General features: G+C 44.4%; 3 protein-coding genes across 3 annotated transcripts in view; 1 reads left to right on the top strand and 2 right to left on the bottom strand.

Annotated features, from left to right (window-relative positions):
• The first annotated feature begins 24,507 nt into the window (after positions 1–24,507).
• On the top strand, positions 24,508–36,370 carry LOC127689907 (placenta-expressed transcript 1 protein-like). Its single transcript, XM_052189484.1, has 4 exons — positions 24,508–24,956; positions 29,910–30,105; positions 31,917–31,972; positions 35,236–36,370. Exons 1-4 carry the CDS (start codon positions 24,665–24,667, stop codon positions 35,562–35,564), a joined length of 873 nt encoding a protein of 290 aa, XP_052045444.1. The 5' UTR covers positions 24,508–24,664; the 3' UTR covers positions 35,565–36,370.
• Positions 36,371–54,435: 18,065 nt separating this feature from the next.
• On the bottom strand, positions 54,436–61,561 carry Pts (6-pyruvoyltetrahydropterin synthase). The gene is given in 8 exon segments (XM_052188393.1): positions 54,436–55,382; positions 55,572–55,642; positions 57,881–57,937; positions 58,411–58,433; positions 59,696–59,775; positions 61,130–61,260; positions 61,262–61,335; positions 61,338–61,561. Coding segments are annotated over 8 exon segments (699 nt in total). The 5' UTR covers positions 61,477–61,561; the 3' UTR covers positions 54,436–55,258.
• Positions 61,562–68,298: 6,737 nt separating this feature from the next.
• The window catches only part of Bco2 (beta-carotene oxygenase 2), a 26,850-nt gene continuing 23,059 nt past the window's right edge, over positions 68,299–72,089 (bottom strand). Inside the window, exons 9-12 of the mRNA XM_052188392.1 lie at positions 71,626–71,763; positions 70,876–71,058; positions 70,014–70,124; positions 68,299–68,957 (exon numbers count right to left, since the gene is read on the bottom strand). Of these exons, the coding sequence (XP_052044352.1) occupies positions 68,844–68,957; positions 70,014–70,124; positions 70,876–71,058; positions 71,626–71,763 (546 nt within the window). The 3' untranslated portion in view covers positions 68,299–68,843. The remainder of the gene's footprint in view (positions 68,958–70,013; positions 70,125–70,875; positions 71,059–71,625; positions 71,764–72,089) is intronic.

Genomic DNA, 72,089 nt, shown 5'->3' with positions numbered 1-72,089 from the left:
CCTTAACACCCATCTGTTCCCTGGCCGTCCAACCCCCATGTAGCACACCCTAGAACAACCCCAAGGCTCTAGCCAACAAGGAACCAGAAACCTAGGGTCACTGGGTAAATTATTGAGTTCAAAGGCACCTTCCCATCAATCAGAATCTCCAACAGTGAACGCTGGTCCAGCCTACAGTGTGCTGAGACCCCTCTAGCTTTATGCCGCATTTTGCAGCTTCTCTTGCAACATCCTGATACTTGAGGGGCCATTGATACAAAGGGCCGATTGTTTCATCTACACCCTGAAGAGTTGAGTGCCAGAAAACCATAAGCAAGCAGGATATGTTTGTCCAGGAAACTGGGGAAAGTACCGAGAAAGGACTTTGATATTGGCCTGGGACCTGGAGAAGAGCTTCAGGGACACACCACTTAGCTTCTGGTGGGTCAAAGAGAACCCACCAGAATATCCTGATACTCCAGGGGCCAGAAGACAAGCCACGGGAGTTCTGTTGCTTTGACCCCTGAACCAGGCGAATCCATTGCTTCGTCTACACCTTTGAGAACCACAGCATTCTTCTGTTGACTTGTGTTAAGTCATTCGGCTCCCACTTCCTGTTAGTGCAGAATTTAGCTTCTAAGTGGATCCCTCTGGAGGAAACAGGGCAGAGTTCTGCATGCCTCATATTTGATAACATCAGCAGCGTCCCCTCTTCACCCACTATCTCGGACCAGGAAATGGCCAAATGCATCCTCCACCCAGCATTCCTAATGGCTTCCCTTAAGGCAAGCATTGGCTAAGACAGAGATACACTGGAGAATTACGTCAGACCTGGAGCCCCTTCTCAACGTAAGCCAAGCCTGACTCTCACGATGAGGGCGAGAAAGATATTTCCCCAAGTTGACTCAGTGATTATATAAAAATATAATATCCATACCTTACTCTCTGCTATAAAGCATGACTGTTTTATTCTGTTCTTAGAGAGACAGAGATCCCTGAGGATAAGGAGCCGAGGCAGTTGACTAAAAGGCTAGATAAAGTTTATGTCACAAGCAGACACCCTGCTCTCTAATGCTTGGCTAAACATACTGAGAATTACTGTTCAGCTGTCCTATTTCGAAAGAGCATTTGGGGAGGAGGGGGAAAGAATGTCTGAGCTGAGAGCTTTAGCACAGGCATGGGGAAGAGATCTCTGGCAGATGGGAGATGCAGGAAGAGATAACTGATGGAGGATTTGTTGGCTCTATTTCAGATTCTGGATTATTCTGTAGAGAACTGTGGGGCTGCAGACAGACTCACGTGGGTCTGTGCCTTCAACTTTGGCTCAAAAGATGGTCTCAGTCCGAACAGACAAGTCTGGGAAACAAGAAGGAACCCAAGGCAGAGAGACCAGTTAGGAGACATTATCATGTAGACTGAGCAAGAGGTACCGCATACTAAAAATACCACACACTGCAGAAAGTGCTGTGGGGGAACCCAGAGTGGTTTTCAGAAGGCAGCACCTGCCAGATTACTCAGTGCCTCTGAGATCTCAGAAGGCAAAGGGTGGAGCTCCTGAGTTCTGCAGCTGCCATTTTCCAAGGCAGAAGGCAGGAGGAGAAACAGGTTTGGAAAGGAAGTTCATAGCCGCATGCCTTTCGATCACACTCAGGACGCCCACCTCTGAGGAGCAGGTGGACTCGACACCAGGAAAAAGGGCTCGCCTGGAAACACCACAAACAATTCTCAGTGATACCGCCATCCCCACTTAGTGAATTTTTTTAAAAGTAGACACTGGAGGAGTAACTTGTTGAAACCTGAAGAGATTGCAGCTGTGGATTTTATCTGCACTGTCCTGCCTGATAAGGGAAAGAGGCAGCAGTGACTTCCTGGGAGAGGCAGGAAGAGACGTGCCTCCTGGGGACTCAGGGTTATCAGGAACTCACCTCTGCAGGCCCGCACTCTCAGAGATAAATCACTACAGGGTGGGGGAAGTGAAACACCAGCTCAAGAAATGCTTGAAAACTGATCACTGTTTCCTTAGACAAGCCACTTTCCCTCTCCAAGTCTGTAAAACTGTAGAACAAAATTGCACAGACAGCCCCTGTGGTTCCACAATGGTAACACAGGCAAATAAGAAACTAGTACCATTAATTCTTTTTTTTTTTTGGTGAATGATTTTTTCCCCCTTGCAGAACTGCGGATGAATCCTGGCCCTTTCTCTAGGCAAGCACTTAACATAAGCCCCGCCCCTAGCCTTGTTTTCTTAAAGTAAACCCAAGTATTATATCTTTTCAAAATACTTTGGTTTTCTTACATATTACATATATTAATTGTAAAAAAAAAATCGTGACAAGGGAGAACTCGAAGGAGGAAAGAAAAATCACTCCACTTACAACCAGTGGCTGCCTCCTGTCTTTGACTGTGCATATATTCTTGTGTCCTCTTCTCCGCCCTCTGCAGAGAAACAGGGATAACCTCCAGAACCAAGCATCTCTGCTACGTGCGGGACGTTGAACTAAATGTACACATGGCCAATCTTCACAGCAACACTGCACGGGGGAGAGCCAGGGCCCCATTTAACAAGAACACTGAGCTGGGTGCTAATGGCTCGTGCCTTTAAACCCAACACTTGGAGAGGCCGGCCACAGGGCCGTAAGAAACAGACCAGCATCCCTGAGAGCCAGCTCCATGCTGTCTTCTTTGGTAGCATCGCTCCCGTCATCGTCATCTTAAACAACTTCTCACTTTCAAATACTTGTGTGGCACATGATCACAAATGGCGTTAAGCTGTTGCCCACAGAGTCCCTAGCTGGCACACATTTGAGATGTTCTCCTTTTTCGAGATCTTTGAAGAGGTCTGTGATGATCTTCCTCCTGTATGGTTCTCTCCGCTCAGCGTTGGTGTTTCTCTACAGCAAACTCATAGAGTTTGAACGTGTTACCCAAAGGGTCCGTGTGTGTTCTCAACACAGGTGACATATAATATCAACACACTGGATGGACAGTCGTCCTTTTACGATGTACATGTCCCATTTGTTTGCAACCCTACTGATAATGAGAATTATCTTACTTGTGTCAATATTCAGTGACATTAGGAATGAAAATTTTGATTTCTAGAATCAATAGTTTTTTTAATAGAAATTCTTGATTCCTAATGAAGTGAAGTTTTTTTAAAGTCATTTACCATTTCATAATTCATTTTAATAAGCATTTACACACAATCCTTGAGGGACTTGAGAATTAAAGGAATGTGATCTGAGAGAAAGATAATTACTTTCATTCATCTAATGACAACAACAAAAAAACAGCCGCCCAACACATTCAGGGAACGTTCTAGCCCTTTCAGGTATTAAAATGAGTATAAACAAGCGAATGCCAGACACCTACACTATACTGAGCACTTCCCTAAACACCAGAGGAGCTGCAAAGGAGACACAATGTCTGTGCTCCAGGAACTTAAAAGAGTTGGGAAAGAAAACAAAGCACCTAGCTGCTTTAACTTAACCGCCCTCTCGTCTCTCCTTCCATGGACTGGGTTTCCACTTCCCCTATGGCCTGGTTGGACCAACCTTAACCCACTCTTGTTACCCACACGCCTCTGTTCACATGACCTGGGAGCTCAGGGGCAGGGATGGCGTCTTACTCACAGGCGTGTTACATCGTGTCCCTGAGTGGTTTCGTGATGCCTTCCTACTTACTCAGTGATGTCCATGTGGGACGAGTTGCCCTGTCTTCATCCTACTCCCTCTGCCCACTCCCATGTTAGTTCACAGAGCACCTGAGCGTACCAGGAGCAGAGGCTGGGTACTCAGACATTATAGGACAGCAACAGACATCAAAACACTATCAACAGCATTCCCTTCGGTTTGGCTGAACCCTTTACCCTGCAGACTCAGGGGATTTCCCTCTAACAGCTGTTGATGCTGCAGATTCTAGGGGATTACAATTCTGTTTTCTTTTTTTACTCTTTCTTATCTCTCACTGGTATCCACAGCTCCCTGGCTACTGGGATTCCTAGAACCATCACGAGACCATCACGAGAGCACATAGGAAAGGAGCCCTTGGACCAAGTCCACTTTACCGCCTTCAGCATAGTGGTGCTCTCTGCTTTTCCCTGCTCAACCTGCCCAGGTATCTCACGGCTCTGTCCCTCTCTCCTCTCAGAGTTACTGTGGCCCAGCCAGTTCGATCTCCTTTCCTTTTCTCAAAAAAAAAAAAAAAAAAAAAAAAAGTCCCACATCACCACAGACAGTTCCCCTAGTTTCCCCTTAAGAACTTACTAATGTGTTGCCTCTAGGATCAGCCTGCTGAATAGACACTTAATTCAAAGTCAGTGAGCATCACACTGCTCAAAATCACAGAACATCATATAAGGCCAGGAGGGAGATGTGGTCATGGAGGGGTGGAAAGGACTGGCCACTATGGCTAGATTTGAACCTGACTTAAAAGTATAAATAAAGGGGTAGAAAGACGCTCACATGGTGACTCAGAACCCTCGGAGATGCCAGCTCCAGAGGATCTGACACCCACTTCTGGCCTCTGAAGGCACTACACACATGTACATGTATGTACACATAGATAAAACATCTAAACACGTACATTTTAAAAACAACAACAACAACAAAAAACGTTTTTAAGGGTAAAATATGATTGAGAGCTAAATAATCACGTGAGTGGGTTTGCTCCCACCTCTCCCTTTCCTTCTGTCTTCCACCTACTCTGAGAGGCCGTCAGTACGCAGCGGCAAGGCACCAATCCCTGCTGACAAAATATTGCATCGAAGGTTGCGAGGTGAGACAGGCAGGCGTGTGTGTCTTGTCTGTGGTCCTCTGTGAGCCGAGGGTTGAGGGTGACACAAAAGGCCGAGGTTCCAGGTATACACATGCCACAGGGGGGTTCATCCCTCCCCAACGTGCCCCAGTGTGGTAGAGCCTCCGTTTTAGAGAAGCTTGCATCAGTGAAGGGACTAAGAGGACTGTGGCCAGAGCAGGAAGCCAGTGCCCAGGGGCGTGAAGTAAAGAGCATGGGAATAGCACACCCCATCCCGTAATGTGTCTAGAAGATGATGAAGCTCCCTGATATTTACTGATAACCATTTCACACACCTCCCCCTGGGTGCCAGTGCATATCATAGCCACCACTGACCACAGCAGCCCCACACTCGGCACCGAGTCCTGTGACCTCATAGGACAGCGGTGGGCATTGTGTATCTCCAGTCTATCCTCCATCCAACCCAGATTGGGCCTGTGTTCTCCCTGCTTGGAACGGCTCTGATCACTTTTCATTCCTTATCTTTCCCTCAGCACTAGAGCATCTTTGTTTGTTTGTTTGTTTGTTTGTTTGTTTGTTTGCAGTTGCTTTTTGGATTTTTGGAACTCGGTAAACCAGGCTGGCCTTGAACTCACAGAGATCTACTTGCTTCTGTCTCCTGAGTGCCGCTATTAAAGGTTTGAGCTTCCACTGCCCAGCTTCAGCCTTATCTTTCGATCAATCTCTCCTTCTCTATTACTTCCTTGCCACGTCTCCTAGAGACATGTTCCAGTTTACAATGCTCAAAAGCAAGTACAGGAAGCTGGAGAGCTGGCGTAGTGGTTAAGATGCTTTCTGCTCGTACAGAGGAGCCAGGCTTTGTTCCCAACACCTACGTGGTAACTCACACCCATCTGTAAGTCCAGTTCTAAAGGATCCAGTGCTCTCTTCTGTCTTCTGGAGGAATGTGCATGCTGCACACACATACATTCAGGCAAATTACTGGAGAATTTGTGAGTTTACAACCAGCTTAGGACAGATAGCAAGGTTGTATCTCAACAATGATGGATGGACGGGCATTCAGATGAAGTGTAAGGATCTCCCTTTGTGTGTGTTCCCAGAGAAGGAGGTGGAATGAAGGAAGGGAGCTTCGGCAGTTAGGGACTGGCCCCAGGGTGACTCTGACCCCAATCATCTGGAAAACTCCCCAATGCCAATTTCAAATGCTCCAAGGATCAAAGTCTGCTGCTTAAGGGGCTCCATGGGTCAAGGCAGCTCTGCTCCAGAGCCTTTAGAAAATAATACAAGCTCCCAATGGAGGTCCAGTGCAGGGAAGAGATGTCTCATCCTGTGCAGCAGGAGACAAATCACTTACCCACTATTGTTTTTCTTTGTTCTGTAACTGTTTAAAGACACATAGCCCTTTCCACCTGAGTGCCGTTCTCTTTTGGAACCCCTCCTGCTTTGGGAGTGCCGCTTTCCCTTCCATTTCTAATTAACTTCAACACGGTTGGTTGCAGTGGTGCTCAACTCTGGAGTCCTCTGGCTTCGTTCTTCATCGTCCACAGGACGTGATCATGTAGTTGCAGTAGCTGCAGCCCCTGTGGCTTTCTGTCTGCTCTGTGACATCCCCAACCCCACTTCCTCAGCTGCCTCCTTTCCCTGCTAAACCCCCATACCTGTTCTCCCCACTTCTCTGCCTCAGTTTACCAGCTCAATCCACTGTTGTCTGAACTCATAATCACCCCAAGCAAAGCCAACGTCCACCACAGTCAGATCCTTTAGGGAAATTCACTGTAGCCAACCTATTGCTCATGCTCTCTGTCTTCAAACTGTCCATCCTCTAGTCATGATAATGCTACTCTGTCATTGTGGGTCCCTCTGGGACATAGCATCCACGGGCTGCACAGTCAGGGGGGTTCCTGTCAATCAGTGCTTATACAACTGGGTTTGTTTGTTTGTTTGCTTGTTTGTTTGTTTGTTTCTGGTCTGGACAATAGCAATTGAAGTTTTCCTTATCACCTCTAACTCCCAGATTTATCCAGTTTGGACTTTCTTCTCAAATGACACATCTGCACATGCAACTGCACACCCCAGTCATATTCACCAAGGTCACCTCAAACTGAACTCACAGTCTCCACCCTGGCCCTAACCCTGCTCCTCCTGGGATCCCCATCTTACTCAGTGTCTCCTCTCACTATCCACCCATCCAGGCAAACCAGACACCGTGAGTCATTCGTAACTTCACCCTGTTTGGCAGTCTACCTCTAAGTTCTGCTCTCTGAATAGCCCTATTCTTCTCTATCTGTTCCCAGTCTTAGGCTCTTCCTTGACTGCTGTAATCATTCATCTGGAGGATTGTTGCGACCTGGTAACAAGAGTCCCTGGTTCCAGAATTACTCCTATGGTACCCATTCCCCTATACACAGTCCTAAAGTGATTATCTGACCCCAGATCGGGGTATGTCATCCTCTTGCTTTAAAACTCCCTGTTGTCTGTGGATAGGATTCAAAATCTTTGGCATGACCGACCAGGCCTCCCATGAGTTGGTCCATTCATTCACCAGTGCCAGTGCCAGCATCTGTCTCCCTTTGTCGGAACATTTACCTCTTACTCAGCCCCTGTTCACTCCACGCCACTCCACACCCCACACTTCTCTCTTCGAGAATACTCACCCTTTCTCTTCCATCCTTCAGACCAGTTCACCTACTGTTTATCTAAAAGGCATCAAAGCCCTTCCCGTACACCCCTGAGGCATTCTCTGCTAACCTCTACCTCAGTGATGGCCTGCTATTTTGAAATTACCTCTTGATAGACCTGTGTTACAACATCAACCCAAAAGCTATTGAGGAGGAACACTTACACTTAGGGTTGGTTGGTACAGTGCCTGACACAAGAGTATGCTTTCAAAAATATGTAACTGGGTAATTCTTACGGCAAGGCTATAAGGTAGTATTCCACACCAAGAGACTGGGCCTCTGAAGGTCAGGGTGCTTTCAGGGTTAACCTGGGAAACATGAAGCAGGTACAAAGACAGAAACAAGGAGGTGTTAGGGCCTGACTCAGAAGATAGTACCCATGAGGAATCTAAGGAATCTAGGGAAGATTCTAGCAAATGAGAAAATAGAGACTTGTGGCCTTGGTATGTTGATTGCTATTTTCCGTTTTTCTATTTTTTTTTTTTTAAGACAGGTTTTTACCATGTAGCCCCAAACAGGCCTGGACCTTGTGCTCCTCTTGCCTCAGCCTCTTGAGTGTTGAGATTAGAAGCATGTGCCACCATATCCAGCTAAGCTTATCATCTCTAGGTAGAGCCCCGAGACACTAAACTCTAAGAGCAGGCCTACTCACCGCCTCACTGCTTCCGGCTCAGACACAGCCAGTATGCCCAGGAACATCTACAACTCTGAATCACAACCAGCACTCACCTTACCTGACAATCACAACCCTTACTCAACCCCTGCATGCTGAGCAAGCGGACATCACCTCTCTGCTCCCAGGTGATTCCTCATTTAGGTCACGATAGGGAGTGTCCACAGATTATCCAAGTGGATCGAAGGTACGTACACATGGGCCTGTGCAGACCAGAGCTGCCATCCCTCAGCCTCTGCGGAGAAGATTCTCCATTACTCCTACTTACTTTCCAGCAGCCTCCCTACAACCGGAACACAGCGGGAAGACAAGAGAACTGGTGAAGAGGCTGAAACACAAGACAAGTCAAAGAAGGCTGAAGCCCAAGACCTCAGAAAATGATGCAATACTGTGAGGCGGCAGCAAAAGAGAGGGGTAGTTACGGCCAATGACCCCACACCAGTTCACATTAGAAATATGCCCTGCCCCCTGCACACCTTCCTGCACTGGTCTTATGGTGCAGAAGGCGATGCTTCTGGACAAGAAAAACAAGGGTGATGTTGGCATAATTACAGCTAAAAAAAAAAAAAAAACCCAAAAAACCTAAAACTGTTATCTTATGCCTATAAAACACAAAAGAAGGCAAGGGTTTGCAGGTAACAACAGCCCTACTCCTGTAAACCCAAGCCAGATGTGAGTAAGGAATCAGAAGTCCATGCTGACAGCATCCTACCACCCTCTGTCCTTAATTTTTCGATAGCCAAGCCAGCCTCTTACCTCCTCAAACTGCCATATTCTTGCTTTAAAACCCAGGGTCCTAGGGGCAGAAAAGGTGTCTCCTACCTGGAGGGAACTAATAAGATTTCTGGGACCTTCCACCAACCCAGGCCCTGTTTATTCTCCCCTCCCTGCCCCCATCTTCCTCTGAAACTGAAATAATGGCCTTTTGTTGACAAAGTTTCACAAGGAAATGGAATTTGTTGTCCTCCTTCCCACCTCTCTTCCCCGGCCCCACCCCATGTCAGCTGTAACATAGAACCCCAGCTGGGTGAGCCTCATCCCTGTGTCTGTGACTAGCACATGCAGCCCTGACTCAACTCTCATTGCTCAAGAAGGGAAAGAAGTCTGGGAAACTAGGGAGTCCCCCCTCCAGAGATGGAATGGGCAGCTCACAGGCACCACCTCCGAAGAGTCTCTCCAGTAATAAGAAGAAAAAAGCAAACATTCATTGAGTGTTTTGTCTTTGAGAGTGTTATCTCATTAAAAGCTCCCAACAAACATCGAGTGGGAAATCCCCCTGTGCCTGCTCGACAGAGGAAATAAGGCAGGGAGATGTTTGCAGGACACACTCCCAAGGGCAACAGTCACAGAGACTCAAACACACATCTCCACTTCTGAGCTCTGGCTGTCACTAACCACTCAGGGACCATCCTTCTTGCTCTGAAGAGGAACCTACTCCTCTCTCATGGATGATGGTGGCAATCCTCTTAATCCCATCTGAGTCCTAACTCTCCCAAGGTTAAAAACCACTTTCTGATGGTGTCTTGGGAGTGACGGCAGGAACATAAGTCTGACAAACTGAAACACAGTTAATAAGGGTGATTTATTGGCTGCTACTGAAATAGTATTTCAACAGATAATGGTTTTCCTCTACAGCAGGGTTTTGTGATCTCAGTGTTACTGACATCTCAGGCCAGTTGTACTTTTGTCATAAGGATTGTTCTGTGTTGAAACACTCTTGACCTCCTCCTCCTCGATGCCAGTTGTACCCTAAGACTCCGTAGATGCGTAGAGCCTCAAATACCCCCAGACATTGCCAGATGCCCCCTCGATGGCAAAAAATTACCCTCACAGATGGGTACAGCTGCTTAAGTAAACAAATAAATAGAATGAAAGAGCAAGAAAACTTACTTCTGGGGCTGGAGGGATGGTTACTTACTTACTGACTGACTGCTCTTCCGAAAGTCCTGAGTTCAAATCCCAGCAACCACATGGTGGCTCACAACCATCCGTAATGAGATCTGACGCCCTTTTCTGGAGTGTCTGAAGACATCTACAATGTACTCACGTATAAGAAAGAAAGAAAGAAAGAAAGAAAGAAAGAAAGAAAGAAAGAAAGAAAGAAAGAAAGAAAGAAAGAAAGAAATATTTAAACAAAAAAAAGAAAAGAAAGAAAACTTACTTCTTCTACCTCTGACCAAACATCCCTTCTTACTCACGGTCAATAAGTGAAAACTCTTGGATATTATCATATAAAAGCCCCAGAGCACCAATTTCAAGAAGCTAATACAAACCTTCCTGTTGTCCTGAGCCGATCACTTTCTGTGTGTAGGAAATTTCCTGATGGGATGTCACAAGCTAATAGGAATGCATAGCCAGTCCAGCCTGGGTTCAAATTCCAGCGTATGGTCCCAAGTCGCTCTGTAGAAAGGTGGGGCAGAAATAATGGTCTGACTCTCAGGCCTGCACACACTAGCTTTGCTCAGTTCCCTGGGTGTCACCTCAGCTCCATTCCTGCAGTGGCTGGCTGCTGGGAGGGCTAAATACATTGAGGAAAAGCAACTGTGAAATACAGCTTGGCTCAAGAAGTCTTGAAAATCCTCACTTCTTCCCCTCCTCTCACTCTCACCCGACCCTTGAAGTCATCAGGAACTTCTGATTTGTTTGGGTCTTTTCCTACCTGAACTAAGCCAGAAAAATCTCTGTCGAAGGAGTGCATAGCATCACTATCAATATATTCAGTCATAATAGGTAAACTTATCTTTCATGTAATTTTATTGATGACAAAAGCTGATAGCATAATATTGGTGCTAATTCTAAAAGTGTGATACTACATTATTTTCTACCAGCAGAGTATATATGGCCTACATGAATCAATGCACCTTCATATGCCACCTATCATATTCTGAAATATATGTCACTATCATATAGTTACAATGAAAATATTTCACTAAAATATGTCTACATATTTGTGTGGCTATCTAGCTGTCTGTCTCTAGAGAGGGTCTTATGTATTCACTGTGCACATGGGGATGACCTATAACTTTTGATCCTCCTGCCTCACCTCCCAATTGGCGCTGGGATTATAGGTGTGCATCACCATGGTCAGTTCACTTATTTGCAGAGGAACAAACCTTGGGTTTCTTAAGGAAGCAAGCACTCTACCAACTGAGCTACATCCTTATCCAGAGTGTTTGATGACAACTCAGAAATGTTATGATATTAGTGAGCAAAAATAGACATAGGTTACATGACAATTGTGGTGGTTTGAATACACTTGGCCCAGGGAGTGGCACTATTAGGAGGTGTGGCCTTGTTGGAGTAGTGTGGCTTTGTTAGAGGAAGTGTGTCACTGTGAGCATGGGCTTTAAGACCCTCGTCCTAGCTGCCTAGAAGTCAGTCTTCTCCTAGGGGTCTTCAGATGAAGATGTAGAACTCAACTTCTCCTAATCTATGCCTGCCTGGGATGATGCCATGCTCCCGCCTTAATGATGATGGACTGATCCTCTGAACCTGTAAACCAGCCAATTAAATGTTGCCTTAGTCATGGTGTCTCTTTATAGCAGTAAAACCCCAAGACACCAATGTTTATAAAAATAATGCTTTAAGTATATTAAAAATTATGAAGAATTGCTTTTAAATTGCATTACTTTTTAAAATTATTAAATATGTTATACAATATAATAAAAGTATTCTTTAAGTAGTAATCTTCAACCAAAGGACATACTCAGAGCATGACTTTTCATTTAAGTCTTTCTCAATATTTGAGGAAACAGTCCTACAAATAATCCTGAAATTAATGTATCAATAACAAATTATATATAGAAACAGCGCAACTGTGCATGTGTCTAAAATAGGATCTGTTGGTTACCAGGAAAGTAGATACTGTCTTTGTTCTGGTTCTCAGGAGACTTAAGCTACCACATGCAGTGATGACATTTGACTGCTCCTTCACAGTACCATATCAGCACCAAGGGAAAAAAATCACACTTAACCACTAATGGCAAACACTAGTAGCCTTTAACACAATAAAATGAATTCAAGCATCCTCCTGTGATTCGGTTCATCAAATGATACTTAACAGAGATGGTTTGGGGCTCGACTTGGCTGATTTTCATAGACAAGTATGTGCACATGATATCACACACCTCTTGGGACAAGGGTTTCTCTTCTTCCCCCAGGGCCAACAACAGCACCAAATGCAGAGACACTTGACAAACACTTGACAGGGACAAGTCCCTTCCTTCCCTCATATCCTTATTCTTTCTACCTTTCTCTTCCTTACACTCTTAGCTTCATATGTTTTAATCTGGTGTTTCTCTAAGCTATCCAAACACCATCAGTCCTAGCTAAGGGTTTCTGTGTTGAAACACCATGACCAAAAGCAACTTGTGGGGGAAAGGGTTTATTTCTGCTTACAACTCACTGAGGGCAGTCAGGGTAGGAACCTGGAGGCAGGAACTGAAGCAGAAGCCATAGGGGAACACTGCTTACTGACTTGCTGTCACAGCTTGCTCAGCCTGCTTTCATATAAAACTCAGGTCCACCTAACCAGGGTTGAGACCATCTATAATGGACAGGACCCTCCCACATCAATCATTCATTAATCAAGAAAATGCCAGACACACTTCCTATAAGCCAGTACTATGGAAGCAGTTTCTCAGCTGAGAGTCCCTCCTCTCAAATGGCTCTAGATTGTGTCAAATTGACATAAAACCAATCAGGACAACTACCTGAATAGTTCGTTCATAGGCTATTGGAAGATCAGGATATTCTTCAAGAACTGAAATGAGCAAAGCCCCCTGGGAAGTCTCCTTCCTTGGTTTTGTGCCTGGAGAGGAGCCTCCACCATAACCTTGTCAGTACCCCTACTAACTCACAGCTCAGTCTGGGAGTTCCAGTGCGCACCACACTGACCAGTCTGCCATGTATTTTCTCAGCATAGAGCCTTCTGCTTAAACAGTTGGGACGGTATTCTTCTGGAGTTTCTTGATAAAATGCTATACTTTCAGGAGACATTTCTAAGCATAGTTGAACAGGAACTAAGAGGAACCTGGCATTTCCATCCCCTGGTAGAGGTTTGCTTAGCTCTCTGCAAGGTGCTGCGATGGGCTTTTCTTACCTTCTTGCCTCTCAGGGAGCACCCACTCCCACCTCTGCACCTCCTCTGTGGGAGACACCGTTCCTCCTTCCTCTTCTGTCTGAGGATGGGAACACAGAGCCATGACTTCTCGTGTCAGATTTCACTTCCTCACTGGCCAACCCACCCTCGCCAGACCACCAGTGTCAACACTTCAGTGTCTGCCTTGAAATGAATGAAGTCAACTTCTTCTTTTGTCTGGCCTTGTGAAGAAGACCAGATAGTGAACACCCTTCCTGAGACATAGCCTTCCAGGTCCCCCTTAAATGCCACTCATGTCTTTCGCCACCCATACCTTTACCACAGAAACACAGGGCATTTCCGAATACTACACAAGGCAAACTTTATAGGTTCCTCGTTTCTAGACTATGGGATATCAAAGACCTAGATATAGCACCATTTTTTTCCAAGTAAGGACATTAAAAAAAAAAAAAAAAAAAAACAGTTGAAATGAGGAAAAAACTTTCACCTAGATTTCATGTAGAAGGGGCAATCAGACAAAACATCATAAAGCTGAGGTGAAGTGTCAAACTGTCAACCTTGAAAACATACTTACAAAAACTCAACAGGTTATACTTAGGAACGTATATACATGTACAAATACATATTTCCATGCAATAACAGTAGATGAAAATTGAGGCCATAAATTTAAAAGAGAGAAAGGAGAGGGGTACAGGATGGGTTTAGGGGGAGGAAAGTGAAGGGAGAAATATTGTAACTAAATAGCAACTTCAAAAATAAACAGAAAAACTGAGGTGAGCAAGATAGTTAGGCGGGTAAATCTGACTGGCATCAAAACTGATGCCTGCCCAGAGTTTGAATCCGAAGACCCACATGGTACAAAGAGAGAATTAATTCCCCCAACTTGTTCTCTGATCTCCACATTCACAACATGGTCTGTATGCCCACCCAGATACATATACACATACAATAAATGCAAGAAAAAGAATTTTAAATGTCAAAAACCTGTGACTTCAGTTGTTGAAGTAAAGTTCCTTCAGACTTCCAATGTTGCTGCATCACAGAGCCTGTGAGGTTATCAAGACTCCGAGGAAAGCCAGACCCAAGACCAACTAATGAGACAAAGAGGTTGAGACTTTTGCCTTTCAGGCAGAAATTGTCCTACTAACACTATTAATTAATCACCAATACTTTCTACTCATTTCTGTGGGAACTCATTTCAAAGTCACCAGACATTCTAGATAAAATCAGATGAGAAAGCTTCACAGCTCCCGGTACCTACACTCAGGGAAGGAGCCACATATCAATCTCATGCCCAACAAACAAGTTCAAACCCTCACTGCAGGGGATTCTACAATCCAGTGTCCAAGGCCAATTTGGTTAATAACCACCACTCCTGGAAACAACACCTCTGAGACTTGGAAGGCTGGCACCAATATCTTTACAATTGGCCTGTTAGGTGATGGTTTTTATCCTCTGTATTCATTTGCTGGATAAATGATCATGATCACCAAACAGGATGATGAGCAGTATATATGCCTGGCAATCCTTAGCAGTGGACCGTCCAGAGTGAGGACCCCCACATAAGACATGGGTTGTGGAACTAAAGGTACCCCCTATCTGAAAGATGTCCAAACCAAATACGGAAAAGGAAAACAAAGGAGATTGTGAGGCAACATCCTCAGGTTGTTGGCTGTCCCATTCCTCTTCTCAAGGAAAACAAACAGGATTTTAACAGTCTGTGGTGAAGAGGTTAAAAAAAGAGAGAGAGAGAGGGCAGAGGGGGAGAAGGAGGAGGTCCTCTGATTTAAATCAGAAATAGTGCTGATTCTGAAGGAGGGGAGGAGGGAGGACCGAAGGGAGGAGGGCAATGAGAAAGATCTGTTTAAGGAACAGCACACTGATCAAGAGGAACTCTGGAAAACACAGTCTATTCTGACCAGACATGCCCTAGCACTGTGCTGTGCTCACTGCAGGAGACTGACCCATAGTTGGGAAGATCCCCTGGAGGTTGGATATGTTTTCTGTTGAAGGACAGATGGAATACTAAGTTCTCTCTTCTGTGTGTGTGTGTGTGTGTGTGTTTTCTGAGATGTGATCCTTTTAATCCATTTGAAAATAGAAGAAGAAAAGAAAATAAAAAAAACCAGCATTAAGCTGTGTATCCACAGAGTTCCCACTGTAGGTAATTGTAAGGAGCCAATTACCTTGAGCCTGAATTTTGTTAGTGAAGTGGTGGGTTCCAAGGAGTTCCTGCTAAAGATTTCCCATGAAATGTTGAAAATAAAAACAAAATTGAAAGTTGTCAGAAATAATTTGATGGGAAAATGAATCTTAGAACTGTCCACAGGAGTTGGAGAAGGTGAAAAAGCCTACAAGTTTTGTGGGCATTTCTCTAAAAACCCTGGAATTCATGGAGACTCCCAAAGTCAGAAGAAGGTTTCAAAGCTGTAATCCTGTCTCTGGCTACATACCTAATTCTGTGAGAAGATCCAGAATGAAGGAAAACCAGAAATATGTCTATTTTATCACAAGGCTAAGTTGGCGTCTACAGAATGGCCCCAAACCTCGGCTTGAAAATGATCTGTACAGCCGAGCTCCTTGATGCGTAGGGTGTTCAATGGCTGAAGAAATTTAAAGGGAAGACCTTTGCGTCAGTCTCCAAAGAGGGCTTGGAACTTCCGGAAGACTGGGAAGAAGAAGAAAGGAAGATACAAAATCAAGTGTGAAAACCTCTGCACAAACGCCAAAGACCTTAAGGGTGGGGAGGGGGAGATCACGGCAAACTGATTGGTGAGCTTCCCAGGCTGTCTTGTAAACAAGCTTGGAGGGGTGGGCAGCAGAGTAATCAGAGACACTTGGCAGAAAAACAGAGACACTTGGCAGAGCTGACAAGGCTGTGGAGGGCCTCGCGCCATCTTGCTGTCTGGAACTGCGTTCCTGTCCACTGGCTTCCGTGTGGAAGATTCCCAGACTTCTGCTGACAGGCCCCCACAGGCTGGTCAGACCTGCTCTCACAGAGGACAACCTCACTGTGGACGACCGGTAGAGTGGCAGCTCTTGAAGGAGAGAACACATCATGCATGAAGGAGGAGATTAAGGTTCTCTGAGAGAAACCTTATACACTCGTTCAATGATGACCTTCACTCCCACTGACACGTTTCCCAGGATGCTTTGTTCTGGTTTGTGCTAGCATTCTAAGCCCTCTACGGGCTTCTTTCTAGTTTTAAGCAACATTCTAAACCTTAGGCAATAAAGCAAAGGCAGTAATGGTTTGGTTTTTTTTTTTTCCAGTTTTGCCTTGGCTTATTTACATTTAAAATATCTGTAAAAAATAAATAAATAAATAAATAAAATAAAATATCTGTACTTAAATTCTTTAAATTTTATACAATATATTTTGATCACATTCAACTCCTTTGTTGTAAAATTTTTATATAGATTTGTTTTATGAGCATTTATACCTATATGCATATCTGTGTATAACATGTATGTGTGGTGCCTGTGAAAGTCAGAAGGTTTCAGACCTCCCCTAAAACTGGATTTACAGATAGTTTTGAGCCTCTGTGTGGTTTCTTTATTGTAAAATTTAGTGTAAGGTCTTATTTACCCTGTGGTCCAAAGTGTTTTAATAGCAATGAATTTCTTGGTAGATCAAATCTTTTGCCACCAACATGTTTTGAGATATATCTTAATTTTTAGAATTAAAAATAACTTAAAAATGTCTTGAGTTTCATCCTGTTAAATCTTGCGGCTCCTGTGGTTACTTGAGCATGGAGTCGTACTCTAGGAATAAGTTAAACTGAAACAAGTTAGTGGGAGGGAACCCCACAGCTTCTTTTCCACAGTAAAGAAAGTATTGAGGAACAAAACTCTAACTTCCCCATGGCCTGTAGAACCAGATGAGGACTGAGCCAGGCTGATGAGTGGAAATGTCCCGTCCAAGTCACAGTGTGTTTTAGAAAGTAAATACAGAGGAGTTAGAGAGAGACAGAGAGCAGGGAGGGAGGGAGCGGACGGGGGGGGGGGGGGGGGGGGAAGGGAGAGTGAAATTAGCCAGAACAAAAGGCAGTGAAATCCACCTCGAGTCAACAAGACCAGTCCGCATTCTTTTTGAATTTCCTCCCACCCCACCTCCCCGTTTTGCTCCGGGTGCCTGTCACTCTACAGCTCTACAGAGACAGACAACTTAGGAGCTTTCCAGGCTCTCTGGAGCTGCCACCAGCCCCGAGTTTTTTAGCTGACTATAGTGTCCCCTTAGACACCATGAACTTGAGTGACTCACGTATGCCCAACACTAAACCAAGAACCACTGACGCAAACCCAAGCATCCGAATATATATATCATCATGTATCCCACTCTGCACTTAAAGCACAGCCACGTAAAATGGACACACAGGTGTGGTCAGAGAAATCTTGAGCAAAGATGTAACAACTGACCGTTGTAACCATAAATTTTAAGGCCCACAGGTAACAAGTGGGGTAAGCAAGAGTCTTAGATGTATTCGAAACACACAGTGACTAATTAAAATACGCTGTATTTTGGCTTCATCTGAATAGGAAGTGCTAAGCAGATAAAACACGTGCTGACTAAGGAGCTAAGAGAGCTATACTACAGTAGAGGACCTATGTAGTATGGAAGCTATATGGTATGGGAGCTATACCATAAGGGAGCTACACAGTATGGAAGCTATACAGCACTGGAGCTATATCATGGGGAAGGTATACAGCATGGGAGCCATGCAGTAGAGAAGCTATATAGTATGGGAACTGCACAGTAGAGGAACTCTGGCCAGCAAGAAGAGGTCAGGGTTCATGTGCATTCATGCTTGAGGCAAATTCATCTTTCTGTGCTGTTTCCTCCCTCAAACATACATGACAATGCTTTCTTAGGAGAAGATGAGCTGAAATTTTGAAATGTGACATCTAACAGTGAACTTTTTGGGGATGAGAAGTCTAGTCTGTGTCTCCTAAAACACTGGCCACTATCACCCCTGAAGCACAGAGGATGCTCTCAGAACCACGAACGGTACCACCAGAAACCAACAGTCAAGGGCGCAGTTAAAGCGGCATCTATGGACTTGAAGGTGGAGGCTCTCTGGCTCCTCCCCTTTGGCCTGTCTCCCTAGGGTGAGCAGGGACCTGTCATGGAGGTTAAAAAACAACAACAAAAACCTACCACAGAGGCAAGCCTCACTCATAGCAAGCATATGCCATTATCACCTTCAAACCTGGACACCATCCATCCCCCTGCAAATGTGCCATTCTAACATGAATCAGACAGAAGGCTTGGGAACTAACTCATGCCTCAGGCCTGTGCTCTTAACCATATCATAAGCGCACTATAGACCTACTTAGGAGACAAGATCAAAACCCCAGGGCTCCTCAGACCAGCAACCCCCGCCTCCACCAGTGGCCACTGCTGCTGGATCATTAAGGGATTCTCCTTTTCAACTTTGACCTTGGGAAGACAGGTGCTTTTTCTGTTCCCTGATAGTTGTCTTTCCCAGAGGCACTAGTGAGGTACTGCAGCAACTGGTGAACTTTCTACAGAAAAGGGAGGATGGGAGGGAGGGAGGGAGGGGAGGGAGAGAGATGGAAGGTGGGAAGGAGAGAAAAAGCAAATTAACTTTTCAAAACTTTTAAAATACTGTTCTAACATCCTACAGAGTCCTCAAAATAATTTGTACATAGTTTTCATTTAATATTCATAAAAATGTCCAGAATTGGTATTACCACCCAATTCCCAGAAAAAAAAAAAAAAGACTTGAGCTGGAGGGGTGACTTAGGGTAGGACCCCCATGCTTAGCAAGCTCAAGACCCTAGATTTAATTCCTAACCCCTACCTCACCCCCCAAAAACATTGAGACTAAAGTTTAAATAGGTTAAAAAAAAAAAACAGTGTTAAATACAACACTGGATACTAAGTCCTGTTATGGTCGATCACCCCAGCTCCCTACACAGCACACAGAATAAATAAAAATGTTTTATTGAGATGAAATTTGCAGACCATAAAATTCACCCTGGTGGGCTTTGATTCATTCTCAAGGCTTAGCCGTCATCTCTGTTCCAGAACACCTAGATCACTTCCAAAGAAGCAGCAAGCCAATTAACACTCACTTCACTTCCTTCTCACGCCTTCCCCCCAGGCCGGGCACAGCTTCCTGCTTCCTGTATCTGCCTATTCTTGCTTCCTGTATCTGCCTATTCTGGACATTTTACACAAGGGAAACAAGACAGCGCGTGGCCTTCTGTGTTGGTTTCTTTCACAAAGTACAATCTATCAAGGTCTCTCTGATGGCAATTCGTGAATCCATACTTCATTCCTGCTTTGAAGTGACAGTCCATTGTAAAAATAGACCACATTTTCTTTATTTATTCAAAGTCAATTTAGAGCTACTGGGAGTAATTCTTTTATAAACACTCATGTAGAGATTTTTGTGGGGAGTCAAGGTTTTTAACCTCTTTAGATAAATACCCAGGAGTGGAGTTCCTGGGCCATACGATAGCAACTCTGTTTATTTGATTAGATGCCAAACATTTTCAAAAGGCAGCTACATTATTTTATATTCTTGCCGGAAATGCACAAGAATTCCAGGGAGGGTCTCTACATCATACCAACAATTGAGTTATCATTACCCATCTTAGGGATACAACTGTGCCCAAATCCAGGTCCAGCCAGCCATCTGCAATAAGAAAAATTAAAAAATAAAAATAAAAGTACAAATTAGAAAGGGACCACATTGAGAACACGGACTTGAAGAGTCAATGACTCTCTTTGTCTCTCTTCCCAGTGTGACCACTTGGAATAAATCTCCTTTTCCTGTTTTCCATTTTTAATTAGCTCTTATTGGCTTACTGAAGGCAGGTGGTCAGACCTGACATAGGGCACAGGCTGTGACCACCCCCACAAGTTTGGTACCATTATTGTGGTGTCAGTAGTGTAGGATGTCCTAGTGCATTTATTTCATTTGTATTTCTCCAATGACTAATGCTGCTGAATGCCCTTCTACATGCATATTGAATACAACTATCTCCTGGAAGAAAGTGTTCAAACTCTCTGCCCATCTATAGACACACACATACATACACACACACACATACACACACAAACACACACACACACACAGAGGAGGGAGAGAGAGAGAGATTATATCTATCAGGTATATAAGATTCATAAAATTTTTCTCCAATTATGTGAGCTATCTTTTCTTTCCTTTATAGTGCCCTTTGAAAAACAAAACATTTCAATTCTGACAAAGTCCAATCTATTTTTTTTTTCTTTTCCTACCTTTGTCTTGGGCAGCACATCTTAGGAGCTATTGTCCCAATCAAGGCCAAAAAGATTACACATTTTCTACAAGATCCAAGCTTGATCCATCAAGAGTTAATATTTATTGGTTGACCTCATTCTTTTGCATTACAAATATCCAGTTATTAACAACAAGAAAAACATTGTTTCTTCCCCCATTGAACTCTTTTCTTCCCTTCCTTAAAACATCAGTTGGTTGGGATCAGGTTACATGACACAGGGGTACAGCGCTTCCCCAGCATGTGCAAACCCTGGGTGTAGGTCTAAAAACCAGACTGCTCATCTGCTCATAAATGTGGGTCTCACTTCTACTCCATCAATCTGAGTGGCCTTTATTGTCCTGTCCCACCGTAGCTTTGAAGTGAGTTTTAAAATCAGAGAGAGTTAATTTTGCTTCGTTTTGTTTGTTCCAGCCCATACTACTGGCCGTTGGGGTAGTTGACATTTTTAGTATATAAACCTTGCTCCCCTCTTGTTGACTCTGCTCAAGTAAGCGATCTTAAAGTTTACTGATACTTCCTGCAGCCAGTTGAGATCTGCTATCCAATCTTGGTAGTTTTTAAACAATTTATTATTAGGGGCTGTCTTAATCAGTGTTCTATTGCTGTGAAGAGACACCATGACCATGGCAACTCTTACATTTTCAGAGGTCTAGTTTATTATCCTCATGTCAGGAAGCAAGGCTTCACAGAAGTGCTGGAGAGTAGCCAAGAGTTCCCCATCTCAATTGGCAGGCAGTAGGAAGAAAGAGACAATGGGCCTGGTTTGAAACCTCAAAGTCTATCCCCAGTGTCACACTTCCTTCAATAAGGCCACATCCCCTAATCCAGGTCAAGGAGCACCACTCCCTTATGACCAAGCATTTAACTGTGTAAGACTCTGGGGCCATTCCTATTCAAACCGCCACAGGGACAGCCTATGGTGGTGCCTGTCTTTAATCTCCCCTACTCAGGAGTCAGAAATAAGTAGATCTCTGGGAGCTGAAGGCCAGCCAGGGCTATAAAATAAGATCCTATCTCAAAAATTAATTAATTTAATTTACTATTGGACTTTTAACTGCAGAATTTCTATTTGGTTCACTTATGTTTTTAAAACATTTCCATCTCTTTATTATTACTCTTTATTTGTTTAGACCCAATGTTACATCCCTTCCTTTAACTCTTTAGACACAATTCCTAATTCTTATATATTATCTACTAAATTCAATAACTGGATTCGGTTCACCAAGTACAGTTTCTGTTTACTGCTAAATTTTCCTTCTTTCCGGACCATATTTTTTTTTGTATGTATGTATGTATGTACTGTAGTTTTGTTTGTTTTTGTTTTTTGTTTTGTTTTGTTTTCAGTCCTGAGACTCAAACTCGAGGTCTTGTGTAAATTAGGTATGCATTCTCGGTGAGCTACACTCCCAGGCCCCCCCACCTCCCCACCCCCCACCCCCACCCCCGCCATCTTGGCACTCTCTGTTGAAGACTGAACATTCAAAAACTAGGATGTGTCTGCTCTAAACTCTAGACTCCCTCCACCCCCTGCAGCTGCGGTCTGCTGTTGCTGCTGCTGCTACTGGCTTCTGAGTTTCTTGAATTGATTCTATGAGACTCAATTCCTTAGCGTCGCATGGCCCCTACGTCTCCGTTTAGTTAACTTACGTGTGGTCTAGTGAACAGACAGAAGAAATTCCCTTCAGTATTTTAAACCAGAACCCTCCTAGGCGTCGCTGAGAGCTTCCCACCCTCTACATTTGGGGTATGTCTCCTGTGGACAGCCAGGCAGCCTTATGACTCTAGCCTTAGCTTCCTCTTCCTGTTTGTGAGAGTCTCAACCTGTGTCAAAGGTGAGAAGGGTTTTCTCGGCGCCTTCCTAGTCACGTGTAGAACACACAGCCTAGCTTTCCAGGAATTTGTTGCAGCATTCAAAACTCTTTTTTTTTTTTTTAATTCATTCCTTTGGTCCAGCATGGAGTCACTGCCTCCTGACAGTGCTTAAGATCCCCCACTGATTTTCCTTGACCAACATCCTATTAATGAGACTGAATCCAGTCAAAATGATTGTAAGTTCTAGGAAGGCAACTTTACAAGCAGATTCTAGGAAGGTCACACAGACCGTTCCCAGAGACGTGACTATTTTGGGAGACCCCACACCTTGACCCTTCCATCAGTTACTATTCTTCTGGTCTTCATAGTTGCTGTGGTAGATTTGTTAATTTCTGTAACCACCATGGAGATGAGGCTGGAGTGGGTCCACATAAGCTAAGATGCCACTGTCACCACCGTTTCCAATGACACTCAGCCACTCTTTTTTCTTTAAATACATTTCCAGATTATTTGATAACCTTTGGTTAATTTCTAAAGGTTTCTGAAAAGCAGATTTTGACCATTATTGTGGATATTCCCATTGCTAATGTTAAAGAGATTTTCCAGAGTTCCTCAGCCCAAGACCCCATGTTTCTCTTAAAGGGACACTTAAAAATATTACTGGGATTCAGGTCCTATAAATGCTTCAGCAGGTAAAAGGTATTTGCTACCAAGTTTGATGACCTGAGTTCAAGTCCCAGAACCCACATGGAGGAAAGAAAGAACCAATTCCCGTAACTTCTCCTCTGATCTAGATCTATATGCACATGTATACACATGCACACACACACACACACACACACACACACATATTTTGGGGGCGTCATATATACAAATTAACTAAAAATTTTAAAACCATTGCCTTAGTTTAATAGTATTTTTATTTCTTTTCTATTTACAAAGTAACCTACTTCTCCCTCATCTCCCTTCAGTGGGTAAATTATAAAACTTTAGGAAGGGTTGGGATATGGAAAAAAAAAATCCCAACTTTTAAAAAATCTTTCCCTGTGCTCTGGCACTATGGAGGGAAGTTTTAGGAACAATGTGGACCTAAAAGTTTCTTTCCAAATAGATCCATAAAACTACAGGAGCTACGGTTGGCTCTCCACTGGTAATGCCTGCCTATCTTTTAGGAAGCCCTGGATTCAGTCCCAGTGCAGGTTTCAGCTGGGTGTGGTGGCATATTGCTGTGATCTGAAAAAGTGAGATGTTGAAGCAGGAGGAACAGAAATTCAAGGTCTTAGGCGACAGAGGTGACTCAGTGGTTAAGAGCACAAACTGCCCTTGTAGAGGACAGGAGGTCCGTTCTCAGAACCATGTTATAAATGCCTATAACTCCAGTTCCAGGAGCTCTGATGCCTCTGGCCTTCCAGGGCAACTGCTGTCACATGCCGCACCACTCACACAAACACTGAATTAAAAACTTAAATAAATCTTGAGTGTGGTCATACACACCTTTAATCCCAGCATTCAGGAAACAGAAGCAGGCAGATCTTGGGGAGTCAGAGGGCATCCTGGTCTACCTGGCAAGTTTCAGGCCATCCAAGGCTACATAGTGAGAACCTGGCTCAAAAATTAAATATATATATTTAAGAAATTCAAGGTTCTCCTCATGTACAGAGAACTAACTCAAGGCAAATCTGGAATATATTAGACCCTCTGTCTAAAGAATAAGTAAGTAGGTCCGGTGTCCAGGTTGTGACTGAAGACATTTGCCAATAAATCTGACAACCCGAGTTCAATCCTAAAGGCCCATGTAATGGAAGGAAAGAGAGGACTCCTGAAAGTTGTTCTCTGACCTCCTGCTACACACGCGCGTGCGCGCGCGCGCGTACACACACACACACACACACACACACACACACACACACGCACGCACATACTGTGGCCTCTACAACCTCCTCCCATCCCCCCGACTCCCACACAAAATCAACAAATGTAATTTAAAAATAGGTAAATGAATATCCAGTCTTTCCATCTCCAGGCTAGTCATGAGATGAGGAAGAAACTGGAAGCACATCAGAAACAGCTATGCAATGTTCTGAGATAAAAAGGGCACCCATGCTTGAGTTTCTGACAGAGAGAAGCAGGCCTTCCAACCAGACCACCTACGTAGTAATTACTCAACACTCCTCACCAGCCTTTCTCACTTCTTCAGATAGCAGGTGCTGAGACCGGAGGCATGTCAAATAATGTGGCCAGTCCTCTTCTTGAGCAAAACTGGAATTGGTAGAGGATCGTTGGTCACAAAAGGGGAGGCTGAGTGATTCATCTTGGTGATGTCTTGGGCCAAATTCCAGAAGGCAGTATTTTCAGGAGGGAGGGAGGGCAATTTGCATGCATGACCTCACCAGCAGCTCCAGCCCCAGAGCATATAAACAGGAGCCTGTCGCACCTAGTCTTACTACTTACTGCCAGGCCCTGCAACCCAAACAGACCGGGACCATGCCCGCGCTCCGCTCCGTGCTGCCACACCTGGGGCTGTTCCTGTGCCTGGCTCTGTGCTTTTTCCCTTCCCTCTCTGCCAGTGATGAGTCCTGTGTGGTCTTTGATGCTGTCTACACCTCCGACAACTTGGGAATCAACATTACGGCTCAGGAGGTCTCTGGTGGGAATGTAAGCTATGCAGGTGAGTCAAAGCTACTCGTTCTGCTGTCCCCCCTTTGTTCTCCGTGGAGCGTTAACCAGGCTCCCCGACATTCCATATGTGTGTGTGTGGACATGATGGAAAGTGAAGAGCGGGGATTGATATGTGGCGGGGTGGATCATGAGAACCATTTCTACAGTTTCCTGTCCATAACTGAATTATAGGTGGGGTAAAGTGAGCCCCAGGCAGATCACACCCTGGCAAGATATGGCTGCATTGAGCGGACATTGTGTTACTTTTGAGGGAATTCCTTGCAGTCTACTGTCCTTTTATATCCACTTGACAGAACGACTGTACCCTGTGGGACGCCAGGAAGGATGATTTGCACTTAGTGTATGGGGAAAACCCCATAGGCTAGAGGAAGACCTCAGTAGCCCTCCTTATAAGTGAGGGGCCTGAAAGGCAGACATGTTAAATGACTTGCTGGGGACCCCCTGCCAGCAAGAGACAGAAGTTCTTTGAGTCCTGGGTGTTCTATCTTAATCAAATGTTTTTCTTAGAAGTATCTGGAAAGTATTTCCTAACTTTCCCTTATGGGATTCAACAAACCTACAAGTTAAAAACACACTTTCTAATTAGTCAAACCTGTTAGTCAAGAAAGACACTTTTCTACCTAGGCTTATTTATCTATTTGGTTTTTTTTTTTAAGCAACTTCGGTTGATTTTTATTATTATTATTATAATGTATGCACCCTTATGGTGTGTGTGCACAGTCATGCACATGTCCTGGCACTCTTGCGCAGGCCAGAAAATAGCTTTGTGGAGTTGCTTCTCTCCTTCCATGATCATATGGGTCTGAGACTCGAACTCAGGTCACCAGTTTTTCACAGCAAGTACCTTAACTCACATAGCCCTCTCATCTGCCCCGCTCCCTCCGCCATCACCATTTTGCTCCAGCTGCAGAGCTGTGGAAACTGAGGAACTAGATGTATATCCACATGGCAATGCTAACACGACTTACTATGTGCAGGATTTCGCTCTAAGGGGAAAATGTTATTATTAACCTCCATCTTCCAGAGGAGAAAGAAAGCATACAGAAGTCAAATTTTTACCCAAAGTCATTACAATGTAACAGAACTAATATTTGAACCTAAGGAACATAGGAACATAGCCAAAAGCCAGCCGCCAGCCTTCTTAGCACCCATGCCAGCCTTCCTCTCTTAGTCCGAGCAAACTGCAGAGGTCACTATGGTGACTGCGTAGCACGTGATCTGCAGTCCCAGTCTGGAAGGAGAGCCACCTCACCAGACCTCGCCACTCTGTGGCTTGTCTCTCTCCTGTTTCCTGGCGACTGTCACTAAGCAAATGCTCCTGCTCTAACAGGGCTAGGTCCCATTCCCTTGGGAAGTGGGTCTTTTCATATCAGGGCAGGGAAGATAAGTCCGTAATTCAAGATGAACACTAGGTGAGCATGCTTATGAATCCATTACCGCAGGGGCGATTGCAGGCCCCTGCTGCAAGATGGCACAGCAAGAGACAGACGGGCCTGCTGCTGAAAGCGGAGAAAGAGAAGTCTACTGGGAGGAGATAAGATGAAGACTGGGGAGCCTTTCTGAAAGGAGGGAGGCAGGAAGGAGAAAACACAAAACAATGGGGGAAGGTGGGGGAAGGGCAACCTCAGCGCTCCCAGTAGCCTAGGGGAAAGAGAAAGACCTCGGCTTCCTCGAGTGCCTAAGCTAGTTTTGCTCTTTATCAGATTCCATTTCAACCCAAAATGTGTTTGAGCTCTGAGGCAAATCTGACTTGTACTTTAAATTGAGGGTCAAAAATCCTTTGTCCATGGGGGTGAGGAGGACCAATTTCCACACCTACAGTTACAAAGGCGGCTTTACAAATATCTTTGCGAGGAGTGCCGGGGCTCGGGCTTTCTGGAAATCCCGAGTCAGCCACCTTTCCTTGCTTTGGTTTGAAATCCTTTACCATTTCAGTATTGTATTAATACAGGCAAACCACGTATAAAATGACTAGGCAGACCCTAGAGATAGCACAGCTTAGCCAGCGTCTCAGAGGGCTCACCCCGCCCCACCCCCACCCCTGGCCGCCGGACCTGTTAAGGAAAGAAGTCTGTAATATTTACACTGAGGCACTGTTAAGTCGGCCTCTGCCCTGTTGTTCACATCTCCGAACAAGGATGTAATTTACTACTTCCTCAACTTTCCGGCTTCTAGAAAATTGGACATGGATTTGTTTTGTTAAGTGCTAGAGACAGAACCCGAGGCTTCATGCATGCTGGACAAATGGTCTACTATAAGCTACAGTTCACTCGAGCCCCGACACAGGGAGTGGAATCAATCAAAAGTAGACTTTAGTGTCCTGCCCTGCCTGGACGCTGACTGATGAAACCATAAAATATAATTAAGTCTTCAATGCTATAGAAAGGGTGTGAATGTCTCAGATATGAGGGGGAAAGAGGGTAAGTTAGTCCAGGGGAGGGATGTGAACCAGATCTGGGTGTGGGAGTGGGTATGAGACGAACGCTAAGGAGGAAGGAAGGCTCCAGACAGGCTCCAGACCTCTCCAGGCCCAGGTGTGGGTCAGAAAGGAAGGAGCCAGGTGCAATTGCGAAACAGCTGGGGGCCAGGGTGGGGGAGGTGGGAACCGGCAGCTGTTGGTAGAGTAGAAGGCAGACAGAAGAGGGAGGCTGGACTCTTGAACTCTCCTGAGCCGTTAGATTCTCTAGGTGGACAGGCATACACCCCACATAACAGGTTATATGAGGAAGTCTGGTCTGACCACTGACTATTCAAGGCATGGAGGGAGACTGACGCCACAGACCCAGAGACCACAAGTGGAAGGAAGGAAGGAAGGAAGGAAGGAAGGAAGGAAGGAAGGAAGGAAGGAAGGGAGGGAGGGAGGGAGGGAGGGAGGGAGGGAGGGAGGGAGGGAGGGAGGAGGGAGGGAGGAAGAAGAAGAATTGAGCCCACAGTGAAAGGGGAAGCAGAAAAGAACTGTGGAGAAAACAGCTAAGAGGGTGGCTGGCTATCTAGATGACACCACAGTGCATCACCTTCCGCCACACCACCGTGCAGAGAAGTGAGACAAAAGTCAGTTCCTCTCTGAGTGACTCAGGACACGTGGGATTCGGCTCAGCTGACCTTCCTGGCAAAGCAAACCAGGGAAAGGGTATACTGTTGGTTTCTGCATTGGTTTCTGCGCTCGCTCAAACGTCCTGTCTGCTCGCTGCCTTGTGGCTGCAGCTGCTGGCGGTGGCCACAGGTGCGCACCACGGGCACCGCGCTGCGGTGGAACCGTGAGCCGCAATGAGATACCTAGACTAGATAGTTCCACGTGGGGCTTTATTTAAGATAGGGAAGGGGTAGCGGGAGGGAAGGAAGGGGAGAAGAGAGAGAGAGAGGGGGGGGGGAAAGGAGCGCTGCCCGGTTATATACTGGGGGTGACTTAATTACAGGTAAAGGTGGGCTATGGAATTCTGGGTAAATGGCAGCTGTTGCCTTGGCAACAGACCTATACATTGCTTGTATGGCGTCACAAGCTTTGCAGGCCTCGGGTACCTACATATACAATGTGCTTAAATTAGTAATAATAATCACGGGTGATCTGATTGATATAAACTACAAATGTTAGCATCGGATTTTTACTCCTAACAGGAGCCTTTGCTGTGAGGGATGACGTCATTCCCCAGACCCAGAACCATACAGAACAAGCACAGAGTGGGAACTATGTGTAGCGATCAGAGTTGCCACTTAATCGACAGAACACTTGCCTGGCGTGCACCAAGTTCTAGGTTCAGTCTTGTGCATTTTATAAACCAGGAGTGGCAGCAGAGACCTGCAATGTCTATACACAAGACAGCGAATCAGGAGTTCAAGGTCATCCTCAGTTACATTTGAATCCAGTTTAGGGTGAGATCCTTTTTCAAAACACACAAATTGTGTACCGTGGTCCCTGAGCACGTGTCCCGTGGGCACAGAGGTGACCTGTCTTACTTCTAAGTACCAGGGCCAGGATGCAGATCCAGGACTGTCCGACCTGCTACTAGATCTACTCGCTTTGCTTTGGAAGGAGTTTCAGATGACGGAAATAGCCCAATATTGAGAAATTAACACATGCAGGCTCTTCTAGGGGAAAAAATAATCTCATGTTGAAATTAATAAAATGTTAGCCAGGTGGTGGTGGCGCACGCCTTTAATCCCAGCACTTGGGAGGCAGAGGCAGGTGGATTTCTGAGTTCAAGGCCAGCCTGGTCTATAAAGTGAGTTCCAGGAAAGCCAGTGCTACACAGAGAAACCCTGTCTCGAAAAAAACCTAAATAAGTAAATAAATAAATGTCAGCAAGATCCTCTATCTGAGTAGCAGAAAACCCAAGAGGAAGTTTGGTCCCTGGATTAGGACCCTGTGGCTCAGACCTCAGTGTCTCTCATACCTGTTCTAACCCCTGTTCTTTCCAACCCCCACCTTCAACAACCCAGAGGATCAGCATTTCTGGGATCAGGAGCAAGCCTTTGGTTTTACTTAGCAACCTACCCCCTTGTACCCTGGAGCACTTCCTAGGAGACCTCTGAACTCTTTCAGGGGTACCCAACTTTCAGGAGAGGTTTAGCTCTTCACTATTAAGATCTATCCCCCTGTGGCAAAACTAGGGCCAGAGAATGGTCAGGCTCATAGATGCCTTTTACTGAAGACTATTTGGGGGGCGGGGGGGGGGAACAAGCATAAATTGAATATTAAAATCATCATTAGCCCAGGTGCCCTTTAAACTTCTCTGGAGCTGAAGAAGACAACTGAACTCACGGCCCTGCATCCCTTACCTGGAGTTACAGGCCTGTGACACACTGGGTCCCCAGGCAGGATCTCTGCATTTTCTTCTACAGGAGTGGGCACATGCCGTCCACACTCCGTAGCTTCCCTTGCGCACACACCACCTTGGTTTCATTTGACTCACGCTAACTGCTTCCTCATACCCTTTGCTCCTAGTGACTGTCCCTGTGAACAATACAGTCAGTGCCGTGATTGTGAAAGCAGTGAAGGAGAACGGAATCCCAGTGGGCACCTGGGGCGGACCACATCAGAAGTGTAACGACAGCAGTGTCTACTACTTGAGCAACCCTGACACCTTCCAGACAAACTGGACAGTTCCTGATTCCGAGGATGTGACTAAAGTCAACCTGCAGTAAGGACTGCTCTCCTATCACTTTGGGCTTTGGAACGTTTCTAACAGGTTTATACAGTTTCACCTTAACCTAGGCTGAGATGAGACTGGTTGTGAGTGGAGAACCCTGCAGGGACACGTCTCACACACACACACACACACACACACACACACACACCAATGCTCTAGGGAATCAGGAAGAATGAACACTTTCTTTCAAGTTGTCTGTATTCAAACTGGAGAATCCTTTTTTTAAAAACATCTTTTATTAGCATACAAAATAATCGGCTTTCTTATGACATTTTCATCATGTATGTCATTATGATTGGCTCCTATTCATCTCCGTTGCCTTTCCTGCTCCCCGTTCCTTCAGTTACCTATGTTCCTGTAAATCACCCCTCTTCTACTTCCATCACATAACACACTGTATATAATATATTAAATACAGTTAATTAAATATGTTGTCAATAACAACTAATCATATTAATAATTGTATTAGTAGACTAAATAATTAAATATATTAATACTTATATAATTGGAATACATAATTAAATATTTAAGTGTATATAACATTAGCGGATAATCATCTGTTAAACATACACTCATTTGGGAAACCAGTAGCTAAGAGACAACTGAGTAATAACACTAGTTTCCTCCTGTCATTAAAAAAAAAAAGGATGCCCTGAGGACCTGCTGTTGACTTTAGAAACCAAGTGTTGTGAAGAACTTAGGCTCCTGAAAGAGCAAGCCTGACAATCATCTGTGTGGGCTGTCAGCATCCTCCCTGACAACCAATCAGCTGTGTCCGCTGTCAGCATCCTTGTCTCTGTGGGAGCTGGTGATGCTGTCAAGCCATTTTCCCCTCTCCTGCCATACTCCAGAACTAGACAGGCTTCCTTAGCTTTGGAGGAGGAACTGTTATGCCCCAAAATGATGAATGAAAGCTGAGCCCAAAGGGAGCGACTGTTATCAACCCTACCATGGCACCAGTTGTGACCACACCGTGCTCGAGCAGGTACAGTCTGCAGTGACACAGCAATGACAATCACCATCCTCATTATGTAGTGAAATCCCACCGTTTGTGCTTCACATCCTCACATACACACTCATTACAATACACTAGACTCTCTTCTTATTCACGATGTATACACTCATGACTTTGATCCACAAGACTAATTCAAGGGGAAGGGACACCACAGAGGGCACTATGCCAAGCAGGGTACAAAACAATGCCAAAGGTCTCTGCCCATAGGATCTATGATGATGAGTCCTGAGGTGAAATCCTTCCTTTGCTTTCCCTGAATACGTAGATTCAGAAACAGCTCTGTTCTGCCCTCTGGCTTACCTCTGCTTCATCATACGCATCGAGACTCTAACTGACTCCTTAACTAATTATCTGAATATTCATCAAAATCTGTCTCTGAAGACACTAAAAATGCCATGAGCATAAAGCCATTGACTGCTGGGTTCTCTGCTTTCTGCACACACTAAGCTCAGCGTCTGAGCAGACTGTGTCCTTTCATTAGTGGCTTGCAGGCTGTATAGTCAGGGGGCTGATATTCCAATGGACTCGTTGGTTTGCTAACAACAAAACAAGCTCTGAGGATAATTTAATGGGGATGGGAGATGGCAGAGCTGGTTGGAGGTAAGATCTGGAGGGCTTCAGTCAAGTCAATAGGAACTAGATCAGTAGTTAATGATCTGCTTACTGTGCCATATAAAAAGGGAGCTCACAAGATTGACAGGATGGGGTGATCCAGGAGGGCGAAGGTGAGGCTCGGGAGGTCCACAGACAAGGCCCTCACCATATCTCTTACTGATTTGTTCTTCAGGGTCTTCATCGTAGTCAATCGCATAGCCTCAGTGTCATCTCTGAAAGTGGAAGGAGGTGAGTTCTGTTGCAAAAGCTCCGAATATTTGGTGTTAAACTCAGGCAGTCTGGAAAGTTATTTTACTTAGGTATCAGTTGAGTCTCCCACCATCCTGGAACCTATGTGAGGGTTCCCCCGACTTTTTGTTTTATGTTATATGAAAGACAAAAACCTTCTCTAAGATTTGTGCAAATTTTCAGCAATCCCCATGGTCACCTCTGGCTCCAAACCCCTGCTTTGATGGGGGCTGCTTCTGTTTGGTACCAGATAGGTATCCATCTGAAAAGGTGACATTATTCTCAGTTTCCACACAGCCTGAAACCCCACTCACACAAGGCCTTCATGTGGTCAACTTTAACCATTCAGTTTTTAAGGGAATTATGCAGGGGTGGGGGGCGGGAATGGAGGACACTAGCCATACAAAAAGAGTTGATATCAGAGAAATATCAATAACATCAATTCTTGTTAGATTGTTCCTCTTTTTGTTTTTCTTTTGGAGAGGGTAGCTTGAGCCTAGCACCCTGGCACAAGCTAAAAAAGTACATTATCCCTAAGTCCATCATGACTCCTTCATAAATATTCTTTCTATTCTCTCTCTCTCTCTCTCTCTCTCTCTCTCTCTCTCTCTCTCTCTGTGTGTGTGTGTGTGTGTGTGTGTGTGTGTGTCTGAGTGTGTGCATATGTCTTCACATATCTGTATGTGTCTCTGTTTGTGAAGGCCAGTGGACAACCTCACCTTATTTTATGAGACAGGGTCTCTCCCTGGCCTTGACTCGCCCAATAGGATGGTTGGTTAGTGATCTCAGGGATCTTCCTTCTTGGCCTTCCTGGTGCTGTGATTATAGAAGCATGTACCTCTACACCTAGAATTTTCGTGCAGAGCCATCGAGATCAAACTCAGATCCTCGTGCTTGTATGAAAGAACTTTCCTGACTGAGCCGTCTCCACGGCTCTTCAAGAGTTACCTCAGCTACTGTCATCACCAGCAGGAGTTTTCACCAGCTTTCCCCAGGGCACAAACCCCAGGCCCACACTTTCCCTAGGTCCTTATCCTTCTCTCTATCCTCTTTTATTTCTGGGTAAGACACCACTGCATACAAAACTGGAATTCAGAAAGGATGGTTTACTGGCCTAAGAATACAGAGAAAATCCACAGCAGAGTGAGGTCTTCGATTCTTCATTTTACCATTTGTCTACTTTTCTTAGATTTACATGAATACTAAAGAGATCATTTTAAGGCAGTTTTTTAATTGTAAGGTTCAGCCAAAAGCATGTGTGAAGCCTTGGATTCAAATCTTCAGCATTGGGGGGGAGGGGGAGGAAGAGGCCCAAACAAGAACCGTTAGTCTCTCTCAAAATCCAGATCCCAGGCCTTCCTCAGGAGCCACAGAGCACTAAAAGACACGACGCAGCACGCTGCTGGTTTTTCTGTAAGTCATTTACTACAAAATGCACAGATGGAATAATTATCTCCACCAGCACATTTTAAAGTACTTACGCCTAATCAGACTATTCTATGACAGTGTTTACTGTCGGTGGTTTTCCCTCTGTGGGGTTATTTTCTTCCTCAAGGACATTTTTGAGAAAAACACTTGCAGGAATACTAATAGAGTGGGGAAATATGTATTTCCAATCAGGACCCCTTAGTTCTATCCTAATAACATAGAGTTTAAAAACCAGGGGAAAGGCCGAGAGTGGTGGTGCACCTCCATCCCCAGCAGCAAGAGGCTAAGGCCAAAAGGTCACGATGTTAAGGCCAACATGGGCTACCCAGAAGAAGACTCTGTCTCAAACAAAACAAAAGAATGAGAGGAAAGGGGGGAAAGTGGTTGTGCTCTGCTCTCTAACTGCATGGAATGCCAGAGAGATACATGTCCTGGAGAAATGCTAGAGAGAAAAGACATGGTCTCAACAAGGAGGGCTTCCTCCAGCAGACAGAAGGATGCCTGGGCCTGCGGCAATTTCCTTCTTCCTCTTATAACCAAGTTTTAAAGAGGAAGAAAAGTGTGTGTGTGTGTGTGTGTGTGTGTGCATGTGCACATATGGATTGGACAAAGGAGGACATTCTGTACCTTCATCTATTGGCTCTCCTTCTTGTGACTAAAGATACAGGCTCTCACTGAACCTGAGCTTCCCATTTGTTTCAGTTAAGCTGTTGGCCAACAAGCCCCAGCTATTCTCCTGTCTCTGCCCTTACACCCCCCCCAACCCCCAGTACTCTTCTACCCAGATCTGGGGTTATAGGCCCCACTCCCAGCTAGGGGTGAGACACCCTTAAAGTGTCTATGTTCCAAGCTCCAGGTTTTCTGGCATCAGACAAGTCCCTAAAAGTGAAGGCCTGGTTCTCTGCTTCTCCACGGTCACTGCTGAGTACCAGCGCATAGCCAGAAGCTACATGAGAAACAGCCTGTGGCTTGCAGGCCAGAGGAACAAAGTCAAGGATTCAGACAGGGCGTCTGCCATTAATTAAGGCAGAGGTCACTATACTTGGCTCTGTGTGATACTGACTTCTTCCCAAGACCTTGGAATTAGCAAGAAAATTATGAAAGTATACTACCTAGGGTCATATTTGCACCTCAAGTAAGAGCATCAAGATATTTGAGGGCAGAGTACTCAACTAATAACAGATTCATATGCCTTATAAATTCTTTGGGTCTTTTCTTCTTAACAGACGCTGTAGGGGCTGGAGAGATGGCTCAGCTCAGCCGTTGAGAATATAGAATTGCTCTTCCACAGGACTCAGGTTCAATACCTAAGTGGCCCTCACAACGATCTAACTCCAGCTCTAGGGAATTGATGCACTCTTCCAGCCCCTGAGGGCACTGCATGTATGTGATGCACATACAGACATGCAGGGAAACACTTAATATGCATTTTAAAAACAACTAATCAAACTAAAATGAAGGCGAAAAGATCAGGGAGATCTTAAGGACGGAGGCTTGGTTACTTTCATTGTTAGTAATATGAACCTTTCAGCCGCCACAGCTCCCTTCCCTGTGCACTGGAGAAGGGTTGATTGATGTTTGCTCATGATCTCTGGCTTTACTGTCTTAAAAAGATTTTTGCACTTGTGTGTGTACATATGCAACCTGTGTGTGAAGGTCAGAGGTCAACATTTTGAGGTCAGTTCTCTCCACCTTTACGTGAGATTGAACTCAACGTCAAGTACCTTTACCAGCTGAGCCATCTTGCCAGTCTTCAGCCTCTTTCTCTAGTGATCACCCACTTCCAAACAAAGGCCTGGTAAAAATTGTCTCCTTGATTTTTGTCTCTCCCCCAGTAAAATCCTCAATCTTGACCCCTCCTCCTGAGAGTTTTGAGACCAGCCAGACTATGACCACCACAACAGCCATGAACACAGCCAAGACAACAGCCGTGAATACAGCCAAGACAACAGCCATGAACACAGCCAAGACGACAGACATGAACACAGCCAAGACGACAGCCATGACCCCAGCCAATTCCACAGCCATTTCCCCAGCCAAGACCACAGCCATTTCCCCAGCCAAGACCACAGCCAGAAGCTTGGCCATCCGCACTCTCAGCAGTCCCCTGGCAGGTGCCCTCCATATCCTGCTTGTTTTTCTCATTAGTAAACTCCTCTTCTAAAGTAAAGTGGGGAAACTAATCTCCAACCTCCAGGGCATCCTCCTGAGCTCATTTCAGGCCAGTGCTTACACATACATGAATGAGGGTTATGTCCTTGGTATGCAGCTCCGGGTGACGGCCCGGCCACACTAGTGCATTTGAGGGACACAAGCATTTGCCTGGATCTTTCAGGGCACGAATTCTGCTTTTTGTAAATACTTAGTCCATCCTGCTTGTAACCTGAAGTTCTGACTCTCAGTTTAACATGTTGACAGCCAATCTGAACTTGTGTTTCTTGCCAAAGTATTCCCATGAGCCTCCTGGATTTGGGGGCGGAGAGGGGGATATCCTTCTTTATTTTCAAGCTGATTTCAGATTTCTGGCCAAACCAACTCAGGTTACAAAGGACTTACATGACTCATGTGACTGAAGGAAAAAGAGAAATGAGTGACCGTCCTGTGGCTACTAGCAGATCCCACTGTAACCAGTCAGTAGGTTTTGAAGGAAGTCTGTGAAAACTATGCCTCAGAAGCCAATTACAGGACACATGACTTTTTTTTCCTAAGTCAAAAGTCAAATAAATGATTTATTGAACAAAATACCAAAATGTGCTAAATTGAAAGATAACCCTTAATGAGTGATAAAATACAAAGTGTTACCTAACTTTGTTTTTAGAACTATGAATGAAATTTTGTGTGTGTGTGTGTGTATGTGTGTGTGTGTTTTCAAAGGACAGATACAAGGTTATCTCAGTTTTGTTTTGTCCAGTCAAAGCTGAAGCTGGTCATTTCTTCCTTGATGATAATTTCCACCAGAAAATGGACCAAAAAAAAAAAATACTTGTAATATTTATAGTATAACGTGGAACCAAAAAAGTTATTTCCAACAATAAGCATGTAATAAGAAATAAAAGTTTTCCTTTAATAACTCCTTTTTTATACTACCCAGGGGTAAACACCACCCACATCAATCATTAATCAAGAAAATGTTCCTCTGTTTAAGTTCTCGCTTCCCAGATGACCCTGGCCTGTCTCAAGGTGACAAAAGTCTGACTAGCACACAATGTGCATGCATTCCCTCATAACATTATTCTCTTCTGTGTGCTGATTCTGTTAGCTGCTTGCATGTGTGCTTCATGGGCAAGTCTCATCAAAATGTGCTATCCTAAAAGTCACCTGGTTATCTGCCCACTTATAAAGATAAGAAGTTGAAGGGATCAGAGAACTTCCAAAACAAGCCCTAACCACAGGACTAGTACCTGGGCACAGCACCCCCCCCCCCCTTGACCCCAGCTCTCAGGAGGCTGGGGAAAGGGGAACTGGGAAGTTTGGGGATGGTCTGGTCTCCAAGGAAGTTACATACACACATACATACATACACCACACATACATACATCTAAGAGATAAATAGCAAGACCCTGTGAGAAGGGAGGGAGACAGGAAAGGAGAGAGAGGCCACAGAGATGGGGAAAGGCAGGGCAGGAACACAGACCTGCTCCAAATACTTGGTTTCCTACACGTTCGCAAGGTTTTGAGTTGGCCCTGCCCCTTAGCTGGCTGAAATAGGCGCTAGCCCTGCTTCCCAGAGTGTGAAATGATGACCATGCCATGTCGTTCACAGCAGAAACAGTAGCTGCAGAGTCAACCGTAGCCCTGATCATGATTCCTCTCAGAGTATGTCTCTGAATTTCCAGCAGTTTGTTGTTTTCTGAATGGGAACAGGCATATCTTTCATAAACTTTGGTCATTTTCAATCCATATATCTTTGTTCTTTCAGCTTCCTTCTCTTCCTTCTCCTTCTGGAACTCCAACTATAAATATGTCATTGCGTTTGAATCCCACTGACCAGTCTTCTTTTTCTTTTCCTTTCTTTTCTTTTCCTGCTCTTCAAACTAGATCATTTCAACAGACCTGTCTTCAAGCTCACCAATTATCCTGCCTCCTCAAGTCTGCAGGTGAACCTCAACATTTTTTTTTTTAATTTTACCTGTTAAACTTTTCAGCTCCAAAAGTTCTATTTGGCACCTTGCTGTAATCTCTCTCTGCCCACCCCGATTCTGTGCTCAGGAACAGTTTCCTGGCTTTGGCTCTTTGTCACTGTTCCTTCTCCACATTGAGCACAGCTAAGATGTTGACATCAAGTCTTTGCCTCTTAGGCCCAATGGCTGTACTTCCTCGGGGAACAATGTCTGCTTTGGTTTTTCCCCTTTGTAAATTTCTGTTGAAAACCAGGTGTTCTGAATATTACAATGTCTTGACTCTGGAAACCTGATTCGCTCAGTCGCACATCCGCTGTTGTTGACTACCGATGATCATCGCTGCAGACAGCATCTCATTCCTTGTGTGGTCACAACATTTTCTTTCCTGATTTCTCAGCAGTTAACCAGTGACCTTAGAGATTTTGTTAAATGCCAAAATTTAGCATCTTTGCCCTAATAGCTGTGTGTGTGTTTGTGTGTGTGTGTGCTTGTTCTTTGCTGTTATTGTTGTTAATAGATTGCAGAATTTGACGTTTTGGCTGGTATCTCATCTTTATGGCTGGTGTGGAGGAGAGACTAGTACTCGGAACCTCTTGCTTCTTGGTTTCTCTTCTGTCAGCAGGTGCTTACTGGTGACCCTGCGGCCCCTGAACAAGGCTAGACCAGAGCACTGTACATGAATCATCTTATTTAATCTTATACCAAGCCAGGGGTGGAGAGTTAACTCCAGGTTCCCAGCACTCCAGAGGCTAAAACAAGAGGATTGCCATGAACCTGAGGCCAGTGTCGGCTACATAGACACCCTGGGCTACAGCACAATGTCTTGTCTCAAAACAAACAAACAAACAAACAAACAAAATGAAAGAGAGAGAAAGACAGAGAGAGAGAATATTGCTCAGTCAGCAAGAAAACAGTGAAGCTGGTTTTTAAAGGCTGTTCTGCCTCACATCTGAGCCTGCCCCTTAATCGGAACACCTTGGGATTCATGAATAGCTCTTAAATTATGAGGGACTCCCCCCCACCCCCCATCCTCCCACTCCCACCCCCCACCCAGGGAAAAAAAAGCTTGACACACGTGACAAGCCGGTGTCCCTTGCTGACACACAAGCTGCATTCTCTACCACTCACTCTCCCAGGCCCACAGCTTGGTACCATCTCCAAAATAAACACTGGTGAATCCAGACCCAGCCAGCCAGGAGCAGTTTCATATTTACCTTTCATAGTTCACCGTCTTCCTGTCAGGTTCAACGTGAAAGTTGTGACAAATACTGACTTTGTCACAGGGTACAGTTCTGGCAAGAGAATTCTCTGAACATTCTTAGACGCAAAGAAATCTGGGTAGCAGAATGCAGCCAGGCAGCTGACCGAGAAAATGGGATTAGGAAATGTGAGTCCACAGGCTCGACCTTCTGATAAGCAGGAAGGTGACCATACAAACTTCTGTGCTGTCTTCTACCTTGTTTCCCTATCTGTTAAACAATGCTCAACCTTAGTGTCTCAGCTCTCTTCCAGGTCTCAACTTGGAGTTCTATGCATTACCCAACCCCGATTTTTATAATAAATAAATAGATAGATATTTTTTTCAATTTTTATTTTTTTATGTGTATAAGTATTTGTCTATACAAATGTATGTGCACCATATGCGTATCTGCTGCCTATAGAGGTTAGGAAAATGTCAGATGCCCTGGAGCTGAAATCGTGAATAGGTTGTGACCCACAATGTGGATGATGAGGGCAGTGGGTCCTCTGCAAGAACAACAAATGCTCTTAACTCCTAAGAGCTACTGTCTCTCTCTGTTAAGGCCCAGGTAACTATTGGCTGCGTTGTATAGCCAGCCACTTTGTGCTGTTACTGGGAAACTTTCTCATCCCGAGTTGATTGTATATTCTGTTATGTTCTGTACTTTGGTGTTCTTGGAAACCAATCACAATAGAAGTCAGGTGAAACTTCTTTGTATAGTTTGCCACAATAAGCTTGGATCCAAACCAACTGCCAAGCAGTACTTCCTGTACGTGCGTGTGAGCGTTTGTGGTTCTTGTTGCCCATGGGATGGACCCCAAAGACCCCAACATAAGAGAGACACCTGCACCAATAGAAGAAGTCATTTGAAATAAGGGTTTCATTTTGAGTAGGTGTTGAGCAAAGTTTAAGTTCCCAAGACCTCCCTGGGAAGGTCTCCCTATTTGGCAGAGACATGTATGTACGTGGGTGACTGACATCCTGGTTGGCAAATTAAGACATAAATGTTTGGCAAGGCCAATCTGCCACAGTTGAATACCCCAACCAATGAGAACAGGATAAATGTACAACAAAGGCTTGTTCCTAAGGAAGTCCCCATCCCTAAATCCTGATTGGTAGAATAACTTGGCACAGATGTTTGTAAATTTTAGTCTTAAAAGCCCTGGAGCATCTTGACTCGAGGTTGAAGTTCATCTCTCAAGTCTGACTACACCCGTGATTTATCAGTCTTGGAGTACGCTTTCAATAAACCAGCCCTGTATGGCTCTAAGATTGGTGTCTGAGTGGTTTGTGCAGTGATTCCCAGACCCAAACACTGTCCGGACCCTCGGTCCTAATTTTAAAAATCCAGTCAGGGAAGATAAATAGGTGTTACTTTATGGCACACGTGACAGACTAACAAGGGCTGCTGGGAGCAATCTTGCTGCCAGCATTCCTACCAGGAGCACTGCTTTAGACTGTAACGCAGAGCCCATGCTCAGAGGAAAGCAGTGTTCCACAAGAGACGTCCCCCATGGACTCAGGCGGCAGAGCTGAAGCAGACCAGGATCTAGGTAACGGCCATGCTTGGTTGCTCTAGAATGTGGTTCATAAGCAGCAAGTTCAGTGGTCACCAGAGTCCGTGAAAGTGCTGAAGTGGTATGCGCATGCGCAGCTTCAGGAGCAGCGGCCTGGTTTCTTATTGGCGCTTACTCCTCTGATTCTCATTCACAGCTTGCAAATGCACACACACACACACACACACACACACACACACACACCAGTGAGGAAGCCCACCTCGGCCACCGGAAGACGAGTAGACAGCTGTCATTCACTGTCCAACCTTGTTTTCCCTCATGAGCAGTGCTTTGTGTATAGCTTTGTGCTTTATAAACTCAGTAATTTCAGTCATTAGGAACAAAATCATCTACCCACCTAAAGGATGTGATCCTTATTTCTGAGAAAGACAAAAAAAAAAAAAAAAAAAAAAAAAAAAAAAAAAAAAAAGACTAATGCCTTCCAGACCCAGTTACTTCCAAGATCTTCATAAAGAACCCCAAACGAGATCAACAGACCAATTATTATGCTGATAATTAACAGTAGTTAGAAAACCTAGAATTGTGGATTATTCACTTTTAAATTTTTTTCATCTAAGTTCTAAGATTACAATGCACTACCATTTTAGGCTACTTTTAAAGTAGATGCTTAAAATACCAGTAATTATTTGAAAACCTACTCTTTCATAAGACGGGTAGCACGGTTTTTGTTAAAGATTTATTTATTTATTTTATGTATATGAGTGCTCTATCTGCATGTACACCTACCTACCTGTGTGCCTGAAGAGAGCATCAGATCCTATTATAGATAGTTGTGAGCCACCACTATGTAATTGCTGGGAATTGAATTCAGATCCTCAGTGCTCCTAACTGCTGAGCCATCTCTCCAGCCCCCAATGCATGGCAGCATGTTGACTGGTCAAATAAAAGCTTCTGTAGCTGTGTGCCTGGGTCCAGTCTCACTTGCTTCTTATTAGCTGTGGGACCCTGTAGAAGTGGCTTCATTTCTGTGTGATTGGCTTTGTTGTATAGGCAGTAGTGGCCCTCTAATAGACTTCTGTGAAGGGAAAGTGAATTTATACACACAAAACACCTGAGCCAGTGACTAGCACTAAGTGTACACCATCCAAATATTGCTATTTGATGCCTAAAACGATATCAAAATGAATACCAACGGACAAAACAACCAAGCATTACAAACAATATAAATATGCACAAAATGGTGTCTAGAACAAGGGCTGAAATTATAAGTGTGTAACTTTTCAAGGAAGTGGCTACTGCAGGATTTTGTGCCATTGTCCCTCCCTCCAGCCCCAGCCTCTCCTCTGCATTCCCACTTCTAGGCAGAATGTCTTCCAGCTGTCTGGGTCAGCTCCCAGAGAATTCAAAGAATGGACAATAGGGAAGGAAGATTGTTCTATGTATTTAAGAGCTCATGTGGGAATAGGGGACCAGGGGAAAAGAGGAAAAGCAGACTTTAGGCTGGGTATTTTGGAAACTGAGGCACAGAGTTCAGGTCCATTGAAGAAGTCCTAGGACTTCCCAGAAGCTGTTCAGGAGACTGCATCTCCCTTGATGGGAGTCAAGGGATACAAATGAAAATGAAAATTATTTGACTTCTGATTGGTGGACTGTTTTTCCACGAATATAACTCAGTAAATCTAGCACATATGCACCATCTCACACTGATTTTGTGTACATTGCATCCATACAAATAGGTATAATGCTATTTATATACTCTTGAGAAGTGGGAAATAAACAAATGTATGCAAAATCTCCCTCTTCATTTCTGTTTATACACATGACTCATGTAAAAATGACTGTGGGCAGAAGCTGGAGCCCAACAAACTCAAAAGGCCTTTTGAAGAAATAAAATATGCATGTGATACATGTTTAAACAGCTTGGAAAGTTTTTAAATAGTCATTTTAACTGTTGTCCTTGGAAAGTGTGCATGTACCCATGTACATGTGTGTGTTCATGTGTTCGTGTGTGTGTGTGTTTGTGAGAGAGAGAGCATCCACATACACATGTATAAGATCACTCACATTTTAAGCAAAAGAGACCCAAAACTCAACTTTAACCTTGGTTCTTCACTTATGGGATGACCTTTAGCAAAATGCTGAACTTGGCGAGGTGAGGTGGTACACCGTAACTGCCAAGGTTGGGAGGGAGAGGCAGGAGGCTCAAGACCTCAAAGCTACAGGAGACCCTTTCTCGAAAGAAGTTCTTACACTGTTTGAGACTCAGATTGGTCAGTGAACTGGAGATGAGTACTACCCTAAAGAGAGGAAGTGATTGACTGAAAATGGACCATGGAGGGCACAGTATTCATTCACAAGCCATGGTGCCAAACCCTGAACTGTGCCACTATAAAAACACCAGTCTCAAGTGAGAATGGAACCATATAACCTACTGCTCAGTTTCCTTTTCTTTTTCTTTACATTGTGTTTATTCTGTGTGTGCATGGTAGTAGGGGGTCCTTGACATGTGCATGAACATCAAAAGACAACTTGCAGGAGTACATTCCTTCCTACAACCATTTGGGTCCCACCATGTGAGTCCTGGGTATCAAACTCAAGTTGTCATGCTTGGTGACAGATGCCTTTGTCCTGAGTCATCTCAAAAAATCCCCTTTTCTTTCTTTGTTCATTTCTCGTGTGTGTGTGTGTGTGTGTGTGTGTGTGTGTGTATGTGTGTGTGTGTGTAAGCATGTTTGCATGTGTGTGGGCACATGTGAGCATACACATGGGTGAAGGTACCTGTGGAGGCCTGTCTTAGTCAGGGTTTCTATTCCTGCACAAACATCATGACCAAGAAGCAAGCTGGGGAGGAAAGGGTTCATTCAGCTTACATTTCCACACTGTTGTTCTTCACCAAAGGAATCAGGACTGGAACTCAAGCAGGAAGCAGGAGCTGGCTGGTGCAGGCTATGGAGGCTTACTGACGTGCTTTCCCTGGCTTGCTCAGCTTGCTTTCTTATAGAACCAAGACCACCAGCTCAGGGATAGTACCACTCACAAGGGGCCCTCTCCTGTTGATCACTAATTGAGAAAATGCCTCACAGCTGAATATCATGGAAGCATTTCCTCACCTGAAGCTCCTTTCTCTGTGATAACTCCAGCTTGTGTCAAGTTGACACAAAACCAGCCAGTACAAGGCCCAAGGCTGATGTCAGGAATCATCCCCAATCACTCTTACTGAGGTATTAGCCACTGAGGCACGGTCTCACAATCAAACCAAAGCTCACCAATATTGCTAGTCCCAGAGGATAAATCTCATTCCAGATGGGCCACCATGCCCACCTAGCACATCAGATCTGGAATCTGAAGTCTAACCCTCAAACTTGTCTGGTAAGCACTCTAATGAGCCACTCCACCCTAAACTTCTCCTTCAAGAATGGAATCCTGGCTCAGTGGTTACTTGTACTGACTGCTCTTCCAGAGGACAGGAGGGTGACTCTTGGCACCCAAATGGTGACTCATAAACATCTATAACTCCATTCCAGGTAAGCTGACACCATCTTCTGGCATACATATAAACACACACAGGCTGATACTCATATACATACAAATAAAGAAGGTTGGAGCCCCCGCCTTCTCACTAGTATTAGGAAATCACCGAGATTACCATCTGTACTGGCTGGTTTTGTGTGTCAACTTGACACAGGCTGGAGTTATCACAGAGAAAGGAGCTTTAGTTGGAGAAGTGCTTCCATGAGATCCAGTTGTGGGGCATTTTCTCAATTAGTGATCAAGTGGGGAGGGCCCCTTATGGGTGGTACCACCTTTGGGCTGGTGCTCTTGGGTTCTATAAGAGAGCAGGCTGAGCAAGCCAGGGGAAGCAAGCAAGCCAGTAAGAAACATCCCTCCATGGCCTCTGCATCAGTTCCTGCTTCCTGACCTGCTTGAGTTCCAGTCCTGACTTCCTTTAGTGATGAACTGCAACATGGAAGTATAAGCTCAATAAACCCTTTCCTCCCCAACTTGCTTCTTGGTCCTGATGTTTGTGCAGGAATAGAAACCCTGACTAAGACACCATCCTTGGGGTCCGTAAGCCAAGATGTCAGGCCCTTCTTTGCTGACAAAGCACAGCGTTTTCAGCACAGCATTCCACAAGACTCCCTGCTCTCCCTAGGCCAGAAATAGAGATCATCCCGGGCTCACCCTGGAGCAAACCTACAAGGACAGCTGGAGGAGAGCTTCCATTACCACTGCTGAAACCCTTCCCCTGGATCCCTCTGTAAGAGGAGCTGGGGTTGCTAAGGCTGGTGTGGACGCAAGGAGGGTTGTCAAGGAGGAGAGACTGAAAACTCCACATTGGTAGTTAAGAAAAGAGGTTTGACTCAGAACGGAAATGGAAACCTTCTAGGAAGGTAAAGGGAGCAGGATGAACAGGTTTGAAGGGCATCTTTCTTGGGTGCTCTTCTCTGAAGTACAGAAAAAATTACTTAATGCTCCAAATGATTCTCAAACATTTACCGAGCCAGGGTCAGCCAGGTTCTCAGAGATGGCAGATGTGCTCCTTGTTCAGTAGATGAATGCAGTCAGGCTTTGTGTCTGTGGGTTCTACAACCAAGGATTCCTCCAATCACTAATCAAAAATATCTTGGGGGAGAGGCTGCATCAGTTTTTGAACATATCCAGGCTCACTAAACAAAACAGTGTAACAGCTGCTCACCAAGACTTTTATATTAGGCATTACAAGCTTACAGATGACTTAAAGTCTATGTGAGGATAATTATAGCTTCCATGAAGTGCTGGGCCATGCCTGAGCCATTCAGACTTTGGGAGGCACTGAAGTTTGTTATTATATTCCAAAAGTAAGAGAGTGCTTCCAGTGGGTAGTATGGGAGAGAGAGAGAGCTGAGAGGCACTCAAGTGGATGTGTGAGCACCAGAAGAGGGGGTCGGATCCTCTAGAGTTGCAGTTTCAGGCAATTGTGAGCCTGTACATGGGTGGTAGATCACACTCATCCTCTGGGAGAGAAGGATGTGCTCCTAACCACATCTCTCCTAACCACTCTCTCAGAGAGGTCCTCTTTAGAAAGGAGCGTGAAGGAGAAACAATCAAAAGCAGACTCAGAAGCAATGTCAGAATCTAAGCACGAAAGAATGGCAGCAGGTTTTGTTGTTTTGTCTTGTTTTTGAAACAGGGTCTCGCTCTGTGACTCTGACTGGCTTGACACTTGCTGTGTAAATTGGACCAGCTTGGACTCTCAGAGAACTGCCTGCCATTCCTTCTGAGTGCCAAGATTAAAGACATGCATTGCCAGGCCTGCTGTGGTGGCAGGTGTGACTAGAAAACTAGCGCTAGGCAATAAACGCTACACATTTGGGAGGTAGACATCACAGGACTCTAATAGGTCACGTATAGAAGTGAGTAGGTAGCATCTGGGGGGGGGGGGGCGGCGCTCAAGGGCCACACCCAGCTTTCTGACATGAAGAGAAGAATGGATGGTAGTGGTATTGGAAGACTGGCAGACAAGGAGAAATTAGAGCCCTGTGTTGGGAAAGGCTAAGCCTGATGCATCTGTGAGATATCCATCTGGGGTTCTGTGCTTAGATAAAAACAATAGGCGGAAGGAAGGAAGGAAGGAAGGAAGGAAGGAAGGAAGGAAGGAAGGAAGGAAGGAAGGAAGGAAAGAAAACACTGTCTCTCCCATTTCTTCTAGTTTTTTTTTTTAATCTTATATATGTGAGTATACTGTTGCTGTCTTCAGACACACCAGAAGAGAGCATCGGATTCCATTACAGATGGTTGTGAGCCACCATGCGGTTGCTGGGAACTGAACATAAGACCTCTGGAAGAGCAGTCAGTGCTCTTAACTGCTGAGCCATCTCTCCAGCCCCTCTTCTAGTTGTTCTTACAATACTCTTATTTATTAAAATACCTTGAGAAATAAAAGGAGCTTGTGATTTTGGTTCATGCTCATCAACATAATGTGCTGGGAACTTCCAGGGAGAGATCAATGGACTGAATGAAGACTTGGGCCTTAGAAATGAGAACTTGTGTCTCGATGGACAAGCCTGGGATGCCATCTCTTTAACATGTGTGTACATGAAGCATATAAGGTAGGAGAGACCTGGCCCTTCACTCACTCCTCTGACAGCATTCCTGTGCACAGGCCCTTGCCGATGCCCCTCTGTGTGCTGACCATTCTCTCTGACGCTACATGGAGACTTCAACTCTGGAACATTTTCCAAAAATGAACTGCAGCAGAATCGTGCTATGAAGTCAAACTAGCAGTGGTTCTTCTGTGTGGAAGGGAAGCTAGAAATATCTAATATAACAGCAGCAAACTGAGGACAAGGACCCCCATCTTGAAGGTACTTTCAGTTCCAGGAAGAATTTAAAATGTAGGAGTTTGAAAATCTAAGCAACTGTATACTAGTGACCACAGTATACCACAGAGCAATACCCATCTGGTTTTGTTTGTTTGTATTTGTTGGTTTGGCTGCTTGAGACAGGGTTTCCCTAAAGATCTGCCTGGCTCTGCTTCCCAAGCACTGGGATTAAAGCCATGTACCACCGTGCATAGCTCTGTCTGGCAATTTTTAGAGCTCAATGGTGGTTGCTACAAAACAATACAAGTGACGGGTAAACTTGCTCATTATGCTCACAAGATATGTTAACAAGCCAGGCAGGGTGGCTCATACCTGTAGCCTCAGCACTCAAGGAGGAACACTGTGAGTGTGAGACCAGTCTGGGCTACACAATGAGAGGGGTGAGATGAGAAAAAGCACAAATAAATAGTTCAGCCTATAAGGCACTTGCCACACAAGCTTGAAGACTCAACCCAGAACCCACATAAAAATAAGTCAGGTGTGGTGGCACCGGTCTATAATTCCAGGACTAGGGAGGAAGAGACTGCAGATCCCTCGAGCTCACAGGCCTGGCCTACTTGACAAGCCCCAGTCAGTGAGAGACCTTGTCTCAGAAACAACACTTGAGGTTGTCTTCTGGCTTCCACAAGTGTGCTCGCTCTTGTGTGTGAGTATGCGTGCACATGTGCGTGAACACCCTCAAACAAAGATCCAAGATACAGTGATTGGTTTTTTTTCTCAATTTCTCCCCTAGGAGCTTTTGGTGGTTTGGTTTGGTTTGGTTTGGTTTGGTTTGGTTTGGTTTGGTTTGGTCACTCTCCCTACCCCACCAAGGTTAAAGGTGTGTGCCACCATGCTCAGGCTTAGGAGTTCCCAAGAACTGTGCTTTCAAGAACTTTCAATTTCAAACCCCCACAATTCCCTCTGTAAACAACCACTACCAATGAGATGCCTACAAAGGGAAATGTGCTTCCCTCCCTTTCCAACTTCACGCCTAGTCATCTCTGTGAGATAGTTTACCCACTAGCAATGCATGTGTGACCCCTTCCTCTGGAGCATAGGCTAGACCTAGTAATCTGCTTCTAAAGAATAGGAGACAGAAACAGTTGTGAGATACACTCAATGTTGACTCTGGCTTTTTGACAGAGCCTCCCCTGTTCACTCTGAAGAAGTAGCCATCAAGATAGGAAATGGCTTCAAAAGAGGGAGAGCCTGAGGTCTAAGCTCAACCAAGCTGAGGAGCTGGGTCCAGCCATCCACTTGCTGAGTGAGCAGGGAAGTAGATCCTTCCTGATCAGGCCTGGATGGAACGCTGAACCAGAAGTCACAAGCTAACCATCCCTGACTCGCTGGCCCACCGAAACTGAGATAACAGCCCTGCACTGTGTTGAGTCATGGGTAAGCTATGTTATTTGTTATGTAACAGTAGATAGCTAACTTGCTGGCCCAACAGGATGGTTACAAGGATAAAATAATACAAAGCACCCAGACCAGGTACAGTCACATGCCTGTACTCCCTACACTTAGGAGGTGAAGGTTAGATCCAGTACTCAAGGTCATTCTTGACTACACAGGGAAGCCCTGTCATTTCTAAAATTTCACTTTTGAAACAAGGTCTTAAAACCAGAAAAAAATCTCATCTAGGAAAATACCTGGCACCACACAAGGCACTTCACAGCGCCGGCTCCGTTCTCTTCCCTATTTGTATCTCCTGCCGCCACCACCACAGTACCGGCACCCACAGCTTCACTGCTGTCACTTTAACTGTCATCTGGTTATCTTCTTAAAATATAATAATGAGGCTAAATCTCCAGCAACTTCCTATTCCTGGAAGGAAATAGACTTAAGTTTCCACTCAAAGCCCTGTAGGCAGCCCTACCCTGTCCTGTTAGCTTACTTCCCATGATGCTCTTATATGATACCACTCTATTAAAATTAACCTCACAGTGGCTTAGATATGTATCTCACATTGTCACCCTGCACCTCTGCTAGCCAACACTTACGCCTTTGCTGTTCATTACCTCTCTTCTCCTGGATCCTAAACACCATCTCTGAATGTCCACACTAAGTACCGTGAAGGACTCTTCTCTTCCCTAAGCCTTCCCAGACCTTATAACCCTACAGTAACCTTTCTTTTTTTTTTTTTAAACCTTTCTTCTCTAAATTAATAACATTACTCATTTGGCATTTAAAACCATTTGATACAGGGACCAGGGGATAAAGGTACTTCTTGGCAAACATGATGGCTTGGGTTTTGATCCCCAGAACCTACACAGTAGAAAAAAATGGATTCCCAAGCGTAGGCCTCTACCTTTGCATGTACACCATGGCATGTGTGCTTCCAAACCTAAATAAATGTAAAATAAATGATTATGTCTGTGTTAAACAAATTTAATCCTTGTAGTAAAAGAAGCAGAGGGGCTGGAGAGGTGGGTCAGTGGTTAAAAACACTGGGTGCTCTTCCAGAAGACCATCTGAAACTCCAGTTCCAGGGGCTCTGACAATAAATGTCCCTGCTAGACACCACAGATTAACAAATAAAAAGCCTGATGCTGGAGTGGGTTACTCCCTTTGGGGTTGTTGGCCAGTGACCCCCCCCCATAGCCCCAGCCCTCACCCCTAAACATTATAGGACATTGTCATTGCTCTTGGTTACCTCCAAAATCTGATGGTGAAAACCTAGTGCTGAGTCATAAAACATGATGAAGTCAAACTGGTTCTGACCTGGAAGCTGTATCTCTACTATCTACTCTCCCCGGACTGAAAGGGTACTGTGCACACTCCCAGAGAGTACACAACCATTCATCACACCCAGCTGTGAACACCCCCACCTTACCCCCCCACCCTCACCCACAAGCTACAAGAATGACTGGCCTAGAAAGACATGCATTGGTGCATTGAGAGTAAGTGTGGTGGTTTGAATAAGAACGGCCCCCATAGGCCCTTGTGTTTTCATGCTTAGTCCCCAGTTGTTGAACTGTCTGAGATGGATTCGTAGGCATGGCCTTGTTGGAGGTGTGTCACTAGGGCTTTGAAATTTCAAAAGTCCTCACCAAGCCCATGGTCCCTCTCCTCTTCCTCCCTCCCTCTCTCTCTCTCTCTCTCTCTCTCTCTCTCTCTGTCCCTCTTCCCCTCCCTCTCCCCCTCCCTCCCTCTCTCCTCTCCTTCCCCTCCCCATCTCTTGCTTGTAGGTCTGGATGTAGAGTTCTCAGTCACCTGCCTTCCTGTCACCACATTCTTCAACATGATGATCCTGGACTAACTCTATGAAATGTAAGCAAGTCCCCAGATAAACACTTTTTAAAGTGTCTCCTTTGTCAAGGTTTCTCTTCATAGCAATAGAACAGTAACCAAGACAACAATCAATGACTTTCCAATTGGATTTTAAGTTCTGTTCTACAAGATGAAACCCAACCTTGGCACCATTATCAGGCTATAGTTAGACAGGTCATAGGCCCTAGGAGAGAACCCATTACTTTTATTATACTAAATAAACAGTATTAAACTCCCCTAATGACTTATTGCTATACCCATAAATCAATGCATCTCTCAACCTTCATCTGAAAAGCTTCTCTTTATAGAAAATGGTGATTAACACAGACCCACAACTGGCCAAGGTACAGAGAATAAGAGACTGCAGAATTTTCAGGTCCAGAGGGAACACACACACACACACACACACACACACAGCTCAGGGATCGTTGCAGGAGAAGATGAGTGTAAGAACTGGACATAGTAGATGACCTTAAGGAAACATTGTCTTTTGGAGACGTGGGGGCAGCTACCCATGTGAGCTCACAGCAACTGCATCAGCATACGCAAAGCTTGTGCAAGCCCAAGCCAGACCAAATTCCTGTATGGAAAGGGGAGTGGGTACAATCTCGCCACTCACCGTACAACTCTTGGCAGTTGCTACTTGCCAGGAGAGGGAGAAACAGTTTTCTCTAAGAGAGTAGCCAGCTATGCTCCAGTGGAAAGCAACATATCTAAGAATACTTGGGCAACACAAACTGGTCTTAAAGGAGGTAAGGAGATACACAGCTGGGGGAGGGGTCTGGGAAGAGTTGGGGGAGGGAGGATGGAAAGAAGGAAGAGGAGCAGGAGGAAGAAGCTACTTTACGAAGCATCTGGTCTGAGGATCCGGTTTACAGGTAGAGAAATAAACCTAAGATGAGTGTGACTCACAGCTGTTCTCCACCTTCCTGGTGCTGCCACACTTCCTCATGCTGTGGTGACCCTGACCACAAAATTATTTTCATTGCTACTTCATAACTGTAATTCTGCTACTGTTATGAATCATAATGTAAATATCTGTATTTTCTGATGGTCTTAGGTGACCCCTGTGAAAAGGTCATTTGACATCTAAAGGGGTTGCAACCCACAGGCTGAGGACACTGCTCTAAATAGTAGCCACTTTGGGACCAATGCTTGAGCCCCAAATTGTTCTAATTAATCGAATCCAAAAATATATGCCAAGTGTGATAAAAATTTTAAGTTGCATTTTGCCATTTGTCTATTTAACAAATAGACAGGAGTTAGAGAAAGGACTATAGGAGCTGAAGGGGTTTGCAACCTCATAGGAAGAACAACAATATCAAACAACCAGACATTCCCCCCCCCCGCCCCCGCCCCCAGCGACTAAGCCATCAACCAAGGAGTACACATGGCTCCAGCTGCATATGTAGCAGAGGATGCCTTGTCAGGCATCAACGGGAGGAGAGGTCCTTGGCCCTATGAAGGCTCAATGGATGCCCCAGTGTAGGGGCATTGAGGGCGGGGGAGGTAGGAGTGGGGTTGGTGTGCAAACACCTTCATAGAAGTAGGGGGAGGGAGGATGGGATAGAGGGAGGGAGGATGGGATAGGGGCTGTCCAGGAGGGTGGAGGGAAACTGGGAAAGGGGGTAACATTTGAAATGTAAATAAAGAATATATCAAAAAATACAAAATAAAAAATTCAAAAAATTTAAAAAAGAAAATAAAAAATAGACATTAACTTATATGTCTATATATATTAACAAAACATATACATAAGTTAACAAAAACATGTATGTATGTATGTATGTATGTATAAATGTATGTGTGTGTATATATATGTGTATATATATATATATAAAACATACATACACTCATTTTACAGAGCAGACAGACAGATTTTAATGGAAGGGCAAATAGAAAGCAGCTCTTTGGGCCTGCAAGATTGCTAAGTAAAAGCACCTGCTGCAAAGCCCGACCTGGGTGCAGACGCCCACGGAGGCCAGAGGGAGGCATGGGCTTCCATGGAGCTGCTGTGTGGAGCAAGAGCTCTCCTGACCGCTGAGCCGCTGCGGCAGCCCTGCCTGTGAAATGAGTTTTCTTAGTAGACTGAGGGCCCTAGTTACTAAAGGCGCAAGTATCGTCAGTGAAAGTTGAACGATATTCCTGGTGCTCTTCACTATCTTTTCATTATGATTGGATTCTCAAGAATGTATTTGTTTGTTTTGTACAAGCAGTTGTTACCTTGTATTCTGTTTACATTCTACACTTCTTAGACACAAGACTTTGGATTTCTCTTCAAATCACAACTAGTACACATTGGATTCTCAGAATATTGCCACCTGATGATTCCTGACAGAACTCATGCATTGATTATGATTCTAGAAACATCTGCAGAAAAACAGATCTGTGGAGAAGAAACAAAGGACTTTTGTTACAAATTTTGACATTGCAATGCCCACTTAGTTAAATTTTAGTATGTTTTAGTTGTCAAAAATGTTATTTGTGTGCAATTCTTTGTATTGATTGCTTGAAAGGTAGAATTGCTGCTATTACTTTAAAAGGTACTTTGTGTTTCAAGTCCTACAAATATCATCTAAAGAAGGCATTTCCTCCATTTTATTGATAAGTTTAAATTTAGAAAATGTAAGCTGTTTAAGATCACTTAACAAATAAATTGCAACTGGGTCATACACTAAATACAAACTAAAAAATATATATATAATATACAATTAAAAGTAAATATTTAAAAAGAAATATATTATCCAGACTTTGTGCACCTCTAAGTTTTATCTTTTTTCTCATTTTTATTGATTATTTGGAAATTTTACATCATGAACCCTGAGAACACTCTCTTCCCAATCCTCCCAGGTCCATACCCCACTACTGTGACCTCTCCCACCCCCCAAAAAAAGACAAAAAAGAAAAAAAGAAGCAATACAAAACCAAAAACATGTCCGTTACCCATATATTCCCTGGAGCATGATCAAACTCACGGTGGATAGACTCTCAAAGAAAACTGAGTCCTTCCCGACCTGCATACCACTCCCACCCACCCCCACCTCCACCAGACACCATCAATTGTAGAGCTACATTCCACAAATTTTAAGTGTTCTCTTCAGTGGCTTTCTAAGCTGTTACATTTCTTTTCAAGGGGGTGAGGTAGGGGTTGTCACAGAAGCCTTCCATATCCCTCTTCCTCAACTGTGAGTCGGCAGTCATCAATACCATGACAAAAAGTTTCCTTGCCCTTTGTAGTCAGTGGGAGCACAGATCATGGTCTTACACATGATTTCTGGAGATAGCTCAGAGCAGAGACATCCACGTGGTCTCTGGAGTCAGCACATGCCACGGTCCTCAGCATGGTCTCTGGTGGCAGAACAGATCACCAACATGGCCCACTGGCATAGTAGGACCTTGGACCTAGACATGGCCCTTGGTGGCAGCACAGACCTGGATATCACCAAGGCCTCAGGTAGCAGCATAAGGCGACTCCCATCAGGATGACCCCCTGCCAACAGCACAGACCCAGAAATCAGCATGGCCTCACATGGAGGCCACAACCAAGGACATCTGTATGGTCTTTGGTGGTACCTTGGGCTAGGGACACTAACACACCTCCTGGCTGCTGTAAGACCTCTGACAAGCACATGAACCTGAGGCTTCAACATGGCATGGACCTGGGGACCCTGGATGCCAAAGCAGCCCCCAGGGGCAACACAGACCATAGTGATCTTTTGAGGAGATCCTGAAAATGATCGGTTCTTCACCTTAGTCTTCCTGTTGTTGCTCAGAACCAAGGTGACCATGCGGCTGGGCATGCACTCCGGAACTGAGTGGAAGAAGTGAGGCTCTAGGCTGCTGCACACCAGGGCGCTGGCAGCGCTACTCAGCAAGGGCGATGACACGTTCCCCACCTACCACAGGTTTCTCTCACGCCCATCACAGTTGCATCTCTAGCCCCACCTCTCTCTACTGCTCACTAGAGCTCTGCCCCTCTACCTCTCCCACCTCTTCATGAAATATTCAAAGTAGTGGCATTCAAAACTGCAGTATGTTACATAATTATATATAATATTATATGTAACATTATATAATAGAATTTATAATATATGTATTTATGTGGAGAACATAACATATTTATATAACATAAATATATAACTATTTTATATATATATATTTTTTTTATTTTTATATTTTTGCCCAGGCAGCTTTGCATGTAAATATTCATCGTATCGAGTCCCTGGTCTGGTTCACAGTTTCTGAAGAACTATACACTAGAAATGCTAAAGCACTGCTGAGATTCATGTCAGATATCATACTGTTGACAGTCATGGTGAGCCTGTAGCTCTTATTCCGCAGGACCAGCCCCTTCACATGCTCCAGCAGCTTGTAGACAGGGTAGACACTGGGGTAGGTAGACCAATTCAAAGCCCTGAACCTGGGCCAGATGGTAGCTGAGTTGGTCAGCCTGCAGCAGGCCCTGGGGCCTGGCCCAACAAAATTGCATAAATATTTTTACTATTTATATTATACAAAGATTAAATAAATGCTGATAACATGGTAGATAACAAAAATGGGTTTATTTTGCCTTTACATAATTCCACATCAAAACATTTTGCTCAAATGAAATTATTATTATTGTGGGGGGGGAGGAGTTGGATTTGGTTTTTTCGAGACAGGGTTTCTCTGTATATCCCTAGCTATCCTGGAGCTCACTCTGTAGATCAGGCTGACCTCGAACTCAGAAATCCGCCTGTCTCTGCCTCCCAGAGTGCTGGGATTACAGGTGTGCGCCACCACCGCCCAGCTGAAATTATTTTTAAAATTCATTTATATATATTTATTTTAAATGGAGGAATGCTTTGTCTGCATGTACACCTACATGCCAGAAGAGGGCATCAGATCCCAGTTGTGAGCCACCATGTGGTTACTGGGAATTGAACTCAGGACCTCTGGAAGAGCAGCCAATGTTCTTAACTACTGAGCCATCTCACCAGCCCAAGATGAAATAATTTTTAATCTCTAGATAAAAGATCCTCTAAATGTCCTTGAGAGGACTGGAATGCACTTCAGAAGTAGAGTATGAGCTTCACATGTGTGAGGCATGCTTCACATGTGTGAGATATGCTTCACATGTGTGAGGCATGCTTCAGTCCTCAGTTCAATACTCCTCCTCCATTTTCTCACCAAAACCACATTCAGGAGACATTGCAAGTTTGATTCTTGAATACATTTAAATACAGACCTTACATGGCTTTAATGCTCAGGTATGCCAGAACACAACATGGAGACATGAGTATGAGATGATTGCTGTGTGCTCTAAAAGGACAAAGCTTTTTCAAGTATGAAAAGGAACAAGCCTGTCTCAATGGTAAGCCTGCGATCTATTCTCCTTTATAGACTACAATGTTGTTGTCAGTTTCATACACTTTTACTTTACAAAGAGCTCCCACTGGAAGAAGCTTCTGGAGGTTTTCCCAGATATAGACAGCTACATTTTCTGTTGTGCTGAAGAAAAAGAATGAAAGAAGTTCAAAATACAAATAATGAACCAAGTTTCAGGATTAATACATAAATAAAACAGGAATTCCAGTAACAAAATCTACCATTACACCAATATATTAGGAATTATCTCACGATAATCACAATGCTAGCTTGTTTCATTTCTACTGCCCAAGGCCAGATGGTGACACCCACCTTACAACATCTGCAAAGTATGGCACATCCAGATCCAGGTTCTTGTGATCAAGAGGCTTCATGATGGCCTCCTGCAAATGGAGAAAAGGGTGCTGCTCATCTCACTAGGGCTCAGACACCAAAGAGTTCCTTCCCAGAGTCTCGGAGCCTCCCCCTCCCAGTAAGCCAAGACTCAACACCGGGAAGCCTTCCTTCTAGATTCTACAAAGCAGTCTTACAAGGTTGTGAAACAGGGTCAGACCTAGTTCCCTGTAATGACTATGTATTCTTGCCACTGAATACAGAAGGAAGAAACCACAGACAGTTCCTGGAGCTTTCTAGAAACACAGCCATCACGAGTCACAGTTCAGTCTGGCACTTCTTGAATTCTGTCTACAATGTTACTGACAACCCCCTTCCTCAGCACAGTGTCACCTACATTAAGACCTGGTCTGTAATGATGGTGATCTTCTATGTTTCTGCCCTGAAGAATAATTTATTGATCTTCTGTCTTAGAAGAAAAAAATAAGCATGAAGATTATCACTTCCTAATGTTTACATATACTAACATAATATTACTTCTTGTCATTAGCAAAGATTGTAATTATCTTATTCTAAATGTTTACCATTAGCTCTTGTACAAATTTAACCATTTGTAAAACAAACTAATTTTCTACTTGGTCTGATTTCAAGAAGATACACTAAGAACTTATTTTCTTCAGTAAAACTGGAATCATATAAAGAGTGGGTCCTAAATCAACTCCTGAAGTAGCTAATTTTAAAAAATAAATCAAATAAAGAGATATGAATACCAAGAAAATAAATATCTTTGTTCTATTTTGGATCCTTGTTCTGGCCCCAACTTCTCCATCAAAGTTTCTACAGGACTCTTTCTAACTTCACTCTATGGCCACAAGAAGTCCTTTACTGGTGGGAGTGTGTAATAATTTAGGCTCCCAAAGGAAGAAGAAAATCCCAAAAGCTTTCTAAGTATTCAATCTTTTGACTGTGAGGTTTCTCACTGCTGTCTCATAGTGGACAGTAATGCATGTATATATTCTGTCTCATAGTGGACAGCATTAAATGTATATATCCTGTCTCATAGTGGACAGTAGTGCATGTATATATCCTATCTCGTAGTGGACAGCATTGCATGTAGCTATTCTGTGCCCCGTGAATACAAAGCCTCTGCCCTTAGATTTTCTGTAAATTAATAAGCACTGCACTATTTACAATACCCTTATTTATTCAGTAATTTTTTATCACTTTTTTTGATCACTATTCTTTACCTCCTAGAAAAGATAATGATATATTCTATGAGCTATATGTTACTCATTCATCTTTGTATTTCTAATAATTAGCTTTTTTAAATGATGCAAAAAATGCTGAATATATGAATATGAGAAAGTAATTATCAATAACATTTTTAACAAAATATCTGTCAACCTTGAAAATAGAAGTAAGCTGAAGTGAAGAACTAGACAAGTAAGTTCAAATGGAGGAGAATGGAAAGAACTAGAGGAAGAAAAATTCCTACCGTTGTGAACAAGAAAGACCACATAGTCTTGGGCAGTGGCATTAACTGTCCAGCGTCCCTCAATCTTAATCCATGGGATGAAGAAACTAGTATAAGTAATCTCTAAAATTTCTTACAAGAATTTTACAATGATACAATCAAGAAACTTTTTAATGACTACATTCTGATGTGTTATCTCTATCATGAATTGTCTCAGTAACTCAGCATAGAGCCACAGTTGTTAATTAACTGTAGTGTTGGGCCTGCAGAGTCGGCCAGAGACTAAGCGGCTAGGAGCACTTGATGCTCTTTCAGAGGACCAAGTCGGGACAGCCCATAACCACCTGTAACTCCAGCTCCCAGAGACCCAAGGCTTCCAGCCACTAGGTCATCTGGACTGGTGTATTTATGGGGCCATGACTCCTTCATTCTTCGCCGCATTATACTTAAGCTTTAATAAACTGACTTACATAATTAAAAATAATTTTTAAAGGGAAATGTGGTATTTTTAAAAAAATTATTAATAGTACAACATTCAGAGAATGAGCAAAAGCTTCAAAGAAAAAGGTTTGTTATGAAAGAGGTAAAATGTAATACGCAGAAAAATGAGGTTTCCCATGAAATTAGGAAATGAGCATGCAACCTCTCTTCCCACTATTGCAGCATAACTCCAACTACAAACATTCTGTCACTCCCCCGCCTACCCTGCCGACCCCAACTCATAAAGTCACGTCATCTCAAGAGATAGGTGAACGGGGGTACTAAAAATTATACCAAGGAGATATCACTAATAAAGCACCCAACATGGCATTACCTCCATGTATTCTTTGAGGTCAGTCAAATTCATAACCATTCCTGTAACCGGATCAATCTAAGGAAGAAATGAGGGTGAATAGCATTGTAGCAGGCTCTCCAAAGAACGCTTTCACAAAGCTGAGGGGTGGCTCATGCCTGCGATCCCGGCACTTGTGAAACAGAATCGGGAGGATCTGGAGTTCAAAGCCTTTCTTGGCTACACAGGAAGTTCAAGTACAGCCTAGGCTACATGAGAACCTGTCTAAATGTAAGATAAGTTTCTCAGGTTATTAAAGGCTGTACAACATGCAGACTGTGCCCACATTCCCTCATCCTAGAGACACTTATTACTCTTGGGTCAGAAGCACCATGCCCTGCCAGCGCCCTTTCCGCTGACTGGCTCTTCTCCCCATGCAGGCCTGACACGGCAGTCGCTCACCACACAGTCATGAAGCAACCGAAACACAAGCTTTCAACACAGGTTTCACCACACTGTCTGGAAGGTGGCCCCGCAATCTGAACAAATCCACAACCCTTTCCAGCACCTACCTCTCCATGTACTGTCACCACAACTGTGAGAAAGAAAACAAAAATACCAACAAAGCATGACTTTCAACAGATTAACACATACGCACAAGTTAGCAACATAAACACAGATCTACAGTCCCCAGGGATACACTTCAATTTTTCTCCAAATATCTATTCTTTTCATTGAAATCTTTTTATCAATCAATGAAGACTCAGCCCAGACAGAGGAGTTTGGAGGGAGCTTTGGCTGAGCAGAGAAAATGAGCAAATCCAAAAATGTGTGAAAATTTCCTGGTTATAAGGTTGATGTCCCAGGGAGGATGGAGATGCTACTCAATCTCTGCCTGCAAAAGTGGAAAATGTACATGCATGTCCAGCTATGTACCAAACTGACCCAACTCCTCAGCAGGCAAAAACATTCATCGTATACTGTCAGCAGTGTGTGTGCTCAGCTCATAAAACAGCATGGACTCCCATGAAGTGCTTGAAAATTGGTCAGCACATTTATAAAGCTGTATTTCTCCCCCTCCACACAAACACCGCTGGATAGTTCATGGTGAGGAAGTACACTGAGGCTGAGATGTAACTGAAAAGGAGAGTCAGGAGCTAAACCACAAACTGGTCTCTCAAAGTCTTCTGGAACCCTGTCTCACCATACACTACTACACTCCAGGGCTTATGAGGCCTCTTCTGAAGCATTAGCTATGGCTCAAAGAATCATGTCCCTTCTCCCACAAATCACTTCCTTAGGACACTACCAGGAAAGTTTTATATACAAACTCCTCTTCCACAAAACAATGCATCCCTAAGTAATATACCCTCTCATTAGCCATTATTTACTCAAAATAATATTTTTATTTTGCTATGAAGTTTTATATTTTAACTAATACATAAAAATATAAAAAGTCTACATATAAAGGGGCACTGTGTGATGTTTCAATTCATATATACATGGTACCATGTTTAAATCAAGTTAAACATATCTGTGTCCTCAAACATTGACTATAATCAAATTTTAACATTAGTTTCAGCCCAACATAATTAAAAGGAAACAGCTAACAGCAGTTTTATTATGCATTCAAATATCAAAGAAAATGCTTTAAATCATTTTGTTGTTTTCTACTGTCTTTAACATGGTAGGCAACTGTGAGGTAAACCAGCACACTTAGACAACGAGACAATGGCTCTGTCTTGAATTTCCACGGAAGGGCTCAGAGCCCCCACACTGTCCAGGAGGTTTCTTGCTCCCCGTATTTACACTCTTCACTCTTCCTGACAGGTTAGGAGGCAATGTGCTCCCCCTCACCTTTATAGTTGTGCCCATGGCCATTCGGATTGTTGCATTTCCCAAACACTTTCAAGTTCTCTTCATCGCTCAGAGATGGGCTGACAGAAGAAAGAAAGAAGTCAGCCTGACGAAGTGCAGACATCCAAATTCCCCCAGTCGTTTGGCTTTGGCCTGTGAAAACTCTACAATTTAATTTCTCTTTAGATGATCAACTGGATAGATAGCTTGATTTCATTATCCACATTTCCACCAAGAAGCAATGCACCACTTTAACTAGAGTACCACATAAATCATCAAGAAACTTACATTTCAACCCACTCATTCCACAGCAAGATTTCAACAAACCTGCTCATAGTCAGTCAGCACTTGGTTTCCTGCCCTCTTTCTGTCAAGGTCTCCTATATCCCCGGCTGGCTTCGAACTCACTAGGTAACTTAGCACGACTTTCAACGTCTGACCCTCTTGCCCCCACCTCACAGGTCCTGAGATCTATATAAGCAAGCACTCTGTAGTCAAGCACTCGCCCTACTGAGCTACATCCGGGCTCCACTTCTCAACAAGCACTGGGTATCAGCTATGGGATATGAGACAACATGGAGCACTGACAAGCACAAGACATACACGTCCCCCAGCAGCTCAACTGCTATCACTCCTGAAAAATGCCTACCTCGCGCTCTTCTTTTAACAATCTTGCCCTTCTCTGCCTCAGCAACTGCCTAGTGGAAACTTTACCAATATGTTTGGGACACTCAAATCAGGTGAAACTTTAAAGTTACTATGCATGGCTGTCATCCCAGACAGAAACAACTAGCTTAATGAGTTCGTTGTGTCAGTCAACTTCTTATCTGTGCATCCTTACTAACCTTGTGTTAAACTTCCTATTATAAAAATCCCTTTGAGAGGCTGGAAGGATGGCTTAGCAGTTAAGAGTGCTTACTGCTACTGCAGAAGACCAGGGTTCAGTCGCCAACCCACGGATGTGACAGCTCAGAACTGCCTTTCGCTTCCACAGTCTCTTTCATGCAAGCTGTCCACACGCAAACACAACTTTTTAAGTTTAAATTCTTTAAGATCTTTCCTATCCTCTCTACTTTCCCCTACTGCGCACACTTAGAGCACCACAGTTCACAAGGCTTTTGCACAAAATTTTTACTGTACCAAACTTGGCCACATCTTAAACTCCACCCAGGGGGTCAGTGACAAGCGTTTGCTATTCCCTGTAACAACCCTGTCTCCTAGCTTGGGACAAAGTCGTGTCCAGTAAGTAGTGGATGGACGCTGTTAGAAATGACTGTTCAGAGACGACGAAATGCATCCAGAGAGCAAACCTTCAAGTGAGTAATGAACTCTCAGGTGCGGTCTTGTGTCTCTGAGATGCAATTCCCGACTGTGTTGCTCCTTTGGAAAGTATCAAGGCTGGTTTTAATTTGTTAAAAAAGGGATGAAAGCTACCTTGTGTTGCACCGGGTAGCCTATGCTCCTGTCACTGTGCCTCTCTGAATGTGGGCAGCCTCTGAAGGGAACCTCCCGAGTGGGTTCTCCAGGATCAGATCTATATCGCCCTCTCCCGGGTGAGTCCAGGTAGGTGCGGTTCCGCACCTTCACCATTTCCTCTTCCGCCCACCCCAGTTCCGCTTTAACCTACGCGCGTGGCCACGCCCCCAGGAACGTAGCGGGACGAGCCCCGCACGTGCGGTGACACACGTGGGCACACCCCACCTGTGCAGCCGGTGGCTCGCGCTGAAGGACACAAGTCGCGACAATCGCGCGCGGCGACGAAGGCCACCCGCCGCGCTCATGGTCTTTGGACCGAAGACTCCGGTCCAAACTAGCGGTTCCGCCTTCCGCGACCTAGGCCAGCCCCGCTCCCCGCGGCTGCGCAGTGTAAACTCGAACCTCCCCCACCGGAAGCACTCCTGGGAGTGGTTTCTGCGCGTGGCACCCTTTGGCCCACCTGAAGGCAAACACTAGCGCCCCCTACTGTTCAGCCTTTACTAGGCAGTCAGAAATACCTCGGGCCAATGGGTGGGTGAGGAGCCAGAGGCCTGGAATTGCCCAGGATAGTTTGTGTCTTCCTCTTTCACTCCATTTTTGACTGTCCTGGGTTAAAGTAGACAAATCCAATGTCTGGGTACCCTTATCAGACGAGCTACAGCCCAGTACTGCATTGAGAATGTCCTTAACCAATAGGAAACCCTAGCCAAGGATGGCGATGCCCTGTCATTAGAGTTACTCTATAGGCTGAGGCTGGGGCATTGATGTTCAGAGTTCCAGTCTATTCTAGGCAACCTAATAAAACACTAGTTTAAGTGGAAAATAAGGGAAAAATTTGATACCTCAATATCCAAGTGAGAGAATGTCATGCAAAGAGACTTCCTCAAACCAGAGGCAGCCTGCAAACAGGACCCTCAGAAGGAACAAGCTGTTCCGGGTTTTAGATTCCTGGCTTTCAGGGCTTTGAAATGGAAAGGCATTCCAGTTTGATCCCTATTGCTCACGTGCAATATTTACTGGCTCTGTGTTTGGGTCCTTTGTCTCAGAGGTTAGCTTCTATTAAATGCTATCAGGGAGTCAGATAAGGCATATATCTGTAATCCCAGCACTGAGGCTGAGGCAGGAGGATGGCAAGCTCAAAGTCTATCTCAAAAGAATAAAATCCTATAAGGAATTCAAATGGACACTGTACTGGCTGGTTTTGTGTGTCAACTTGACACAGGCTGGAGTTATCACAGAGAAAGGAGCTTCAGTTGGGGAAGTGCCTCCATGAGATCCAGCTGTGGGGCATTTTCTCAATTAGTGATCAAGTGGCGAGGGCCCCTTGTGGGTGGTACCATCTTTGGGCTGGTGCTCTTGGGTTCTATAAGAGAGCAGGCTGAGCAAGCCAGGGGGAAAGCAAGCCAATAAGAAACATCCCTCCATGGCCTCTGCATCAGCTCCTGCTTCCTGACCTGCTTGAGTTCCAGTCCTGACTTCCTTTAGTGATGAACTGCAACGTGGAAGTGTAAGCTCAATAAACCCTTTCCTCCCCAACTTGCTTCTTGGTCATGATGTTTGTGCAGGAATAGAAACCCTGACTAAGACAAATTGGTACCAGGAGTGGGATATTCCTGTGACAACCTGACCATGTTTGGGGGAGGGTTGTGGAAGGACTTTGGAACTTTGAGCTAGAAAAGCTGTGGAAAGTTCTGTAGGAGCTTGGAAGACAATGTTACGAACAGTGCAGAAGATGGAGGCCTGGCTTGTGAAATTTCAGAGGGAAGATTAAAGACTCTTACAGTGGCCATGTTTTGATTGTGAAGATTCTGTGGTTTTGGTTAGCTGGGGCTGAAGAATCAGCTGTAAGTAACAAGATACCAGAACCACTAAAGCAAACCTTTGTGTTACTGGGACTATTGATGCTGGTTAGCTGGAGCTAAGAAATTAGCGGTGATTAAGAAGAGACCAGCATCACTGAGATGAAATCTTCTTGGAAGTGTTTTCTGAGAGCACAGAGAGTGTGTTCCAGAGAAGAGACCAGCATCGCTTTGATGAAATCTTCTTGGAATTGTTTTCTGAGAGCACAGAGAGTGTGTTCCAGAGATAGCCACAGTTGTATTTTGTGCTGTGGCTGGACTTGGTACTGTGTAAGAGTCACCCAGATGGTACTGGTTTTGAAGGCATGAAGGGGTCATGAAGAGCATCTGAGGCTCTTGGCACAGTGAGAGGCCATGGAAGGCCATTGGTGAAGGTGCAGCCTCAGTTGCAATTGATGGCCCAGGACTTGAAGGGGTCATGCATAGGAGCAGAGGCTTGTCACCCTGATGAGAGCTTATGAGAGGCTATTGGTGAAGCCTAATTACAGTCGAAGATAGCAGCGTTTTAGAGATGCCAGTACCATGCCATGACCACCAAGAGCAGCAGCAGCAGTGGAGTACAGGCAGCTGGAGCCTAGAATACAAGTTGTGTGCTACAAAGGGCAGAGCTGAAGAAGTGACCCAAGCCCTTGAAGGAGCCCAGAAGATCGTGAGTTAGATCCCAGACATTGAACTATTGGAGTTTGAGTTTTGCTTTTGGTTGTGACTGTGCCCTAATATGTTTCCCTCTTGAAGGAAGAAAGAAGACTTTGAACTTTTAAAAGACTTTGAAATTTAAAGATATTGGATATTTTAAGGTGATTGAACTTTTAATATGTAAAGACTGTGGGACTTTTAAAGTAATTTAGATCTTGGGGATGAATAAGAAAGTAAGGGTTGAGGCTTAATAGTGATGGGTTTGTGTGTCAAGTTGACAAGGGGTCAATTGTACTGGCTAGTTTTGTGTGTCAACTTGACACAGGCTGGAGTTATCACAGAGAAAGGATCTTCAGTTGGGGAAGTGCCTCCATGAGATCCAGCTGTGGGGCATTTTCTCAATTAGTGATCAAGTGGCGAGGGCCCCTTGTGGGTGGTACCACCTTTGGGCTGGTGCTTTTGGGTTTTATAAGAGAGCAGGCTGAGCAAGCCAGGGAAAGCAAGCCAGTAAGAAACATCCCTCCATGGCCTCTGCATCAGCTCCTGCTTCCTGATCTGCTTGAGTTCCAGACATGACTTCCTTTAGTGATGAACTGCAACGTGGAAGTGTAAACTCAATAAACCCTTTCCTCCCCGTGCTTCTTGGTCATGATGTTTGTGCAGGAATAGAAACCCTGACTAAGACAGACACCTTTGGCAAAACAGCCTCCACATCACCCATCTATTAACTAAATTTAAAAACTCAATTTAAAAAAATGTTCACCTAAGTAGCTTTGGCTGTCCTGGAACTTGGTCTGTGAACAGACTAGCATGGAACTCAATGTGCCTCTGCCCCTCTGCCTCCCAAGTGCTGGGATTACAGGCCTGCATCACCACCACACAGTTAAGACCTTAATCCCAGATGCTTTAAGTGTTAGACACATGTACCTCAGAACAACAAAATGGTACCTGTTATCTGCAATTTTAGTTTAATGGGGCAGTCCAACAAGTAATATGCCAAGTGAAAAATGACCAATTCTGTGTCAGACAGTAAAAGAAAGCTTCCAAGAACAAATTAGTCTGAGATGGTTTTTAAGGAGTCCAACAGATGGGTAAATAAAAAATCCCAAGAGGAAAGAGCTTAAGCAAAGGAAACGTGGAAATATAGCTTGCTTAATGCATAGTGATAAATTCTTGGCTACCTTGGGGTGCATGCAAAACGGAGGAGAGTGTATTGGAAACATTGACTGGAGGAGACCAATTAGTGAAAGAATTGTGAATGTCTTTCCACATATAAAGGGAAAGAGGCCCCACCTTTTCCTTCCCATCTAGTTTTTCCCCAAGAGAAAGGAATTTCCAACTGTTAAAATAACATTTTCAGGCATAACGAAGTCTTGCTTGCCCAGATAGCTGTGGCCTACTCTCTGGAGGTATTATCGTAGTTAGAGTTTCTATTCCTGTACAAACATCATGACCAAAATGCAAGTTGGGGAGGAAAAGGTTTATTCATCTTACACCTTCCATGTTTCTGCTGATCACCAAAGAAAGTCAGGACTGGAACTCAAGCAGGTCAGGAAGCAGGAGCTGATGCAGAGGCCATGGAAGGATGTTTCTTACTGGCTTGCTTCCCCTGGCTTGATCAGTCTGCTCTCTTATAGAACCCAAGAGCACCAGCCCAGGGATGGTACCACCCACAAGGGGCTCTCCCTACTTGATTGCTAATTGAGAAAATGCCTCACAATTAGATCTCATGGAGGCACTTCCCCAACTGAAGTGCCTTTCTCTGTGATAAGTCCAGCCTGTGTCAAGTGGACACACAAAACCAGCCAGTACAACTAGCACACAGGAAAGAAGAGGAAGAAGAGGAGGAAGAGGAAGTGGAGGAGGAGGAAGAGGAGGAGGAGGAGGAAGCAGAGGAGGAGGAAGAGGAAGTGGAGGAGGAAGAAGAGGAGGAAGAGGAAGTGGAGGAGGAAGAAGAGGAGCAGAGGAAGAAGAGGAGAAGAGGAAGCAGAGGAGGAGGAAGAGAAGGAGGAGGAGGAGGAGGAGGAGGAGGAGGAGGAGGAGGAGGAGGCCAGTCCTGGCCATCTTACATTCTACTCTGTATCTTGCTTTCTTGTTGCACGCCCTCTCATTCTTCTTTTCCTCTCACTTGTACACTGAACATCACTGCTGTGCCGAGATGAAGTTCATGTGCAGGAGAGAGATGCATTCAGGTATGTGTGCTTCCCAGACGTTAGAGACCCCATCAACCTACATGTCTAGACAGGCTATGGTAAACCTCCATGTTTTGTCTGAGGAAAAACATGGAATGCTTTTCCCCTATGGACGTCTGTGAACATCAGGGGACTCATCCTCTCGAGGTTACTGTCCTCCATGCTCCCACATCTGCAGTCTTAGCTTTGTCTATGCATCGCACTCCGCCTCTCACAAAAGCACACATGGGACTCAGCCCCATAAGTTACTGCCATGGTGCAAACCTCCACACACAGCATTTATATGTAAGGTACATTTCACTGAAGAAGAAAGGGTTAATGGGGTTTGGAATAATCTCTACAGAAATTTATAGAAGAAACTGACATTCCAGGACTGTGTGGTTCAGGACTGTGTGGTAAATTAGCCCCTGTCGCAAATCACATCTCGGAGGACTTCCAGAACCGTGAGCAGACAGAAGGACCCTGGGCAGTTTAGCTGGTCCAAGATTAAAGCTCAGTCAAGGGGTAACAGAAAGGAAAAGGAACAAGGCATTTGGGGCGTAGGGGAAGCTGCAGTTTGCCTGAATGCTGTAAAATCTAGACTTAGAAATGTGAAGATTGTGTGGTCTCTTCTGCCACCTGCTGCACAAGTAAAGAACCTCTTGGCTTTCTGCAATCTCTGGAAAATTATCTACCTAGAAAGCTGAATAAATGCCTGCTTTTAGCAATGTCCCTCAGAACAACCACTTCTAAAGACTGAGTTGAGGGGAGATGGGGTGGTGGTGGGGTGGTCTGTAAGAGGAACCCTAAAATCTACTGGCATAACATCTGCCACAGACAGCAGAGGAACACCCAGTTCAGAGGCCACCAAACGCAACAGCACTGGCTTCTTGTCCCAAACTCCTTAGAGCCAATGGTAACAGATGGGCTGTGTGTGACCTGTTACAGACCCGGAGAGAGCAAGGCACTGGTCTAGATCCTAAACCAAGAACCCTTTGGGGGTCAAACACCCCTTTCACAGGGGCTGTCTAAGACCATCAGAAAACATGGATGTTTATATTATAGAACAGTAGCAGAATTGCAGTTATGAAGTACAACGAAAATAATTGTGTGGTTGGGGGTCACAACATGAGGAACTGTATTAAAGGGTCGCAGCACTAGGAAGGTTGAGAACCACTGCTCTAAGCTTATTACTGTCCTCGACCATTTGTATTTCTCTTTCCAAGGCCTCCGATCACCTATGCGATAGCAGCAATGCCTAATTTTCATCTTTTTGTATGTATTTCTTTTTTAAAACTTGTGTGTAGGAGGGGTAGAATGAGTGCCACGGCACACTGATGCAGAGTCAATTATCTCCCTCCATCTTTATGTGGATTCCAGGGACTAAAAGTCATATTATCAGGCTTGTACCGCAAGCACCTTTTACCTGCTGAGCCATCTTGCCAACCCTTTTTCATGGATTCTTTTAGCTAGAGATAAATGTTAGACTATCCTCAAACATTCTCCAGAGATCGCAAAGTGGCTCAATGGTTAAACATGCTCAGTGTACAATTCCTATGACAGATGCTATAATCCTAGCACTCCGATGTGGAGATGGGATCTAGAGAATGGAGAACTGCCTTGAGGTTTCCAGGCGGAGGGAAAGAACCTACTGTAGAAAGTTGCCCTCTGGCCTCCTCAAGCACCCATGCCTACACATACACACACATTGTCCAGAGACACACATGCAGTAAGAACAAATTATTTTAAAAACTTAAATTTTATTTTATTTTATTTATTTTGGAGACAGGCCCTCACTATATAAAGCAGTTTGGCCTGGCCTTAAATTCATAGAGATCTGCCTGCCTCTGCCTCAGGTGTGCCACCATACCCAGCCCTGCGAAAACTTCAAATACTGTACCAATGCTTGCTTGATGGTTTTGAGAAAGAGGCCCAAGACAATATGTACCCAGGGCTGAAGGGATCACTAAGAAGTTGAGAGCATGCATACTGCTCTTGCAGAGGACCGGAGTTTGATTCCCAGCACTGGTACTGGTCTCTAGGGGTGCTGGTACTCACATGTACACATACAACCACACATACACACACACAGTCACACACAAAATACATAAATATATATATATACATACATAGATACATATGTGTGTGTATATATACATATGTGCATATACATATATACATATACACATATGCACATATACACATATACACATATACATATATGGGCTGGAGAGAAGGCTCAGGCTTGCTTCTCTTACAGAGATACTGGGTTCAGTTCCCACCACTTACACAGTAGCTCACACCCATCTGTAACTCCAGGGCACCTGATGCTCCATTCTGACCTCCTCAAGCAGCAGACATACATGTGATACACATACATATATGCAGGTTAACCATTCACACACATAAAACAGATATTTTAAATGGTATTAAAAACATACATGATCATAATTATCTCACAAGTTATATTTTAATAGAAATGTTAAACCATACATCAGGGTTTGGGGGGGGGTTAGTTATTTTACCACTGCTGCAAAACAAAACCAAACTCAAACTGACAGAACAACTTAAGGCAGAAAGATTTCCTTGGTCCACAGTCTGAGGGGACTCAGTCCACCACAGTAGGGAGGCATTGTGGAGTAGCCCATCAGTGGCAAGACTAGGAGCATGGGATAAAGGCTGTTCTCATAGTAGTGGACCAGGAAGCAGAGAGAGAGAGCATGAGAAAACTAGGGCCTCAAAGGCTGTTTCCTGGTGCCTATGAGGCATCACCCCTAAAAGTTTCCACAGCCTCCCAAAGTAGTGCCACAATCTGGGAACAAGCATTTAAAATATGAGCCCATGGTGGTCAGGGTCTATGAGCCCATGGGAGTCAGGTCTAGGAGTCCTTAGAGGTCAGGGTCAGGTCCAAACTACCATAGCTTTTGAGTGAGATCCACCATTTTCTCTTTTCCTTAGAGTGCGCTCATCGAAGCCTTGTCTTAGTCCCTCCTTGGTTTTGTGCCATCAGATAGGCACAAATGTGCCATGGAACCCATAAGGCATCTGCACAGGTACCTCAGCTCTCCCCAGTTCTGTGAAGTTCTTGGCATCCAAAACAAGGAGAAAGTTGCTTTCACTCTAGAAAAAGAATGCAACACTGAAAGTTCCCTCTTTGTTTGAAAATCCATCTCCACTGTCAGAGGGAGAAAGCACGTTTTCTTACTTATGTTCATGTCTGTTCCTGGCACCTACTGGGAAGCCTCACCTAGCCACCCACTAAATGTTTGCCAAGTGGCTGAACTTGACCACAAAACCATGACTAAATAAGTTCACACCCCAAAGCAAAGAAATAAAACTGTGCCAATCTTCCTCATAAGACCACGTTGAGTGTAACAATATTTTTACTCCGCCCTTTCAAGTCTCATAAAATATATGGAAGAAACACTTTCATTTTGTGTTAGTCAGGAGCTGGACAAAGATCAGCTTTGTAAGTCAGACTGAAATTTGTGCAGACCTAATTACTGGAGTGCTAAGTACATGGAATAAGCCCCTAGCAGACATTACTAATTGATCACAGCACTTTTTTCTAAACTACTAAAGGGCTCAGAACCCCATACCCAGGTGCCACTAATAATTGATCAAAGCTTGTCTTGAGGTGAACACATTTGCTATAAGATTGCCCACACAAGTCAGTAAGTAGCATTATTGAGATACTAGCCAGGACTTATGACACTGGCCTTTTATAGGTCACTTCACTAAAATTAGAAACACAGATGATTTAAACACTGGCTTTACCGCTGAGATCAGATGCAAGTCGCTTGCAACTAAGTTCTTAAAGTGACAAATAACACATATATCCCACAATTTTTAATAACTATCAGAATATATATATATATATATAGTTATAACTATAGATAGTTTCATATATATATATATATATATATATGAAAACACATTGTCTATAACAAACTCCTTTGAAGACATCATGTTACTATGATTTTACAAATAGGACTTTAAAATATTATAATGTATGGCTATGATTTTTAAAGTGGGGATGTTACCCAGTAACAAGGAGAAGAGGACAGAGGAGATGCCAAAAGGCATCAAAATAAATGACAGCCTGAATCACTACATATCACACTCCAACAAATTAGTGCTGAACTTCTGTGACCAAAGACAGGTAAATAAACTGACCTGGTTGGGAGTGATCACCACAGAGAGTATAACCCCATCATCTTCCTCATCAGCTCTTGGCACTGGAACAAAAACGGGCTCCGAGGGATAAAAGCCTTCTTCTCTCCAAACCTGCGAGTCCCCACCCACACACCCAACACACAAAAGACATCTGATGAAAGGTGGTGAGAGGTGACTGGGAAACATTATAGCATTTGTCTCTAACAGAATAAAGTGGGCTGTGACAGAATGTTCCCACAGCAAACACAAACCTGGGCTTACTGCATTGAATACAGGTAGGAGAAACCTCTGCTGCCTGTAGATCATCATCTAAGATCATCCCTCCGCCAACCTGATATATAGGCGGCACTGCAACCTTCACTCCATCATATCTCCAAAAATGACATCAATTCTACCATTACTTCTCCAGGCTTTAGCTTTCCTTTAGATTTCCCAGAGGAAATCAACCCCTTGCTTAGATCTGTGATTCTCAAACTTAAGAAAATAGCTGAGCTGATGTAAAGATTAAAGAGTTCAAAGAACCAGGCTGCAGAGGCAGCTCAGTTGTAAGAACACTGGCTGCTCTTCCAGGGGACCTGAGTTTGATTCCCAACACCCACATAGCAGCCCATGACTTCCTGTAACCCCAGCTCTATGGAATCCAATGCCTTCTTCTGACCCCCACAGGCTCCTACACATATATAGTGCACATAATACACTCAGGCACACACACACACACACACACACACACACGTAAAATAAACAAATAGATATTAAAAATTTTAAAAAAATAATACAGTAATTCTGAAGAATTACTTTGAACGAAACAGAAATTAATTCAAAGGGCAAAATAGGTCTTAGAAAAACTGAGAGATTTCCTTACCCTTATTGTCTTGCTTTCCACATCAACCTTAATCAGAGAATCCCCCACCAGATGTCGAAAACCACAGCCATAGAAGAAACTATACTTTTTGCCATTGAATCGGCCATAGTTGATCTGAGGAAATTCAATTCCACCTTCCTCTTCCAGGTCCTCATGGTGTAGATTTTCAGGAGAGCACCAGATCTAAGAGAGATCCCCAAAGGATACAGAGTGGCTGTTTAATTCTCTTTATTTTCTCTGGATTCTCTTTCATATCTTTAGTGTAATGAGCACTACTCTGCCAGTTGTGACCAGATTTGAGAACTAAGGCTCTACATCACTGTTGCTATTGTTCCCTTTCCCATGGTAAGTGTCCATGTAATGACATTGCCTGGTGTTGTGACTAAGATCCCAAATGGCATGGGAGGTAGAGGGCTTCCTTCTTCTGCCAAACCAAGGCGTAGCTGCACAGTGACATTCCCATGGGAATGTGTCCCCAGAAGGTGGGGATGGTCCAGTCAATCTGGAAAGCTCATTCCACAACTGCTGGCAAGCTGCGTAAATCTGGCTCAAGACACAAGAAGTATAATTGACCACGGTGTCCGTCCCACCCAGTTTCCATGGCTCTTGTGCAAACAAGTGTCCAGGACCTCACCCAAGCTCAGCCAAATGTTGTGAAACCTGCAGGGCACCAAACATTTGGAGGGCAGCCAAAGAATAAAATGATGCCACTACAATCCAACCTCAGGCTGATGTCCGCCGGGAGCTTACCTCTCCGTCACCCTGTTTCACAGCACTGGCTGAAGAATAGGACAGTGGGCTGAGGTTCTCTCCTTCAGGGGCATCCATACCGACATCTAAGGGCAAGACAAATCTTCGAGGGAAAGACTTTGCCTTTGACTTATAGACCTACTCAGAACAGAGAAATAAGCAGATGGGAGGAAGGTCATCGCGAGGATAATAAATAGGAACTTAAATTCAATCTATTACTAGGATTATACAAATAATAATTCCAATTCATCCATTCAATAAATATCTATTGAATATCTACTGTAGGTGAAGTATTGTTTAGATACTATACATGAAAATTAGATTCTAGTGGTGGGATCATAGCTATAAAATTAAGTATTTGTTAATTAGTATTAAATAAGCAAGTGATTAAATAGCCAAAGGTCCCAAGGACTAGACGGCAGCAAAGAAGGTCTCCTTTTTCATGTTGACTGGTTCAGAAAAGA

Source organism: Apodemus sylvaticus, chromosome 7 (assembly GCF_947179515.1).
Source record: "Apodemus sylvaticus chromosome 7, mApoSyl1.1, whole genome shotgun sequence".
Taxonomy (NCBI): Eukaryota; Metazoa; Chordata; class Mammalia; order Rodentia; family Muridae; genus Apodemus; species Apodemus sylvaticus.
The sequence above is the reverse complement of the archived record's forward strand: the minus strand, read 5'-3'. Positions and strand labels throughout refer to the sequence as shown.

Coding starts and splice junctions, on each gene's coding strand:
- LOC127689907 (XM_052189484.1), top strand. CDS start 24,665: ATGCATGACCTCACCAGCAGCTCCAGCCCCAGAGCATATAAACAGGAG. Junction 24,957..29,909: donor TGGGAATGTAAGCTATGCAG/GTGAGTCAAAGC, acceptor CTTTGCTCCTAG/TGACTGTCCCTGTGAACAAT. Junction 31,973..35,235: donor ATCTCTGAAAGTGGAAGGAG/GTGAGTTCTGTT, acceptor TCTCTCCCCCAG/TAAAATCCTCAATCTTGACC.